The 72089-nt window shown below is 34.9% G+C and overlaps 4 protein-coding genes and 2 pseudogenes across 14 annotated transcripts; all 6 read left to right on the top strand.

The window, feature by feature from the left end:
* Positions 1 to 15585: 15585 nt before the first annotated feature.
* On the top strand, positions 15586 to 17672 carry LOC148781427 (uncharacterized; annotated as a pseudogene). Its single transcript, XR_016058750.1, has 2 exons — positions 15586 to 16973; positions 17045 to 17672. The product of XR_016058750.1 is annotated as an uncharacterized LOC148781427 (transcript).
* A 1166-nt stretch (positions 17673 to 18838) lies between these two features.
* On the top strand, positions 18839 to 22176 carry LOC148781426 (uncharacterized; annotated as a pseudogene).
* Positions 22177 to 22751: 575 nt separating this feature from the next.
* Positions 22752 to 30875, top strand: LOC18429892 (uncharacterized). The gene is given in 3 exon segments (XM_088871072.1): positions 22752 to 23874; positions 23877 to 24271; positions 30605 to 30875. Coding segments are annotated over 3 exon segments (1740 nt in total). The 5' UTR covers positions 22752 to 22800.
* LOC110006449 (cytochrome B5-like protein) lies at positions 28178 to 53632 on the top strand. Of its 5 annotated transcripts, none has more exons than XM_088871368.1 (7): positions 28178 to 28508; positions 49338 to 49433; positions 49544 to 49581; positions 49717 to 49794; positions 49970 to 50061; positions 52709 to 52776; positions 53202 to 53632. In XM_088871368.1, the coding sequence occupies exons 2-6, from the start codon at positions 49355 to 49357 to the stop codon at positions 52773 to 52775; spliced, it is 354 nt and encodes a 117-aa protein (XP_088727494.1). In that variant the 5' UTR covers positions 28178 to 28508; positions 49338 to 49354; the 3' UTR covers position 52776; positions 53202 to 53632. The 5 variants fall into 5 exon arrangements, with proteins under 5 accessions (XP_088727494.1, XP_088727497.1, XP_088727493.1 ...); XM_088871371.1 differs by having other exon boundaries at positions 28206 to 28508; positions 52709 to 52806; XM_088871367.1 differs by lacking the exon at positions 28178 to 28508 and adding an exon at positions 46997 to 47331.
* Positions 38338 to 42294, top strand: LOC18424697 (uncharacterized). Its single transcript, XM_088871373.1, is given in 2 exon segments — positions 38338 to 41138; positions 41141 to 42294. Coding segments are annotated over 2 exon segments (3537 nt in total). The 5' UTR covers positions 38338 to 38567; the 3' UTR covers positions 42107 to 42294.
* Positions 53633 to 58888: 5256 nt separating the features above from the next.
* Positions 58889 to 70063, top strand: LOC18423015 (APO protein 3, mitochondrial). Of its 6 annotated transcripts, none has more exons than XM_088871360.1 (5): positions 58889 to 59034; positions 59546 to 59656; positions 63494 to 63904; positions 64804 to 65249; positions 69342 to 70063. In XM_088871360.1, the coding sequence occupies exons 3-5, from the start codon at positions 63510 to 63512 to the stop codon at positions 69749 to 69751; spliced, it is 1251 nt and encodes a 416-aa protein (XP_088727486.1). In that variant the 5' UTR covers positions 58889 to 59034; positions 59546 to 59656; positions 63494 to 63509; the 3' UTR covers positions 69752 to 70063. The 6 variants fall into 6 exon arrangements, with proteins under 6 accessions (XP_088727486.1, XP_020526359.2, XP_011625057.2 ...); XM_020670700.2 differs by having other exon boundaries at positions 64801 to 65249; XM_011626755.3 differs by having other exon boundaries at positions 59503 to 59656.
* Positions 70064 to 72089: the final 2026 nt, after the last annotated feature.

Here is a 72089-nt window from a genome sequence, read left to right as displayed (position 1 = left end):
AGTTTCATCTTTATATTCTCAAGTATATGAAATTGTTACACAGTTTCATCTTTATATTCTCAAGTATAGGAAATTGCTATTTTGTTGTACGTGATCTTTTGCCAAAACTAAAGGAGTATATTTATTAAAAAAAATTTATTCCCCGGTAAAAGATCACATTGGTCACTTTCTCGGTTTCCTTCTCTAAAATTTTAATGTGTTTTCTCTCTTTGAAATTTGATATAGTTTCTCTATCTAAAAGTTTCGTATATTTTTTTTTTCTTTAGCAGCAAAATGGATCATTTCCATGAAATATCAATTCCACTCATTTTTTCTTTTTGGTTGTCCTTCAAGAAAGAGTCCTGGAAAAAGAAAACCCAGAGTAATCAAGAGGATGAATAAAAGAGTATCACGAGCATTTGAAGAATGAAAAGGGAGAACCTACATAATTATAAACAAATAGCACTAAGGGTAAGTATATATGTATTTGCTTAATTCAGTTGATTTTTCTTCATTTAATTTTCTTATTTATTTTATTTTTTTCTGGAAATTAATTCATCATTAGATTTAATTAAATTTAGAAGTGTGTTTTCTAGACTAAAATACGAATTTGGAGCTAGCGCTGCCAATGGACTCAGAAAAAGGATATATAGATCTAGGATTTTTCAGAGCCTATAATTTAAGCGACCACACTCTCTTTACCTTTTCAAAAGTAACTTAGTTTTTGTTAAGATTTGAGCAGATCTTATCTTAGAGATCGGTGCAGATCGGAGCGTAAACAATCTCCCACTAACCTAACCTAATACATGCAAAGCTATATAGAGAAAGAAAGAGAGATAGAGGAGGGGAGGGGTGGTTTATATACCATATAAACTAAAGAAAGTATCCCCCCCTTGCCATGTGCTAGAGACCTTAATAATCTAAATATAATAGGAAAATCTAGAAAAGCTTTAATAAAACTTGAAATACCAAACTTGTAGCTCCAAGAATCCTCTTTTGCTAGTTGGTATAAAAATTAGAATTTAAAATTTAATAAAAAGATTTTATGCTCGCGATCAATGATTCAAAAGTGGAAATTCCACGCTAGACTTGGACAAACACTAGAACTCCCTCACCCAAAAAAAACGTCTCCCACTAACCTAACCCTAAAAGTGCAAAGATATATATATATATATATATATATATATATATATATATATATATATATATATATATATATATATATATATATATATATATATATATATATATATATATATATATATATATATATATATATAGAGAGAGAGAGAGAGAGAGAGAGAGAGAGAGAGAGAGAAGGGAAGGGAAGGGGAGGGGAGGGGAGGGGAGGGGGGAGTAGGGGGGGAGTATCTAGAGATACAAAAATATAAAAAGTTGTAGTATATAATTTAATAAAATGTATATATAAGGTTGTAACCTTAAAATGCAGAATTAAAGGTGCACCTTAAAAATCCATCACAAAAGGTTGATTGGGTGTTGGAAAATCCTCTAATTGATCATCTCGACATCGAAATGTATGTGTATGAAAAGCAAAAAAGAATTGGAGTCCGCAAAATAGTGTATCTTGCAATACATTATCTGGACTATCCATTTTCAAGATTTTCATTTGTTTATAGATTTACTTGTTTTGAACCCTTTTTAGGGTTCAAAATTTTATAATTAGAGATGAAAATGGATTCTCAAAACCATCCTTAGGATTTTTTATATCAAAATTACATTTATGATAAAATTTAGAGGTACGTCTTAATTGGATTGTTTAAGGTTGCAACTGTACGCAGACCACGTCATATAATTTATATATAACACATAATATATATATATATATATATATATATATATATATATATATATATATATATAAATGTTATAATGTATCTTATATATAAAACTACGGGCTTCGAGTCCCACCGGGTGTGCACCTATCATTTCCCAAGCCTTTTTAATTCATCAAAAAAAAAAAAAAAACTACGGGTGATGGTTGGTCTCGATGCCCACAAACTGACCCAATAGGGAAGTACAAGACCCATTAGGTCTCTTCTAGGTTAAGTGGATTCGGACCTAACCCGTAGGATCCATTTTGTGGGTTCATACCCGGACCTGGTCGAGTCGATCTTTGGGTCCACGGATTGACCGGACCCCTTTACCACCCCTAGTTGGTATTGTTTGAACCGACTTTGAACTGCTTGTTGGGCTCAAGCCCAACTAGAGTAGTGTAGGGTCACGTTGCATCTAGGTCATCTCTTTATTCTTAAAATTTTAAAACAATTGATCTCAAAGCTCTCCAACATCACTTTCTTTTTTTGAACTCAGAGAAAAACTTAACTTTTGGCTTATCAAAATGCTCCATTTATTGTTCAATTAGATCAATGGTTTTACTTACCCAAAAAAAAAAGATTAGATCAACGGTTTCATGAGCGCAACATCAGTTTTAGTAATTTCTTTTTTTTTGAAATTCATCCCAAGGTAATCCCAGTGTTGTCAGATTAGTTTCGCTTTGGCCGAAGAGGTCGAAGCCTTCGTATTTTAAGTCTAAATTGAAGCTTAGTGTTGCGGCGTCGGTCAGCTTCGGGTTGCTTTGGGCTGAATGAGTCGAAGTAATGAAATCTACATAAAGTAATTTTTTTTTTAATTTTAAAAATTATAAATTTGAAGTTTTTTCAATATATACCATAAATATAATGTTAAAGAAAGATATACTTTAAAGCCCATAGAAAAAAGCTGTTTTTATATTGAAGATCCATCAAATTCATCATCCCAATTTGGGACGTATAAAGTGAAAGAAAATGGGATTTCATGTTTGAACATCAATAATATCTTGTGACACATTATCTACACGATCTATTTTAAAGATTTTTAGGTATTTGTAGATCTGCATGGTACGGGCTTTACTTTTGAAGCTCCAAATTTTACAATGAAAGATAAAGTTATATTTTCAAGCTATCATAAATGTTTCCAACAACGTAATGTTGAAGTACGCCTTACAAGGTTGATGCCTTGTATATAAATCGCACACAAAAATTAATTAAAAAAAATAAAATGTAGTATGAAAGTATGGGCTCGGTTAGCCTGACCTTTGAACCCAGGGTTAAATTCAGTGTTTTCATGGGCAGCTTGTCCTAGCTCCTGAGTACTTTTTACAGGCTTTCATTTAAAATGTACAAACTTTACAACCCACCTCAAATAATGCATTATTTGGTCGATTCATAAACGCTTGAAAAATATAAGTCTAGAACGTAGACTCACTGTTATTGTTAGATCAAGCCCTCACCAATTAGGCTTAGGATCTTTTCTTGAGTGGAGTAGACTTTGTATATAAAAAAAAAAAAAAAAAAACAATAATAATAACAAAAAGGGGTTAGGAAGCCGTAACATCAAAAGAAAGAAGAGAGAAGATACAGCAAAGAAAAGACAATGAACAAGTGGTGTTAAATAGAAAGAAGGGGCACCTTCTCTCTTCTTTTGATGTCGCTGCTTCCTACCCATTTTTTATGTTTTTGCTCTTTATCACTTAAAAATACCCGTCCCATAATTGACAATGACAAGGGCATGTGAAATGAAGTCACAACTAAATTGATTTAATCACTACTTGTTTACTAAATATATATTTAACACCAGTTGTTCATTGGAGATACAAGTTTGGCATTTCAAGTTTTGTTAAAGCTTTTCTAGAATTTCCTATTATTTTTAGATTTTCTTTATTAAGGTCTGCAACCCATGGCAAAGGAGGATATTTTATTTAGTTTATGTGGTATATAACTCCCTCCCCCCCTCCTCTAATACATGGTAAGTGAGGATATTTTCTTTAGTTTATATAGTATATAACCCCCCCGCCCCTCTTCTCTCTCTTTTTCTCTCTCTATATTTATAATTATTACTTAAAGTTGGATTTTCTTTCTCTCTCTATATTTATGATTATTACTTAAAATTGGATTTTAATCACATGGTTACTTATTATTTTTAGTTTTCAAAATTTATTCATTTTTTCATATTCATGATATTAAATATTATAAATTTGAATCAAATTATATTAAAAAAACATATTTATTACCAAGCCTGCATTTCTACATGTGCGGGCTTACCGCATGCTAACCGCATCCTTATTTAAATGAGTTCTCTCTAAAATCTAAAGATGGATTTTGAATTTTAAATTTTTATTTTTATATTTTGGGTATATGTCTGGGGGAAGGGTGAACTCAAGATATCATATTGACATCTTTTACCGTGACCACCAATACTTGAGTCCAATGGTTTAAAAACCGGATCGGTGACCCGGATCGGGCTTTTCAAAAACCGATCCGGATCGGCGAATCGGCGATCCGGATCGGTGAATCGGCGATCCGGATCGGAATCGGGTGAATCGGTCAGAATAAAGCTTCAAAAAAATCCGAAAAAATTATTAAAATTCATTATAAATATTGGTTTTTAGGAATTCAATAAAAAATGAGGGTACTCCATTAAGAATTTTCATGTTTTTGAATGAATATGCGAATATTGATATGTTCTTTCCCTGCATGAACCGCCATTCAGCATTTAATTTACAGTATTTCGTGCTCATCCCTACACTGTTGCTGTTGGGACTCGATATGTGAATAATATGGCTAGGATAGGGTGACCTCAGAATCATCATCTCTCTCGTTTTCTCTTTGAATAATATGGATTAAAAAAAAAAAAAAACAAATTTTCAAAAAAATCGATCATGGATTAAAAAAAAAATCACAAATTTTCAAAAAATTCTATCATGGATTACAAAAAAAAATTCGATCATGGATTAAACAAAAAAAATCACAAATTTTCAAAAAATTCAATCATGGATTACATAAAATTCGATCATGGATTACATAAAATTCGATCATGGATTACATAAAATTCGATCATGGATTACAAAAAAAAACAAACAAAAAAAACAAAAAATTCAATCGTGGATTACAAAAAAAGAAAAAAATAGTTCGATCATGGATTACAAAAAATTCAATCATGGATTACAAAAAACTCTATCATGGGTTACAAAAAAAGCAAAAAACAAAAAATTCAATCATGGATTAAAAAAAAACAAACAAACATTTCGATCATGGATTACAAAAAAAAAACAAACATTTCGATCATATATTACAAAACATTCGATCATGGATTACAAAAAATTCTATCATGGGTTACAAAAAAAAAAAAAAAAAACAAAAAAATCGATCATGGATTACAAGAAAAGAAAACAAACATTTCGATCATGGATTACAAAAAATTCTATTATGGGTTACAAAAAACCAAAAAAATCGATCATGGATTACAAAAAAATCTATCATGGATTACCAAAAAAAAAAAAAAAAATCCCGTACGGAATCGCCGATTCACTGTTCGGAATCGCCGATTCCGTACAGTGAATCGGCGATTCACTGTACAGAATCGTCCGGTTCTCTCTAGAACCGGACGATTTCCGATTTTTGGGCGATCCGGTTCCTTTTTCACTATTTCCGAGTCGAACCGGGCGAGTCCGGTTTGACTCGACGTTTTTTAAAACGCTGCTTGAGTCCATTCCTAGGAATTAACATTTTAGGAAATGAAAATATGATAAGTAAAAATTTGGATAAAAAAAAAAAGGAACCCTAAAAACAAAAAAGGAGATTTTTTTCTTTCTAATATTATTTTAACAATATCAATTTTATCATCCACTAATAAGATGGATGTTGAACACTTCAAGGGACACCATCCATCATAGAAGTGTGTCCCCTCACGCATGAATTCTTTATATGGGAAATGATCTTGTTAGCCCACTAGTTGATGAAATAGTATAAGCCCAACGGTTCAGATTGAATATGGGCCGATCTAAATTGTATTTCATATTTGAATTTTTTTCTACGAATATAAATCACTTGAAATTTGTATCGTTCGCTCTTCTCATCAAGATACATTAAATAAAAAAAATTTAAAAATTATTCACAAGAACTAAATTGATCAAAATATCCCTATAATTTTCAGAGTTATTTTGGTCTATCTTTTATAAATTATTCTTTTAATATGTTTATTAGATTCGTCAATTTTTCTAAAATATACACTCAAAATTTCAAGTAAATTTAATTTATAAAACTATTAAAATTCAAATACAAAATACAATTATGATCATTAGATCGATCAACCCAAATTCAATATATGCAATTTGATGATGACTATAGTGGTCACCTAGAACACTGACCTCAAACTTTCAATATACATGTATATAAAGCTAAAGGTTTCGCATTTATAAAAGGAAAAAGGTTAGGTAAGGTTGACACCTTATAATGTACGGCTCTTGATGCACCTCAAAAAATCCAACGGAAAGACTTTTTAAATGTTGAAAAATCGTTTGATTTATCATCTTGACATAGAGACGTATGACTATGAAAAATAAAAAGATTTTGAGTATCAGAAATAGTGCAAGATTTTGAGTATCGGAAATAGTGCATCTTACAACATATTATCTATACTGTTCATTTTAAAGATTTTCGCATGTTTATAGATCTACTTGATTTTAACTATTTTTAAAATTTAAAAATTTATAATTAGATATAGAAATAGATTTTGAGATAATCCTAAGAATATTTTACATCAAAATTATATATCATAATAAAATTTGAAGGTGACCTTATCTCTACAGCTACCGATGCATCCGTTTGCCAACTGCACCCTTTATGAATGGTACACAAGGAGGCCAATGGCCTTTGGGTGTGGTTTGTATAGAGCCGAGGCTCTAAACAATCAAAGTAAAGCCCATCTTCAAATAGTGTCTCGAAATATGGTTTCAATATTAAAAATCTTTGTGATAGCTTTAAAATATATTTTCATCTTTAAATATAAAATTTAAAGCTTACCAAATACTGTATATTGAACAGATTTGTGAAAACTTGAAAATCTTGAAAATTGAGATCAAAAAAGGCATTACAAAATGTATTGTTTCCAACACTTGAAATCCATTTTTTTTCTCATGTCCATCATCTTGATATCAAGATGATCACTTTGATGATATTTGGGCATGAAAACAACATCTTTTAGTGAAAATTTTGAAGGAGGCTCTAATTTGATTGTTTAGAGCCTTGGCTCTATACAAAATTTTTCCATTGCCTTTTATACAAGAATTCACAATTTGTTCGTCCCGTAAATTTCAAAATAGGTCGTTGTAAGACTGTCATTGAATAGACAAAAAGTTTCAAAAAAATAATTACCGAATTTCGTAACTCATCCCAAGCCATCTAATTTGATATTTATGAGTGAGAATAGTTGTGACCTCTTGTTATAAAGCTAAAGGAAAATTGTTTGGTATGGCCAAGCCCGCATCTATTCATATGTGAGCCAGTGTTCTACATCGGCAACCAAACAAATTTTCCTTAAGTAATAGTCATATAAAAAAAAGGTCAAATCAACACTTCAAATGTTTTATCCAAAAAGTATATTTTTGGTTTTTAAAATTTATTTATTTTACAGATTAATAATTTTCATGTTAAAGATAATATACTCACTTAAAAATTAGGATCAAATTCTATTTCAAAAAAAATTCTTAAGGGGCCGCCCGCATCTCTACATCTAAGTTTATGGACTGCATGCTAGCCGCTTCCAAAGATAAAATGGTCTCTTTGCAGACAATGATGGTATCATTATCATCGAAAATAAAAACTGGCATTCTTATTTAGGAAAATTACATAGATATCCGTTATAGTTTTCGTTATTACGGCTTTACCGAATAGTTTCCGTTATTACCACTGTGTCAGTTGTTTTCATGTCAAAACACATTTTTTTTAAAAAGATGACTATACCCTTTTTTCAGTTGTTGAACAACCGAATTCAAAGTATTTTCAGTTATTCAACAACCGAAAAATACGCCAGTTTCAATTCTTGAAGACCCAAAATTTTAAAATTTTTTGTTGTTGAAGAACAAAAAATTTAGGTTATTGAAGAACCGAAAAATGTTTTCTCTCTCTTGTGGCGTATTTTCTCTACCTCTCTGAAGTCATAGTTATCCGATAAAATCAAATGAAATAACTAGTTTGAGCCCCTAAATTTAAGAGAAATTTTAGGTATTATGAGGTTAGAAGATTAGGAGAAATCTTGTGGCGTATTCTTTCTCTACCTCTTTGAAGTCATGGATATTCGATATAATTAGGGGGAACAGCTAATTTGAACCCCTAAATTTAGGAGAAATATCAAGGATTATGAACTTACCCAAAAAAAAGATGACGGTAAAGGGGAGAGAGAGAATTTAAAAAAACAAAAACATTTTTACACATGCAGTGTAGAGAGATGTAGAGAGAGGATACAAAGACCCACAAGAGAGAAAAAAATACGGTTCTTGAATAACCAAAAATTTTAAATTTTTGGTTATTCAAAAACCGAGCCCCGTTTTCGGTCGTGAAACAAACTGAAAATGCTTTTAATTCGGTTGTTCAACAACCGAAAAGGCTACAATCGTCTTTTTTAAAAATTTTCATTTTGACAAAAAAATGGACACGGTGGTAATAATAAAAACTATTCGATAGAGCCGGAATAATGGAAACTATAACAAATAGAAATGTAATTTTCCCTTCTTATTTTATTTTACAAAGGTGTGCGAACCTTGCAATAAATGGTAGCTTTGCTCTCAAAATTCTGCAAGAAATTAATATTTTAGCAATAGAGATCCCTAATATGCCATGAAAAAAAGCTTTCACCCAGGGATTATAAAAAATTAAAGTGACACATATTTGGTCGATTCATGAACACTTGAAAATATAAGTCTAGGACATAAATTTTGTATACCTTCTCTCTCTAAAATTTGATATAGTTTATGTTGGGTTTATGTGGCCTTTAAAGGCCTTATAAGTAATTGTAATAAAACATTTGATATAATGGATCATGATTTCAATGGGAGTGTGGTCCCTCGTGGACCATACTATGCAAATGATGTTTATAGATACCGGACTGTGCTTGACTGTCTAGGTCAGTTGATTAGAAAAAGCCCATGTTACCTAGACATAAAGTATAAACCGATGAGGGTTCTAATGGGTCATCTCTTGATGAGGTCAGAGTATGCCTGGACGAGTGAGCCGAAGAATTGTGTGACCCTTGTGTGTGATGGTGGCCTATAGAGATGGGAGTCAAATTTTTATCCATGTACCATCACACGACATGCATATTGATAGAGCGTTTCAAGAAAGCAAGCCACTTTTAAGAGTTTTAAGGGTGAAACGTATGCATGTACGAGAGATACTCCTATGCGTCATAAAGCTATGGTCACATCAGGTCTAGGTGACATTGAGTCGTCTCTAAGGGAGAACCTGAAATCCATAGATTGAGATTGTGATCCATTGGCTTATCGGTCAGACTTTAGCTGTGGTCGCATCAGGTCTAGGTGACATTGACTCGTCTCTAAGGGAGAACCTGAAATCCATAGATTGAGATTATGGTCCTTTGGCTTATCGGTCAGACTTTTGTGACTTGTTAATGATCCCCTGCATGGACTATGGGTCATGGGCGACACGATAAAACTAGTCCACAATTAAAGGTAGAGTGTCACATGTTTATTGATTTAATTCCTTGACCATATGAATCATTTTTCCATCAAATTAACTTAATTACGTTGCCTTTATGGTAAATATTATTTTAGGATTATTATTTGAATTTTTATAAATCTCTGGATATTTTATTTATAAAATTTGAGTTTATAAAATTAAAGATATTGATTTTTAATGATTCAAATATTCAAAAAATATTCTAAATTTCATTTTTATTATGAAATTTTATGGGGGCTCATTGTACACACGGGCTCACCTTAATCTAGAAGGTGGGCTCATGATGCCCTATCTTGGGAGGCACACCACATTTAGATGGAGAGCCTATCCCATGGGTGGTACGCCACGTTTTAAGGGGAGGCTTATCTTGGGAGGCACACCACATTTAGATGGAGAGCCTATCCCATGGGTGGTACGCCACGTTTTAAGGGGAGGCTTATCCCTGATTCTCTTTATTAGATTTGTTGATATGTTTTATTTTGAGGGATAGCTTATCCTTGATTCTCTTTATTAGATTTGTTGATATGTTTTATTTTGAGGGGAAGCTTATCCTTGATTCTCTTTATTAGATTTGTGGAATCTTTTAAAACGCCTCCTTATAAATATATTTTAGATAAACACATTATTATTTAATTAATTTTTATTTGATGGGATAATGGTAAAAGAAAAAAGGGAAAAAGGTTGTTGATAACTCATCTACAGAATGGATGGCTTAAATCTCTCACACCACATGATCGACGGTTTAAATTCAATCTTGTGAAGCAAGCAATAGAAACCCTAGATCCAATTCTCTATAAATAAGGTCATCCCTTTTCATTATAATCATGCTCCACCTCTATCATCTCTCTCTTCATAAGGGGCACGTCCCCATCTCTCTCTAGCCAATACCTTGTCTCTCTCTTAGCCCAATCAAAGGGACACGCCCCACCTAAGATAAACCACCTCCCTCTCTCTCTAATTTGAACTAAGTCTAGGATAACCCACCTCTCTCTCTAATTTGAACTAAGCTTAGGATAGAATCAATCTCTAATTGAATCAATCTCTATTTGAACTAAGCCTAGGATTGAATCAAAGGGGCACGCCCCACCTAGAGATAAACCACATTAGAGGGGTGCGATAAACCATATCTCTCTCTAATTTAATCTAGAGAATAACCACATCAAAGGGGCACGTCCCACCTAGAGATAAACCACATTAGAGGGGTGCGATAAACCACATCTCTCTTTAATTTACCCTAGAGAAAAACCACATCAAAGGGGGACGCCCCACCTAGAGATAAATCACATCTCTCTCTAATTTGATCTAAGCCTAAGGTTGGGAAAAATCGTGAAATTTTTTTTTTTGAATTAGTATTTTGGGGATTGGGCCCCACCTAGAGATAAACCATATCTCTCTCTAATTTGATCTAAGCCTAGGGTTGGGAAAAGTAGTGAAAGAGAAATTTTGAAGTTGTATTTTGAATATTGATCCTAAAGGTTGAGCATAAGATAAACCACATCTCTCTCTAATTTGATCTAAGCCTAGGCTTAGAAAAAATAGTGAAAGATGAAGTTTTGAAGCAGTATTTTGGGGATTGATCATAAAGGTGAGCATAAGGGTTTTGATCTTATAGGTCTTGTGAGAGCATAAGGGGGTTTTGATCCTTTAGGTCTTGTGAGAGCATAAGGGGGGTTTTGATCCTATAGGTCTTGTAAGAGTATAAGGGTTCCATTGAAGTGTTTGGCCTAAAACTAGCTTTCCTGGTTTTCCTGGTTGAGAATGAACGAAGATGGTAGTGACTCGGTGTGGGGTATAATAAGCCTGGTTGAAGTAATTTCCGGCACTATCTACTTTTATTTTTTGCAGTTTCATCTTTATATTCTCAAATATAAGAAATTGTTACGCAGTTTCTTCTTTATATTCTCAAATATAAGGCACTCTCCACTTTTATTTTTCGCAGTTTTATCTTTATATTCTCAAGTATATGAAATTGTTACGCAGTTTCATCCTTATATTCTCAATGTTGATGCCTTGTATATAAATCACACACATAAATTAATTAAAAAAAATAAAATCTAATCTGAAAGTATGGGCTCGGTTAGCCTGACCTTTGAACCCCGGGTTAAATTCAGTGTTTTCATATGCAGCTTGTCTTGGCTCCTGAGTGCTTTTTACAGGCTTTCATTTAAAATGTACAAACTTTACAACCCACCTCAAATAATGCATTGTACCATGGGGTACATGACATTGACTTGAGCCCATGACTTCAGAAAAGTAGAAACTTTAGACCCCACCTCAAATGATGCACTGCACCATGAATGACTTCAAGCAGAATTGGGTGCGATTTACATAGAATCTGGGCTCTAAACAATCAAAGTAAAGCTCACCTTTAAATAGTGCCAAGAAATGTAGTTTCAATACTGAAAATCTTTGTGATAATCTTAAATTATATTTTCAAATGGAATTATAAAATTTTAAGCTTATAAATAGTGTAGATCGAGCACATCAGTAAAAACTTAAAAATCTTCAAAATTGAGAGCCCAAAACTACATTACAAGATGCACTATTCCAAGAACTTAAAATTCATTTTTTTTCTCATGTCCATGAATCTTTATTTGAGATGATCAATTTGAGGATATTTGAGTGTCAAAACAACATCTTTTAGTGCAATTTGATTGTTTACAGATTAATATTTTTCATGTTAAAGATAATACACCCCCAAAAAATTAGGTTCAAATTTTATTTAAAAAATATATATTAAGGGGCCCGCATTTTTTTGATAGTATCATTGTCATCGAAAATAAAAATAGGCATTCTTATTTTATTTTGCAAACGTGTGCGAACCTTGAAATAAATGGTGGCTTTGTTCTTCAAAACTCTGCAGGACATTAATGTTTTAGCAATAGAGGTCCCTAATATGCCATGAAAAAAGACTTTCACCCCGGGATTATAAAAGATTAAATTGGCACATATTTGGTCAATTCATAAACGCTTGAAAAATATAAGTCTTTTCCTGAAAGGAGTAGAATTTGTACATAAAATAATAATAATAATAATAATGAGGGGTTAGGAAGCCATAACATCAAAAGAAAGAAGAGAGAAGGTACAACAAAGAAAAGACAATGAACAAGTGGTGTTAAATAGAAAGAAGGGGCACCTTCTCTCTTCTTTTGATGTCGCTGCTTCCTACCCATTTTTTATGTTTTTGCTCTTTATCACTTAAAAATACCCGTCCCACAATTCACAATTACAAGGGCATGTGAAATGAAGTCACAACTAAATTGATTTAATCACTACTTGTTTACTAAATATATATTTAACACCACTTGTTCATTGGAGATACAAGATTGGTATTTCAAGTTTTGTTAAAGCTTTTCTAGAATTTCCTATTATATTTAGATTTTCTTTATTAAGGTCTCTAACACATGGCAAAGGAGGATATTTTCTTTAGTTTATGTGGTATATAACCCCCTCCCCCCACCCTCTAATACATGGCAAATGAGGATATTTTTTTTAGTTTATATAGTATATAACCCCCCCCCGCCTCTCTTTCTCTTTCTCTTTCTCTCTCTATATTTATGATTATTACTTAAAGTTGGATTTTAATCACATGGTTACTTATTATTTTTATTTTTCAAAATTTATTCATTTTTTCATATTCATGATATTAAACATTATAAATTTGAATCAAATTATATTTAAGAAACATATTTATTACCAAGCCTGCATTTCTACATGTGCGGGCTTACCACATGCTAACCTAAATGAGTTCTCTCCAAAATCTAGAGATGGATTTTGAATTTTAAATTTTTATTTTTATATTTTGGGTATATGTCTGGGGGAAGGGTGAACTCAAGATATCATATTGACATCTTTTACCGTGACCACCAATACTTGAGTCCATTCCTAGGAATTAACATTTAGGAAATGAAAATATGATAAGTAGAAATTTGGATAAAGAAAAAAAGGAACCCTAAAAACAAAAAAGGAGATTTTTTTCTTTCTAATATTATTTTAACAATATCAATTTTATCATCCATTAACAAGATGGATGTTGAACACTTCAAGGGACACCATCCATCATAGAAGTGTGTCCCCTCACGCATGAATTCTTTATATGGGAAATGATCTTGTTAGCCCACTAGTTGATGACATAGTATAAGTCCAATGGCTCAGATTGAATATGGGCCGATCTAAATTGTATTTCATATTTGAATTTTTTTCTACAAATATAAATAACTTGAAATTTGTATCGTCCGCTCTTCTCATCAAGACACATTAAATAAAAAAATTTAAAAAAATTATTCACAAGAGCTAAATTGATCAAAATATCCCTGTAATTTTCAGAGGTATTTTGGTCTATCTTTTATAAATTATTCTTTCAATATGTTTATTAAATTCGTCAATTTTTCTAAAGTACACACTCAAAATTTCAAGTGAATTTAATTTATAAAAATTTTAAAATTCAAATACAAAATACAATCATGATCATTAGATCGATCAACCCCAATTCAATATATGCAATTGGATGGTGACTATAATGGTCACCTAGAATACTGACCTCAAACTTTCAATATACATGTATATAATTTTTGTTTATATTTGAAGTAATAACAATTATAGATATGTTGAAAATGAAATATAAAACCTAACCATAGCTTGATTGGTTGCCCCTGCAGCACAAATTAGTATAATAATAGATGACTTTATGGCCATGTCCGTAGCTCGAGAACCCCTACAAATCAAAATTGCCGGTGAATCCATATGAACTATCGCAACCGAGTTGGATCGAGCCAAATACACAATCACCTCCCGAATCGATGAAAAATCTAGGAACGATAGATGGGCTAAGAGACTCGATAAAACTGACCATGCTTTCTTAGATGGGAAAGTTGGATCATTTTTAACGGTTCCTTAAACTAGCATTCAGTGTTTGTAATGGTGTTTGGAAACTCAGATCGGCAAAGCGGATCATTTTTCCGATGACAGATCTGCCCGGCCAATCCAGGTTTTCCAGCACTGTTTACAATATTAAAACGAATAGAAAATTTTAAGAAACGAAATGAGAGAACACTAGTTCCTCTCCAATTGAGTTGAGGAGAAGAGAGAAAGACTACCATATTTTTCATTAATATAGTACAATTACACAAGGAAAAGATTTATTTAGGGCTTAGGCTTCACCTTAAAAAGTAAAGTCGTACCTCAAAAAACTTATTACCCCAAAACTTATTAAAAAAATATTGTTACTAGGATTAGAAGAACCATTTAATCGATCGTTTCAACCCCAAAAACTCTTATGGATTTCGATTTCAAGCTCTAAAAATAATATAGCACATTATGAAGACCATTCATTTTCAAGTCATGTTGGCAAAATCGAACCGGAACGGTTAGGCCTGAAAGCGGTTTAACTGGTCTAACCAGTAAGCCGGCCCAATTCAACCGCACTAACCGGACAAGTCTCGAGCGGCCAAAAAATCGTCTAAAGAAGTAAAAAAAAAGATACAAAAAATACTCTACTAAAATATGAAAAGCATATAAAGAATAATTAAAATACATTCAAATGAAGATGAAAATTAAAATCTACTAAACACATTCCAATGAAGTTGAAAATTACTAAAAAAAATGGATTTTAACAAATTGATTTGTGCCTAGGATTATTTTTAGAATTTTATGAAAAAGATAGGAAAATATAAAAGTGAGTATTAATGACCAAAATAATTTTTAATCTTCACCATAATGTAAAGAATATTAAAAAATACATTAAAAATCAATTTCTTTATTTTTAAAAAATTTTACGTATTTTTTTAATTTTTTTTTATATACCGATTGATCAACAAAACTATGCAAAACCGGAACCGGCCTATGGAAGGTTCCGATCTAACCAGGGAATTAGATCGCCCTATTTTGCAAACATTGTTTTTAAGTATTACAACAGTAAACCATCATCGGAAATAAATTATCGCCCATCGTCGGAAATAAATTATCGAGCCATGTAGGGGTCGGTTTCCAGAGCCAAAACTACATTTTTACATAATGCACCGGCCTCTCGCTAACTGCACCCTTTACATAATCCACTGAGAGATTCTAAAGATTTGAATTATAAATACGTACGAAGTTACTAAATAGTTAATGTATGTTCATTGCAGCATTCGTAAAGCAAAATCGAGTGAAGTTTTTGCATGCCATGAAAATGGGAATGGTGGTGAGATCTCCACCTTTTTTCTTCTTCCTCCCCTTCATTTTAGCTCTTCCGATTCAATCCTCTGGTTTGTCGACGGTTGATTTAGAAGCTGAAGCATTGCTGAACTGGAAAACTAGTCTGAAAAATCACACTTTGGTTTCATGGTTTCTTAGAACCAGCAACTCAACCAACCATTGTAGCTGGATTGGAATTAAATGCAATGATGGCAGAAACGTGATTGAGATTAACCTCTCAAATTTCTATTTCGAAGGGACCCTCAATCAACTGAACTTCTTCTCCTTGCCCCATTTGACTGGTCTAAATCTCAGCATGAACCATTTAGAAGGGAAAATCCCGAAAAGTATGGGCCCCCTTTCGAAACTCGGTTTCTTGGATTTGGGAGACAATTAGTTTATGGGGTCGGTACCTGAGGAGATTGGCAATCTCACTGAGCGTCGCTTCATTTCTCTAAGTGGAAATGATCTTAGTGGCCACATCCCTTATCAGCTGGGTAATCTGCAAAAGGTATGGCATTTAGACCTTGGTAGGAACAATTTGAACTCTAGTGACTGGTCAAGGTTTACAGGTATGGAGTCTCTTACTCACCTCTACCTATATCACAATGCTTTGATAGATTTCCCAGCCTTTGTTTCCCGATGCAAAAAATTAGTACTTCTTGATTTGTCTGAAAATAAATTAAGTGGTGGAATCCCCATTCAAAAGGTTTCCAGTCTGAAAAACCTCCAAGTCCTCGACCTTAGTGTTAATTACTTTCAAGGGCCCATTCATGCTGAACTTCAGAATCTGACGAGGCCTCAGGAACTTCAACTCTGTCGCAATAATCTCAAAGGTTCCCTCCCTCCCTCCGTAGGAAACCTTTCCAAGCTGACTTACTTATGTCTATCTGAAAACCACTTCACAGGATCCCTCCCTTCCTCCATAGGAAACCTTTCCATGCTAACTCAATTATTATTAAGTGACAACAGTCTCACGGGATCCCTCCCTCCCTACCTAGGAAACCTTTCCAAGCTAACTCAATTATTACTAAGTAACAATAGTCTCACGAGATCCCTCCCTCCCTCCATAAAAAATCTTTTCAAGCTAACTGACTTATATCTATTTGGAAACCACTTCACAGGATCCCTCCTTCCCTCCATAGGAAACCTTTCCAAGCTAACTTACTTATTGCTAAGTGACAACAATCTCACGGGATCGTTCCCTTATTTCATAAGAAACCTTTCTAAGCTGACTTATTTACATCTATTTGGAAACCACTTCACAGGATTCCTCCCCCCCTCCTTAGGAAACCTTCCCAAGCTGACTTATTTATATTTATTTCGAAACCACTTCACAGGATCCCTCCCTCCCTCCATATGAACCTTTCTATGCTTACAGGATTGGATCTATCTAGTAATCACTTTATAGAATCCCTCCCTCCCTCCATTGAAAACCTTTCAAAGCTGACTGACTTATATCTATCCGAAAACCACTTCACAGGATCCCTCCCTCCCTCCATAGGAAACCTTTCCAAGCTAACTTAATTATTGCTAAGTGACAACAATCTCACGGGATCGTTCCCTCCCTTCATAGGAAACCTTTCTAAGCTGACTTATTTACATCTATTTTGAAACCACATCACAGGATTCCACCCGCCCTCCATAGGAAACCTTCCAGAGCAGACTTATTTATATCTATTTGGAAACCACTTCACAGGATCCTTCCCTCCATCCATAGGAAACCTTTATATGCTTACAGGATTGGATATATCTAGTAATCACTTTATAGGATCCCTCCCTCCCTCCATTGGAAACCTTTCCAAGCTGACTGACTTATATCTATCCGGAAACCACCTCACAGAATCCCTCCCTCCCTCCATAGGAAACCTTTCCAAGCTAACTTACTTATTGCTAAGTGACAACAATCTCACGGGATCGTTCCCTCCCTTCATAGGAAACCATTCTAAGCTGACTTATTTACATCTATTTGGAAACCACTTCACATGATTCCTCCCTCCTTTCATAGGAAACCTTCCCAAGCTGACTTATTTATATTTATTTGGAAACCACTTCACAGGACCCTTGCTCCCTCCATAGCAAACCTTTATATGCTTACAGGATTGGATCTATCTAGAATCACTTTATAGGATCCCTCCCTCCCTCCATTGGAAACCTTTCCAAGCTGACTGACTTATATCTATCCGAAAACCACTTCACATGATCCCTCCCTCCCTCCATAAGAAACCTTTCCAAGCTAACTTACTTATTGCTAAGTGACAACAATCTCAAGGGATCGTTCCCTTGCTTCATAGGAAACTTTTCTAAGCTGACTTATTTACATCTATTTGGAAACCACTTCACAGGATTCCTCCCTCCCTCCATAGAAAACCTTCTCAAGCTAACTTATTTATATCTATTTGGAAACCACTTCACAGGATCCCTCCCTCCCTCCATAGGAAACCTTTCTATGCTTACAGGATTGGAACTATCTTGTAATCACTTTATAAGATCCCTCCCTCCCTCCATTGGAAACCTTTCCAAGCTGATTGACTTATATCTATCTGAAAACCACTTCACAGGATCCCTCCCTCCCTCCATAGAAAACCTTTCAAAGCTAACTTACTTATTGCTAAGTGACAACAATCTCACGGAATCGTTCCCTCCCTTCATAGGAAACCTTTCTAAGCCGACTTATTTACATATATTTGGAAACCACTTCACAGGATTTCTCCCTCCCTCCATAGGAAACCTTCCCAAGCTGACTTATATATATTTATTTGGAAACCACTTCACAGGATCCCTCCCTCCCTCCATAGGAAACCATCTATGCTTAAAGGATTGGATCTATCAAGTAATCACTTTACATGATCCCTCCCTCCCTCAATTGGAAACCTTTCCAATATCTCTCCAGAAACCACTTCACAGGATCCCTCCTTCCCTCCATAGGAAACCTTTCCAAGCTAACTTACTTATTGCTAAGTGACAACAATCTCACGGGATCGTTTCCTCCCCTCATAGGAAACCGTTCTAAGCTGACTTATTCACATATATTTGGAAACCACTTCATTAGATTCCTCACTTCCTTCATAGGAAACCTTCCCAAGCTGACTTATTTATATCTATTTGGAAACCACTTCACATGATCCCTCCCTCCCTCCAGAGGAAACCTTTTTATGCTTACTGGATTGGATCAATCTAGTAATCACTTTATAGGATCCCTCCCTCCCTCAATTGGAAACTTTTCCAAGTTGACTGACGTATATCTATCTAGAAACCACTTCACAGGATCCCTCCCTCCCTCCATAGGAAACCTTTCCAAGCTAACTTACTTTTTGCTAAGTGACAACAATCTCACGGGATCGTTCCCTCTCTTCACAGGAAACCTTTCTAAGTTGACTTATTTACATCTATTTGGAAACCACTTCACAGGATTCCTCCTTCCCTCTATAGGAAACCTTCCCAAGCTGACTTATTTATATTTATTTGGAAACTACTTCACAGGATCCTTCGCTCCCTCCATAGGAAACCTTTCTATGCTTACAAGATTGGATCTATCTCGTAATCACTTTATAGGATCCCTCCCTCCCTCCATTGGAAGCCTTTCCAAGCTGACTGACTTATATCTATCTGGAAACCACTTCACAAGATCCCTCCCTCCCTCCATAGGAAAACTTTCCAAGCTAACTTACTTATTGCTAAGTGACAACAATCTCACGGGATCGTTCCCTTCCTTCATATGAAACCTTTCTAAGCTGACCTATTTACATCTATTTGGAAACCACTTCATAGGATTCCTCCCTCCCTCCATAAGAAACCTTCCCAAGCTGACTTATTTATATCTATTTGGAAACCACTTCACAGGATCCCTCCCTCCCTCCATAGGAAACCTTTCGATGCTTACAGGATTGGATCTATCTAGTAATCACTTTATAGGATCCCTCCCTCCCTCTATTGGAAACCTTTCCAAGCTGACTGACTTATATCTATCCGAAAATCACTTCAGAAGATCACTCCCTCCCTCCATAGAAAACCTTTCCAAGCTAACTTACTTATTGCTAAGTGACAACAATCTCACGGGAACGTTCCCTTTTTTCATAGGAAACCTTTCTAAGCTAACTTATTTACATCTATTTGGAAACCACTTCACAGGATTCCTCCCTCCCTCCATAAGAAACCTTCCCAAGATGACCTATTTATATCTATTTGGAAACCACTTCACAGGATCCCTCCCTCCCTCCATAGGAAACCTTTCTATGCTTACAGGATTGGATCTATCTAGTAATCACTTTATAAGATCCCTCCCTCCTTCTATTGCAAACTTTTCTAAGCTAACTGACTTATATCTATCCGGAAACCACTTCACAGGATCCCTGCCTCCCTCCATAGGAAACCTTTCCAAGCTAACTTACTTATTGCTAAGTGACAACAATCTCACGGGTTTGTTCCCTCCCTTCGTAAGAAACCTTTTTAAGCTTACTTATTTACATCAATTTGGAAACCACTTCACAGGATTCCTCCCTCCCTCCATAGAAAACCTTCCCAAGCTGACTTATTTATATCTATTTGGAAACCACTTCGCAGGATCCCTCCCTCCCTCCATAGGAAACCTTTCTATGCTTTTAGGATTGGAAATATCCAGTAATCACTTTATAAGATCCTTCCCTCCCTCCATTGGAAACCTTTCCAAGCTGACTGACTTATATCTATCCGAAAACCACTTCACAGGATCCATCTTTCCCTCTATAAGAAACCGTTCCAAGCTAACTTACTTTTTGCTAAGTGACAAAAATCTCACGGGATCGTTCCCTCTCTTCATAGGAAACATTTCTAAGCTGACTTATTTACATCTATTTGGAAACCACTTCACAGGATTCCTCCCTCCCTCCATAGGAAACCTTCCCAAGCTGACTTATTTACATCTATTTGGAAACCATTTCATAGGATTCCTCCCTCTCTCCATACAAAACCTTCCCACGCTGACGTATTTATATCTATTTGGAAACCACTTCATAGAATCCCTCCCTTCCTCCATAGGAAACCTTTCTATGCTTACAGGATTGGATTTATCTAGTAATAACTTTATAAAATCCCTCCCTCCCTCCATTGGAAACATTTATAAGCTGATTGACTTTTATCTATCCGGAAACCACTTCACAGGATCCCTCCCTCCCTCCATAGGAAACCTTTACAAGCTAAATTACTTATTGCTAAGTGACAACAATCTCACGGGATCGTTCCCTTCCCTCATAGGAAACCTTTTTAAGCTGACTTATTTACATCTATTTGGAAACCACTTCACAAGATTCCTCCCTCCCTCCTTAGGAAACCTTCCCAAGCAGGCTTATTTATATCTATTTGGAAACCACTTCACAGGATCCCTCCCTCCCTCCATAAGAAACCTTTCTATGCTTACAGGATTGGATCTATATAGTAATCACTTTATAGGATCCCTCTCTCTCTCCATTAGAAACCTTTCCAAGCTGACGGACTTATTTCTATCCGGAAACCAGTTCACAGGATCCTTCCCTCCCTCCATAAGAAACCTTTCCACGCTAACTTATTTATTGCTAAGTGACAACAATCTCACGGGATCGTTCCCTCCCTTCATAGGAAACCTTTTTAAGCTGACTTATTTACATCTATTTGGAAACCACTTCACAGGATTCCTCCCTCCCTCCATAGGAAACCTTCTCAAGCTTACTTATTTATTTCTATTTGGAAACCACTTCGTAGGATCCCTCCCTCACTCCATAGGAAACCTTTCTATGCTTAATGGATTGGATCTATTTAGTAATCACTTTATAGGATCCCTCCCTCCCTCCATAGGAAATCTTTCCAAGCTGACTGACTTATATCTATCCGGAAACCACTTTACAGGATCCCTCGCTCCCTCCATAGGAAACCTTTCCAAGCTAACTTACTTATTGCTAAGTGACAACAGTCTCACGGAATCGTTCCCTCCCTTCATAGGAAACCTTTCTAAGCTGACTTATTTATATCTATTTGGAAACCACTTCACAGGATTCCTCCCTCCCTCCATAGGAAACCTTCCCCAGCTGACTTATTTATATCTATTTGGAAACCACTTCACAGGATCCCTCCCTCCCTCCATAAGAAATCATTCTATGCTTACATGATTGGATCTATCTAGTAATCACTTTATAGGATCCCTCCCTCCCTCTATTGGAAACCTTTCCAAGCTAACTGACTTATATCTATCCGGAAACCACTTCACAGGATCCCTCCCTCCCTCCATAGGAAACCTTTCCAAGCTAACTTACATATTGCTAAGTGACAACAATCTCAAGGGAATGTTTCCTCCCTTCATATGAAACCTTTCTTTGATGACTTATTTACATCTATTTGGAAACAATTTCACAGGATTCCTCCCTCCCTCTATAGGAAACCTTCCCAAGCTGACTTATTTATATCTATTTGGAAGCCACATTACAGGATCCCTTCCTCCCTCCATAGGAAACCTTTCTATGCTTACAGGATTGGATCTATCTAGTAATTACTTTATAGGATCCCTCCCTCCTTCCATTGGAAACCTTTCCAAGCTGACTGACTTTTATATATCCGAAAACCACTTCACAGGATCCCTCCCTCCCTCCATTGGAAACCTTTCCAAGCTATCTTACTTATTGCTAAGTGACAACAATCTCACAGGATCGTTCCCTCCCTTCATAGGAAACCTTTCTTTGCTGACTTATTTACATCTATTTGGAAACCACTTCACAGGATTCCTCCCTCCCTCCATTGGAAACCTTTCCAAGTTGACTTATTTATATCTATTTGGAAACCACTTCACAGGATCCTTCCCTCCCTCTATAGGAAACCTTTTTATGCTTACAGGATTGGATCTATCTAGTAATCACTTTATAGGATCCCTCCCTCCCTCCATTGGAAACCTTTTCAAGCTGACTGACTTAAATCTATCTGGAAACCACTTCACAAGATCTCTCCCTCCTTTTTATAGGAAACCTTTCCATGCTTAGTGCTTTGGATCTATCTAGAAACCACTTCACAGGATCCCTCCCTCTCTCCATAGAAAACCTTTCCATGCTTAGTGATTTGGATCTATCTGGAAACCCACTTCACAGGATCCCTCCCTCCCTTCATAGGAAACCTTTCCATGCTTAGTCATTTGTACCTATCTAAAAACAATTTTATGGGATCTTTTCTTCCAGAGATTTGGAATCTTAAATCCACAATTAATATGGTTTTAAGTTCAAATAGATTTCAAGGCCAATTAATAAACACCGAGTCTCACCCTCAAGGACTTCAACTTCTATACAACTACGGCAACTTTTCTGGAAATACTAGGTTGGGTTTGGGACAAAAATTTGAAATGTTGAATATCAGCTCCTCAACTGATCTACGCCGTCAGATTTGCAAAAGCATGAAATTATTGCTAGGATTCTTGAAACATTGTACGAGCACTGTGACAATCCGAGAGGTTGCATGCTATCACCTAGTGAAAAAAACTGAGACTTATGACAAGCTTCCTAATTTACGACAGTTGTTTCTCTCAAACAATCAAATTTCTGGTTGTATTCCAGAAAATATTGGAGAAGTCTTGCCAAATCTATCGATCTTGGATCTCTCCAATAATAGTATTTCAGGATTTATTCCCAACTCCATAGGGAATATGAAGGTTTTGGAGGCTCTTGATCTTTCTAGAAATAAATTGATGGGACCTATTCCCACTTCCATGGGAAACTTGAATAATATGATGACATTAGTGTTGAGAGGCAATACATTATCAGAGCAGATCCCATCATCATTAAAAAATTGTACCCAGCTAGAGGTTTTGGATCTTGGTGACAATCAATTATCGGGAAATTTACCATCATGGATTGGCCAAAGTCTTACCTCACTTCGTGTTCTCTCTCTGAGATCTAACAAGCTTATTGGGGCCATTCCTAAGACTATGTCAAGTCTATACTCGCTTCAAGTTTTCGATGCTGCTGAAAATTGCCTCTCAGGGACTATCTCTGACATTTTCACAAACTTCACAGCAATGAAAGTTACAGAGAAAATGGCTGATTACAATTACGATCGCAATCACAGCTTCTATTATATGGTGAGCATTGATATAGTGGCAAAAGCGTCAATGATGGATTACACCGAATTTCTCTCTCTTGTGACATGCATAGATCTTTCGAGAAATAATTTCTCAGGAAGAATTCCAGAATCATTGACAAAATTTTGATAGGCTTGCGCGTGTTAAACCTATCTGGAAACCACATGATTGGGAAGATTCCTCAAGAGATTAATCAATTGCAAGAGCTAGAATCGATGGACCTCTCGAACAATCTATTCTCCGGTGGCATTCCTCTGAGCATGTCATCTATGAATTCCTTGGGCGCATTGAACTGGTCCTACAACAATTTGTCAGGTCCAATTCCTTTTGCTGGCCACATGAGCACATTCGATGATGCCTCAACATACTATGGAAACGAAAATCTTTGTGGTACTCCTCTTCCTAAGAAGTGTGATAGTCCAATATCTAACAATGTTGGGGATTTGAGAACCGGGTCACCAGAGGTCTGGCAATTTTGGATTAGTGCAGGCTTGGGCTTTGGGATTGGATTTGGAGGATGGTACTCAGTTCTAGCCATTAAAAGGAAATGGAACAATGCAATTCTCAAAATCATGGACTTCACCGTTGAGATTTTGATCACGCGATTGCAACATTTATTTCCCAAAAGAAATAGGTTATGAGTTTGTAGTTATATAACCAGTTTTTGAAGATTAGAGTGTGAAGAAGTGTGTAAGAATGTAGTATTGGGTGTGTAATCTTATTAGGTGCTTGTATTGTTTGGATGTAAGTCTGCTATCCAATATGTTTATGTCATCTGCGTTTGTTTTGTATGTCCTTTTCATGTTCAATGAAATTTTATTTTCATCTCTAATTATAAAATTTGAAGCTTAAATAATAGTGTAGATCGAGTAGATTTAAGAAAACTTGATAAACTTGCAAATTAACAGTCCAGATAATGCATTACAAGATGCACCATTTCCAAAGTTGAAAATCCATTTTTTCTTATGTTCATACATCTTGAGATCGGGACAATCGATTTAAGGATTTTTGGGATCAAAACAACCTAGTGAATTTGTGAGGTGCACCTTAAAAATAGTCAATCTTGCAACAAGTTATTTGGACAGTCTATTTTCAAGATTTTCAAATCTTTATAAATTGACTCTGACTTGTACAATTTATAAAAGTTTAAATTCCATAAATAGAAATAAAAACAAATTTTCAAGCCTAAGATTCGTGCACCAAAATTACATCTTAAGTAAAATTTTGAAGGTGCGCCTTACTTCTATATGGAACGAGGACGCCTCAAATATAACTATCATTCAGCTTACCCCCCTGCCTTAGCTTTCCTAAAAAAATTTTCTCAACAATTATGTTTTCCAGCAAATACCCCCCAATACAAAAAGTGATTTTTTTTTGACAAATATACCCTTCATGTATTTTAAAAAGTCATTTTGGGGTCCAATAAAACGAAATTAATGGATCGAATTTGTTTAACGTCGGAACGCCCCTCCAACAGAACAAATCCTCGGACCGCAATAAACGAACGCCGGACTAGCCTCCCTAGCTGCCAGATAGCCCCTCAGAACATCAGACTAGGGCAGTTTCAGTGACATAAACGCCGGACTGCACCTTAAACATGCCGGATTGACCTCTCAAAATGTCGGACTGACCCTCTGAACGTCGGACCGGAGCATTTCTAGTGAGATGAAACTCCGGACTGCCCCATAAAAACGTCGGATTGCCCTTCCCCAATACCGAACCGCAATATACGAACGTCGAACTGGCACCCCTAACCGTCGGACTGCCCCTCAGAACGTCAGACAGGGCAGTTCCAGTGACATAAATACCGGACTACACATTAAACATGTTCGACTGACCTCCCAAAATGCCAGACTGACCCTCAAAAAGTCGGACCGAGGCAGTTCTAGTGAGATGAAACGCTAGAGTGCCCCATGAAAATGCCAGATTGCCCTTCCTAATCGCCGGACTGCAGTATACGAACGTCGGACTGGTAACAGTGGCTAAATCATGAAGAGAGAGAGCCAGAGTATAAATAGGTAGGTAAATTGTGAAGAGAGAGAGTGCCAGTGAAGAGAGAGAGCGAGAGTAGAAATAGGTGGGTAAATCGTGAAGAGAGAGTGCCATTGGAGAGAGAGGGAGCGAGAGTAGAAATAGGTTCGTCGGTAAAAAAGGGGTATTATTGTCTTAGATTTCATTTTTTTTTGGTAGGGGTTATTTGTTAGGAAATTAGGATTAAAAAAAAAGAAAGCAGTAAAAAAGTTTTAAGTGGGGGTAAGTTGAATGAATAGTTGATTTTGGTTGGGCTTATGTAATTTTCCCTTTATATTTCAAAGTTCATACTTGAGACCAGTGTTTAAAAAAACGCCGAGTCGAACCGGACTCGCCCGGTTCGACTCGGGAATCGCCATGGACGAATCGAATCAGTGAAAAAAAACGGGAATCGTTTGGTTCTAGAGATAACCGGACGATTTCTGCACAGTGACTCGCCGATTCACTGTACGGAATCGGCGAGTCCCGTACGGAAGAACAGAAATTTTTTTTTTTTTAAAAAAAAAAATTTTTTTTCTTTTTTTTTTTGTAATCCATGATAGATTTTTTTGTAATACTTGATTGATTTTTTTGTAATCCATGTTCGAATTGTTTTTTTTTTTTTGTTTGTAATCCATGATCGAATTTTTTGTTTTTTTTTTTTTTGTAACCCACGATATAATTTTTTGTAATCCATGATCGAATTTTTTGTAATACATGATCGAAATGTTTGTTTTTTTTTCTTGTAATCCATGATCGAATTTTTTTGTTTTTTTTTTTTTTTTTTAACCCATGATAGAATTTTTTGTAATCCATGATCAAATGTTTGTAATCCATGATCGAAATGTTTGTTTTTTTTTTGTAATCCATGATCGAAATGTTTTTTTTTTTTTTTGTAATCCATGATCGAATTTTTTGTTTTTTGTTTTTTTTGTAACCCATGATAGAGTTTTTTGTAATCCATGATTGAATTTTTTGTTTTTTGTTTTTTTTGTAACCCATGATAGAGTTTTTTGTAATCCATGATTGAATTTTTTGTAATCCATGATCGAAATTTTTTTTTTTTTTTTTGTAATCCACGATCGAATTTTTTGTTTTTTTTTGTTTGTTTTTTTTTGTAATCCATGATCGAATTTTATGTAATCCATGATCGAATTTTATGTAATCCATGATCGAATTTTTTGTAATCTATGATAGAATATTTTGTAATCCATGATCGAATTTTTGTAATCCATGATCGAAATGTTTGTTTTTTTTTCTTGTAATCCATGATCGAATTTTTTTTTTTTTTTTGTAACCCATGATAGAATTTTTTGTAATCCATGATTGAATTTTTTGTAATCCATGATCGATTTGTTTTTTTCTTTTTTTGTAATCCACGATGGAATTTTTTGTTTTTTTATGTTTTTTTTTTTTTTGTAATCCATGATCGAATTTTATGTAATCCATGATCGAATTCTTTTTAATCCATGATCGAATTTTTTGTAATCCATGATCGAATTTTTTGTAATCCATGATTGAATTTTTTGAAAATTTGTGATTTTTTTTTTTTAATCCATGATAGAATTTTTTGAAAATTCGTGATTTTTTTTTTTTAATCCATGATCGAATTTTTTTTTGTAATCCATGATAGAATTTTTTGAAAATTTGTGATTTTTTTTTTTTAATCCATCATCGATTTTTTTGAAAATTTGTTAATTTTTTTTTTAATCCATATTATTCAAAGAGAAAATGAGAGAGATGATGATTCTGAGGCCACCCTATCCCAGCCATATTATTCACATATCGAGTCCCAACAGCAACAATGTAGGGATGAGCACGACAGTGCAGGTGAGCATGAAGGATGGACAATCTTCAGGGATTTTGGATTGGGAACATAACAAAACACTAACACTCAGGGATTTGGGAATAGTCTGACGTTTGCTAATATCGATGATTCGTTTTTAGATCGAATCAATGAATTGTTAAACGAATTAAATCAATGGCACCAGCGTGACCAAGAAGAACAATAACGTCGTCTATAACGTCGTCTATCATTTTATTTTTAGATCATATGTTACTAATTTTATGCTTTATTGTAGTTCATGTATGTTGATATACTTATTCCATGATAATTCTATGTTTATCCTTTTGTGTGATGTAAATTAAATGCTGAATAACGATTCATGCAGGGAAAAAACATATCAATATTCGCATATTCATTCAAAAACATGGAAATTCTTAATCGAGTACCCTCATTTCTTATTGAACTCCTAAAAAATAATATTTATAATAATTTTTAATAATTTTTTCGAAATTTTTTTAAGCTTTATTTTGACCGATTCACTCGATTCTCGATCCGAATCGCCGATTCGCCGATCTGAATTGGTTTTTTGGATGCCCAATCCGGGTCACCGATCCGTTTTTTAAACCATTGCTTGAGGCCATATGTCATCACCCGGTCTAGGATTTACAAGAGAGAACGTCACTTCAATACAGTGTGGTTACAAATGACAATCCGTCAGATAAAAAATCAAACGGCTGAGGAGTGTCATCTCTTCTGAGTACACCTCCCATTGTTACTTGCTTATTCAGATTTACGGAATGAGAGAGAGGGAGAGGCGTATCAGCATTCGGGAAACTTTTGCCTATTCAGATTAGAGAGAGAAAGAAGCGTTTTAGCATTCGGGAAACTTTTGAGGCGTCTAGGTCGCCATTGATTGAGCTTGAGAAGCTCGTGTACGTATTGATCATCTCTCCCCTTTCTGGTGGGTTCTGCTTCTCTATCTCTTGTTCTAGAGTTCATAAATCCAAATCCTATCTTTAACAATAAAAAATTGTCCAAAAATAATAATCTAAATCCAATATTTTTCTTTCATGAATCTCTCTCTCTGTAACTCCTCTTAATAATGCTCCCTACGCAATTTTTGGTCTGAAAAGCTTCTCATTTGTTTCATTTTGATTTCTGTAATTGTTGTTGTTAGTCGATTAGTATTTAGAAGTTTGTGTCAGAGGATTTTGTTAAGAGAAATGTACAAATGGGGCCAATATTTGATATTGGTTTAAAGAAAAAGAAAGAGAAAAAAATTGGTTTGCGTATTTGGATAATTTGGGTTCGTTGGGTTCAAGGGTTTTATTTATATCTTACAGCTTCCAGACATTGCTACAATGGAAATTAGGCTTTTTTTGGATTATGAATTAAATATTTAATTATAATAGCTCTGATGTTTCAGGATTGCAGATCCTAATTTCCTTCTTCGAATTTAATACAATTGATATCAAGGTTTCTTATGAAAATAAGTACTTTGTGTTTGATATTTATAATTTTTTTTCTGAACTCCTCGAACAGTGGTTGATGTGTAACAAAACAATGTATAAACATGATCCTTCTATTCGTCCATTATTGGAGTAGAAAATTTATAGCTAAGTTTTGATGAATTCTACACTTGGGGTTTTAATTCTACATCTTTAACTTGTTTTGGTTTCTTATCGATTTGGGTTTCTCTCTCTTATGTGCTCTTGTTTTTCTGTGGTGCTCTGATTTTAATGCTCGCTATGTGATGCTTTGATTTTTCATGTAACATCAGTAGCTCTGTAAATCTCTGCTTTAAGCTTTTTTTATTTTTCATTTACCGTTTATTCATGCAAGATCTCTGATCAAATCTAGAACAGTATCTGAATGTGATATTATTTTTGGGTAAATTATCAGTAGAGAGTGTTTTAGGCTTTATTTCCTACTATTGGTATTCTTGTTTATTTTGTGCTCTTATAGTGTATGTGTTTTATGCTTTATTTATTATGGTTGGTACTATCGCTTATTTTGTTTTTAGATGGATAATATTGATGGAGATTTGTGCTTCCGATGGAAAAAGAGAAATTTTTTTGAATTGAAGAGTGTAAATGTGTTTCCATGCTAGCCACAAGTAATACTTGTGAAGTTGCCATCAGTTTCCCAGGTTAGCCACCAGTAATACTATTGAAAATAGAGTCAGAGGGAATCACTAATTTAGAGGATATATGCCAAAAAAAAAAAACTTTGGTTTCCCATGTTAGCCAGTCGGAGGGACACACTAATTTAGAGGATATATGCCCTTAACCTACACTAATTTAGAAGATATATGCCCTTAACGTTTTTTGTACAAATCCAAAGCACATGAAATTTGGGATGTCCACGCTTCTCATCAAGATGCACCTAATTAAAATATTAAAACAATTATTTTAAAAAAAAAATTTGACCAAAATGCCCCTAAAATTTTTAGGGGTATTTTGGTCTATTGAGTATTTATGAATTATGTTTTTGATATTTTTATTAGATTCACTTATTTTTTAATAATAGATGCTCCAAATTTCAAGTGTTTTAGATTTGTGGAAACAAAAATTAAAATGAAAACACGAAATGCTGTCGTGACCATTAAATCGGTCTAGATTCACTCTGGGCCATTAGGTGTTTACTGTAGCTGTCAGCTAGAGGGCTGATCTCAGATTTTCCCATATATATATATATATATATTTTGAAATGCAGAATTTATCGATATTGCTCTTTCTTAACCGTTCGAGTGGGTAAAGATTCTAAGATAAAAGATATAGTTTGAGCTTGACACCTTTTTTGGATATAAGCTAGTGCTCTCTCTCTTTCTCAGCCTCTATGTTCTCTCTGCTTTGCTTCTTTCTGTCCCATTTCACCTCTCTATAATCTTACAAACCATGTGAGCATGCCCTTGCATGAGTAGCAACTTATCTCCCCATGCTCTTTTTTAGATTATTTCCCTTTTTATGAATTCTTAGTTTTGCTTCTACACAACCACTCCAATCTGTGTGTGTGTGTGAACCACACCCTCATTCTTCCCATGTTTTGATTGGACAGGCAAGCCGAGATCTTGGAAAAGAAGCGGCTGAAGAAACTAAGACAGAGAGAGCTCAAAGCCAAGGACCAGGCTGACATTGACAAGGTGGCAGAGGGCTTCTCTGAGGAAGGCTCCACCGATCCCCTCGATATGATCTCTTCCTCCAGTCCCGGCTCCACCGCCAATCCGGGCCTACCATCTTTGTCAGATTTGACGAATGAGTCTGGCACAGATGCTGATGCAGAAGGCGGTGCCCACACACAGGCTGACATGGACAATGGAGCCTACTAGGTGGTCAATGGCCTGGAAAGGCATCAGGTGGCCCCACCTCGTCGCCCCATATCGAGGGCCGGGCCAAGGTTCAGAGGCTACTCAAGGGCCCCACCCCCATCTTGTGGCCACTTGGTGTGGGCCCCAAAGGTCAACCCTGATCATGAGGGGTTGTGTACAGACGAGAGGGGGGTGTGTAGGAGCAGTGAGGGGTTTTTTGTGGATGACAGGGCTGTGCACAGAAGTAAAGAGGGGACGTGCATGGACAGGAAGGTGGCATGCAGAAGCTATGAGGGGTCATGTGGGGACAAGGGTGCAGTGCATGGAGAGGAGGGATCATGTATGGAGGAGAGGGTGATGCATGGAAGTGATGAGGGCTCGAGTATGGATGACAGAGCGGTGCATGAAAAAGATGGGTCAAGTATGGATGAGAGGATTGGGCATGGAAACAACATGGTTTCATTTATGAATGAGAGGGTTTGGCATGGAGATGACAATCGGTCATGTATGGACGAGAAAGCAGTGTGTAGAGGCGACGAGGGGTTGCAGAAGGATGAGAGTATGGTGCATAGAGATAATGATGAGAGATGTGAGGTCCTCATTGGGTCGATATCTGTGGTTCTTGGTGGGGCTCAAGTAACTGCTAAGAAGAGTGGTTTGGGGCAAAATGGGATTTCAAGGCCTGTGATGAAACTATGGAGGCCTGTAGGTTTGGGGCCCAAAAATGGTGGGCCGGGTAAAGGGGTAGAGTAGGAGAGATATGGGAACGAAGAGGAAGGTGGTGGGGGTATGAGTGAGGGAAGGTGTTCTCGAGTCAGTTGTTGGAAGCCTTCCTCTCAGAGAGTAAGATATCTGTTTCTCTTGTTTTTAATGTTTCTCACTTGTTTCCGTCATCTTTTTCATTGTCGTTTGGTTGTGTTCTGTGTTTGTTTGTGTTTTTTTTTTTTTGAGAGAGAGAGAGATGGGGAGGGAGAGAGAGAGCTTGTGTATGACTTCTGTGAGAGATTTGTATAGCTGCACTTTGTGTATCAGAGAGAGAGAGAGAGAGAGAGCATGCATATGACTTATGTGAGAGATTTGTATGGCTGTGCTTGTACATATTATTTGAACATAGTGTGTGGGGTCATGGCCATGAGAGAGAGAGAGAGAATGGGGGGGTTGCATGAGGCAGTGTACATAGTGTGTGGGGTCATGGCCAAAATGTGGGTGTGTGGGGGAGAGAGGGAGGATCTCTGATAAAAATCCTCAAATCTTGCAGTCTCTATTGGTGTTATCTCTTAAGATGAATATGAAAAAAAATTTTAAACTCATTTTAGTTTCTGATTTTCAGGCTTAGTTCCTTTTACTTGCTTTATCCACTTGCTCTCTAAGACTCTCTGCTAAGTATTATTACTTTTAGAAGTTCTTTTTTACTATGTCCCTGCTTATTTGATCAAGTTCACCATATTTGTATTCTCTGATCTCTGAAATTGATATGCAATTCAATCTTTGTAGTTAGCCCCCACTGACCCTTAAAATAGAAAGGGCAGGAAGTTCTTTAGCTTAGGGCTTGTAGATTTTGATCCATATGGTCATTGAATCCTTTTCAAGTATAAACTATCACTGGTTCATCATCTACGGTTTTGACGGTGGATGGAGAAAGGAGGAGAGTAAGAGAACTTGGTAGTGTGCGGCTAGTCTCTTGAGCTGCACTAGTCACACATATATTATAGAGATACAAATGGAAAGTACCCCTGTATGTAAAAAATCTACATGTATCTATATTATATCATTATTAAATAATGTATCCCATTTGTGGTCATAATTTTTACTCCAGTGTAGTTCCAACCCACATTTCACATAAAACCTCCTACTTAAATCAGATGCGTAAAAAAAATTTGCCTCCACGAAAACCAAAACTTCCAAAGCCAATGACTCATGTTGTTGTGCACTGCAGTTGCCATCAAAGTCTTTCATCAAATGACGATGGGACCCTCTATGGAAGAGATAGATAGATAGATTGATAAAATTAGATGGAGGAAAAAGTTTAGGGTCTGTTTGGCTACCTGGATTAGATTCTCCTGGGGATAGGTTAATACTGGAATTGACATCTCCTGGAATTGGTCTGTCTTTGGGGGTTGTCTGCTGTTTGGATAACACTTGATCAAAACATAGATATGTCTGTCCACTGTTGGATTCTATGGAATAAGTGAATCCATGGAAATTCAATTGCAGGTTTTGTATTATTACTTTACATTAAGTTTTAAATTAATTAACTCCGCACATTCATTTCAAACATCAATATTATTTTTTAACTTTTATGAAATCCTTATTTTTTCTTTATTCCTTTCCAATGTATCCTTATATATAGATATATTACATACCAAATATTCAATTAAGGTCAATAGGAAATCATGAAGTTATGTATTTCGCTGTTTTGAAATTAGAATTAAAATGTAAAGATATTTTTGGTCATTAGGAGAGAAGTGACATTATCTATATGGGGTGTGATATCATCTGCATAGAGCATTCAATATCACCAGCGTGCTCCATGTTGGTGATGTCAAAACTCCATCGGAAAAGGTTGTTTTAATGTTACAAAAATTTCTAATTGATCGTCTCGACATCGAGATGTATGAATATAAAAATAAAAAATACAATTTTGAGTCGCAAAAATAGTGCATCTTGCAATACATTATCTAGACGGTCCATTTTCAAGATTTTCATATGTTTATAGATTTACTTGATTTTAATCATTTTTTAAGTTTAAAAGTTTATAATTATATATAAAAATAAATTTTTAGATAATCTTAATAATCTTTTTCATTAAAATTATATGTTAGGGTAAAATTTGGAGGTGCGCCTTAATTGGATGGTTTAAGGTAGCAACCTTATAGAAACCTCAGCCTTAGATATAATCCAACGCATACATGCTATTGATGTATGATAAATAGGGAGCAGTAGGAGGAACCTCTATCAACCCTTGCTTCGGGTTTGGACCACTGTTTGAAAAATAGATCCGTGATCCAGATTCGCCATCCAGAGAACCGGCCTGTCCACAAGTCCCTTGTATTTTGGCGGAACAGGACTGGGTTCCGATCCGAAACAGTTGGTTCCAGTTTGGTTCATCGTTTTCATAAATATTAGTTCATACGTAATTGATTATAATGGTTAGATCTTGCACTCGGCATTTAGAGAGGGAGGGATTCGTTTTCTTAGGGCACATTGGGTTGGTGTAAAATTATTCTTTGGGAAATAATTTCACGGTAAATTTGACGTACACATGTTTGGTAAGAGAAGAAAACACATGAAAATAAAACATATAGTCAAATCAGTGCTGGAAAAATCAGACGGTTAAAAAAAGAACAGGCCGGTTCCGGTTTAGGTTGATTTTGATAAACCGGCCGGGTATTTTAAAAAAGTTCAAAAATAACTATATAAAAGGATTGTTTACAAAGAGGCCATTTGTTTTTTTACATAAAGATGTCACAATTATTCATGTCTTTTAAATTTCAAAATGGGTTGTTGTAAGAGTCATTGAATAGGCACAAGATCCAAAAAATAATTCTCGAATTTCGTAGCTCATCCCAAACCATCCAATTTGACATCTAATGAGTAGGAATAGTTGTGACCTTCTTAGGCAATCCCTTCTTTTATATAAAATCTTAAAAATTAAGGGATTGTATTTGTAATGCATTTTTTAATATTTTCTATCGTTTTGGCAAATATTGAAAATTGTTTTGACCATCAATACTTATTTTTACAGTTTCCATCTTTTCTGAAATTTTTTAAAAATACTTTGGGCATATATTGATTCTTTAAAATCCATCTTTTTCATCAATTTTTAACTTTATTTTGATGTGCTTTAGTTAATCATGCGTTAAATATACTTTTCATAGATATTTCTTTTTGTATTTTTTATTTTTTTATCAATTTTTTGATTGCTCAGGACTTTCTCAGTTAGGTTGGTTTATTGGTAAGTACCAAATAACCGCTTTCGCCCCCATGTCATGTTGATCGTTCTGGTTCCATTTTTCCTACACCGGGTAAAACATTTTACTATAAAAATTACCTCAACCCTTGGGGAAGTATTTCTCATTTTACTATAAAAATTACCTAAACCCTTGGGGAAGTATTTCTCAGGTTCCACTAATCACTATTTACAATATAATTGATGTTATATAATGGGTGTGGTTTCTATAAGGTTGCAACCTTAAACAATCCAATTAAGGTGCACCACCAAATTTTAGCGTATCATGTAATTTTGGTGTAAAAGATTATTAAGATTATCTGAAAATCTATTTTTATATCTAATTATAAAATTTTAAACTTAAAAAATGATTAAAATCAAGTAGATCTATAAATATATGAAAATCTTCAAAATGGATGGTCTAAATAATGTGTTGCAAGACGCACTATTTTTGGAACTCAAATTATTTTTTTCTTTCATATTCAATCATCTAATTAGAGGGCTTTTCAACATTAGAGCAACCTTTTTCCAATAGATTGTTGAGGTGCATCTTTAATTCTACATTTTAAGGTTGCAACCATATTTAAACTTTTTCCTTATATAGTATCTTATTTTTATATTAAATAATATACTTAATATAAAAATTATATTCCATTAATATTTAATATAGAATACATGGTTATGTTAAGGTGCTCACGCTATAGACTAATTGATCATTGTATTCAACAAATTTTAGACACTTTTATACTCTTGTTTTGTACATGGAGTATTTTGTTCATAAGGGTACTTTTGGTAATGGAAAGACTTCTTATGCTTCCCCTACAGTATAGAAGTTTTATCTTTCTCCTACCATCCAGCTGTCCATTTTTTATCAAAAGAGCTACTCGCCGTTTGATCTTAGATCCAACGTCTCAAAGTCTTTTATTTTTAAAATTTTTTGAATATAAAATTTGGTACGTGCCATCTTATTATTGGGGTGCACCTATTAAAAATATTAGCAATAATTTTTTGATAAAAAATAATGACCAAAAATACCCATTAAGGGTATTTTTGTCATTTTATTTCATTACAATATTTTTTTATATATTTCGTTAGTGCAAGTTTAATAGAGGAATGAACCTCCAAAATTTTGCATCAAAATAATTTATAGAAAAAAAACTAAAAGTAAAATAGTGTAGAGATGTGATTGTGATTGGGGTAATCTTAGCTAGCCCTCCATTAAAAAATGGACGGTTGGATAAAGGGGAGGATATAATGTTTATGCTGTAGGGGGACATAGAAAGCTTTCCCTTTTGTAATTAGGAGGGGTACTACGTCATCCACATAGAGCACGCTAGTGATATTTAATGCTCAATGTAGATGATGTCACACCCAATGTAGATGATGCACTTCTCTCCTAATGATAAAAAATATCATTACTAAAAAAACTTCATGTACTAAACAAATGTATATAAGTGTCCAAATTTTGTTGAGTACAATGATAAATTACTCAATAGTATGAGCACCTTAACATTTAGATTATGTTAAGGTGGTCGCACTATAGAGTATTTTATAATTGTACTGAACAAATTTTAATAATACAATATTTTTTACTAAGGATAATTTTGGTTATTAAGAGGGTTGTGACATCACCCACATGGAGTATTAAATGCCAATATTGTATTCCACATGGGTGATGTCACACATTTCTTAATGACATAAGTATGCTTATTAAAAAAATGATCCATGTAAAAAATAGTGGTTTATAAGTGTCCAAAATTTATTGAATACAATTATAACATGTTCTATAATGTGAATATTATTGTAAATATAAAACAATGTATGTATATATTTATAAAATAATATTAATATAAATATATGTTTATGAAATTTATTTAAATCAAGTTACCAAATATATGAAATTCATCACACAATACGTTTTAAACTTGTTAAGAAGCATGGAGAAAAGAAATTTTACAAAAATATTTTATGTTAAAAGTATTTACATATTTTTCTTGAAAAAATATTTACGCACGACCAAACGTGCCGTTGGAGAAAAGCCCACTCCCACTCACACACAAATTTCCAGGAAAAAGCATGACTTCCAAAGCAAATACGTCTTCATGCCATGCCACAAGAAAGCATGACTTTCATAACCTCTTTGACTAAGCCACAAAGTAATAAAGATAAGAAAATTTAGAGAGAGAGAGAGAGAGGCGCTTAGTTGTTAGATTACGACCATTAGGAATGACGTGGTTGAGAGAGAGAGAAGGTGATAATAACAAGACTTAAACAAACAGTGAGAGAGTGTGTGGAGCGCCCGCCCATTATGTTCAATATTGAGATTTCTATTAGGAAAAAGCTTGAAATCTTAAAATGTATAATTAAATATGCACCTCAAAAATCTGTCGGACAAGGTTGTTTTTAAAGTCGAAAAATCCTCTAATTGATAATCTTGACATCGAGATATATGAATATGAAAAAAAAAAGAAAAAAAAAGATTTTGAGTCTTAGAAATTATTTAGACTGTCAATTTTCAAGATTTTCATATATATTTATAAATCTATTTGATTTTAACTATTTTGTAAAGTTTAAAATTTTATAATTAGTGATGAAAATAGATTTTGAGATAATCTTTAGATTTTTTTTTAAGAAAATTATGATAAAATTTAGAGGTACACCATAATTGGGTTGCTTAAGGTTGCAACCTTATGAAAACCACACCCTTTATATTATCTTGTGCGCTCTTTTTTTTCTTATATTATGCAAACATATTCCTTGCGTTACAACTTAGAGAGAGAGGGAAAAGATAAAGAGAGAGAGAGAGAAAGAGAAATTCTTTATGAGGTTAAACTGTTAAAGAGAGAGACAAAAAAGACGTTTGCGTGAAGTTGGGGATGGTGCAAAGACGGAGAAGTCGCATCATAAGAAAAAATGGAAGGGATGACAAAACGTAAGACTTCATCTCCTATTTCTACAAAAAGCCCAAGCCAAAGCCAATGACTACGAAAAGCAAGACCTACAAAGCCAATGACTTCTACTGCTATGCACTGTAGTTGCTGTCAAAGTCTTTCACCAAATGACGATGAGACCCTCTAGCGGTGGGACAAAGATAAGAAATTTATGAGCCATTTTCGTTCTGAGCCATCGATTTAGATAAGAAATTGATGAGGACCGAATTAGTTCCCAAATGGGATGGGTCCTAGCTTGACTCTGCCCTTAAAGCGTATTTTTTTTCTCTTTTTTTTCTTTTTTTAACTTTATCCAATGATTTTATGGTCCCATTTAAATCCACACCCCATAAACCTCTATTTTGATTTTGATTTTACTTTATTTATTTTTTAAGTTTTTGAAAAACAAGACTTCTAAAGCAACTCCAGCTGTCAAAGTCTCTCACCAAATGATGATGGGAGCCTCTATAAGAGAGATAGATTATTAACTTAAAAGAGAGAGAGAGAGAGAGGAGATATTTGGTGTAAGTAGTGGCCGTTCGTTTAAATAATAGAAAAATAAAAAATATTACTACTCTTCAATCAAATTCATTGTCCATGAAAAACTTATAATCATGACACGTATAAAGTTCCTGCTATTTTTACACATTATCGCTAACATTTTCTTACTCTTTTTATACGGAATCCATTTTCACTGCCAAATTCCACAGTCCAAAGACTACCGCATGAAATGTTGAAGATTTGCCCAATTCCATTGGAGTTTCACTCGGTGGCAAATATTAGTTGAGAGAGAGTGATTCTGTGGTCCACACTTCCTCCACCAAAACTCTATAAATGTCAAACCCAATCTCAAGCAATTACTCAAGCAAATTGAGTGAAGTTTTGCATGCCATGAAAATGGGAATGGTGGTGAGATCTCCATCTTTTTTCTTCTTCCTCCCCTTCATTTTAGCTCTTTCGATTCAATCCTCTGGTTTGTCAACGGTTGATTTAGAAGCTGAAGCATTGCTGAACTGGAAAACTAGTCTGAAAAATCACCCTTTGGTTTCATGGTTTCTTAAAACCAACAACTCCATCAGCCATTGCAGTTGGATTGGCATCAAATGCAACGATGACGGAAGTGTAGTCGAGGTTAACCTCCCAAATTTTGATTTGGAAGGGACTCTCAATCAATTGAACTTCTTCTTGTTGCCCCATTTGACCGGCCTGAATCTCAGCATGAACTATGTTTTACAAGGGAAAATCCCAAAGAGTATCGGCTCCCTTTCGAAACTCAGTTTCTTGGATTTGGGAGACAATCGGTTTACGGGGTCGGTACCTGAAGAGATTGGCAATCTCACTGAGCTTCGCTTCATTTCTCTAAGTGGAAATTATCTTAGTGGCCCCATCCCTTATCAGCTGGGTAATCTGCAAAAGGTATGGCATTTAGACCTTGGTAGGAATAATTTGCACTCTACTGACTGGTCAAGGTTTACAGGTATGGAGTGTCTTACTCACCTCTATCTATATCACAATGCTTTGATAGATTTCCCAACTTTTGTTTCCCGATGCAAAAACTTAGTACTTCTTGATTTGTCTGAAAATAAATTAAGTGGTGGAATCCCCATTCAAAAGGTTTCCAGTCTGAAAAACCTCCAAGTCCTCGACCTTAGTGTTAATTACTTTCAAGGGCCCATTCCTGCTGAACTTCAGAATCTGACTAGGCTTCAGGAACTTCAACTCTATGGCAATAATCTCAAGGGATCCCTCCCTCCCTCCATTGGAAACCTTTTCATGCTTAGTACATTGTCTCTATCCAATAACCACTTCACAGGATCCCTTCCTCCCTCCATAGGAAACCTTTCCAAGCTGACTTACTTATATATATCTGGAAACAACTTCACAGGATCCCTCCCTCCCTCTATAGGAAACCTTTCCAAGCTGAATAACTTATATCTATTTGAAAACAACTTCACAGGATCCCTCCCTCCCTCCATAGGAAACCTTTCCAAGTTAACTCAATTTTGGCTATTTGGAAACCACTTCACAGGATCCCTCCCTCCCTCCATAGGAAACCTTTCCATGCTGACTTACTTAGATCTATCTGAAAACAACTTCATAGGATCCCTCCCTCCCTCCATAGGAAACCTTTTTAAGCTGACTGACTTATATCTATTTGAAAACAACTTCACAGGATCCCTCCCTCCCTCCATAGGAAACCTTTTCAAGCTGACTGACTTATCTCTATTTGGAAACAACTTCACAGGATCCCTCCCTCCCTCCATAGGAAACCTTTCCAAGCTGAATAACTTATATCTATCTGGATTCACAGGATCCCTCCCTCCCTCCATAGGAAACATTTCCAAGCTAACTCAATTTTTGCTATTTGGAAACCACTTTACAGGATCCCTCCCTCCCTCCATAGGAAACCTTTCTAAGCTGACTCACTTAGATCTATCTGAAAACAACTTCGCAGGATCCCTCCCTCTCTCCATAGGAAACCTTTTCAAGCTGACTGACTTATATCTATTTGGAAACAACTTCACAGGATCCCTCCCTCCCTCCATAGGAAACCTTTCCAAGCTGACTTACTTATATCTACTTAGAAACAACTTCGCAGGATCCCTCCCTCCCTCCATAAGAAACCTTTCCAAGCTAACTGAGTTATATCTATTTAGAAACAACTTCACAGGATCCCTCCCTCCCTCCATAGGAAACCTTTCCATGCTTAGTTTTTTGCTTCTATCTAGAAACCACTTCACAGGATCTCTCCCTCCCTGCATAGGAAACCTTTTCATGCTTAGTTATTTGGACCTATCTTATAACAATTTTATGGGATCTCTTCCTCCTGATATTTGGAATCTTAAATCCATAATTAGTATGGATTTAAGTTCAAATAGATTTCAAGGCCAATTAATACATACCGCGTCTCACCCTCAAGGACTTCAACTTCTATACAACTACCGCAACTTTTCTGGAAATACTTGGTTGGGTTTTGGACAAAAATTTGAAATGTTAAATATCAGCTCCTCAACTGATCTACGCCGTCAGATTTGCAAAAGCATGAAATTATTGCCAGGATTCTTGAAACATTGTACGAGCACAGTGACAATCCGAGAGGTTGCATGCTATGACTTGGTGAACACAACTGAGACTTATGCCAAGCTTCCTAATTTATATTCTTTGTATCTCTCAAACAATCAAATTTCTGGTTGTATTCCAGAAAATATTGGAGAAGTCGTGCCAAATCTATCGATCTTGGATCTCTCCAATAACAGTATTTCAGGATTTATTCCCAACTCTATAGGGAATATGAAGGTTTTGGAGGCTCTTGATCTTTCTAGAAATAAATTGATGGGACCTATTCCCACTTCCATGGGATACTTGAAAAAAATGATGACATTAATGTTGAGAGGCAATAAGTTATCAGGCGAGATCCCATCGTCATTAAAAAATTGTACCCATCTAGAGTTTTGGATCTTGGTGACAATCAATTAGCGGGAAATTTACCATCATGGATTGGCCAAAGTCTTACCTCACTTCGTGTTCTCTCTCTGAGATCTAACAAGCTTATTGGGGCCATTCCTAAGACTATGTCAAGTCTATACTCGCTTCAAGTTTTCGATGCTGCTGAAAATTGCCTCTCAGGCACTATCCCTGACATGTTCACAACCTTCACTGCAATGAAAGTTACAGAGAAGATGGCTGATTATAATTACGATCGCAACCACAGCTTCTATTATATGGTGAGAATTGATATAGTGGCAAAAGGGTTAATGATGGATTACACCGAATTTCTCTCTCTTGTGACATGCATAGATCTTTCGAGAAATAATTTCTCGGGAAGAATTCCAGAATCATTGACAAAATTGATAGGCTTGCGCGTGTTAAACCTATCTAGAAACCACATGATTGGGAAGATTCCTCAAGAGATTAATCAATTGCTAGAGCTAGAATCGATGGACCTCTCGAACAATCTATTCTCTGGTGGCATTCCTCCGAGCATGTCATCTATGAATTCCTTGGGCGCATTGAACTTGTCCTACAACAATTTGTCAGGTCCAATTCCTTTTGCTGGCCACATGAGCACATTCGATGATGCTTCAACATACTATGGAAACGAACATCTTTGTGGTCCTCCTCTTCTTAAGAAGTGTGATAGTCATGAGTTAGTTCCAATATCTAATAATGTTGGGGATTTGAGAACCTGGTCACCAGAGGTCCGACAATTTTGGATTAGTGCGGGCTTGGGCTTTGGGATTGGATTTGGAGGATGGTACTCAGTTCTGGCCATTAAAAGGAAATGGAACAATGCAATTCTCAAAGTCATGGACTTCATCGCTGAGATTTTGATCACGCGATTGCAACATTTATTTCCCAGAAGAAATAGGTGATGAGTTTATAGTTATATAACTAGTTTTAGGAGATTAGAGAGTGACGAAGTGTATAAGAATGTAGTATTGGGTATGTAATCTTATTAGGTGCTTGTATTGTTTGGATGTAAGTCGGTTGTCCAATACGTTCATGTCATCTGTGTTTGTTTTGTATGTCCTTTTCATGTTCAATGAAATTTTATTTAGCACTGAGAGAGAGAGAGAGAGAGAGAGAGAGAGAGAGAGAGAGAGAGAGAGAGAGAGAGAGAGAGAGAGAGAGAGAGAGAGAGAGAGAGAGAGAGAGAGAGAGAGAGAGAGAGAGAGAGAGAGAGAGGAACTTTGGGTTTTGGTTTTTAATGGTCCAAGTGCATGTCTTGAGTAAGAGAATCTGAAATTTCTTATTCTCTTTTGTATGAATTACAAATTTCTTATAGTTTTTTTCTTTTTTGTCAAGAAAAAAAAATACTCGACTGAGCGTACGTTCGTTCATGAAATACGGCAGTTAATGCGTGGTGATCCTTTCTCTTTGACTCAACAAGGATTTTTTTTTTTAACGTTTCGTGGAACACTCGAAGCCATTTGCTACTAAAAAAATTGATTCATCCAAAATACTTCACTTGGAATTCTTCAAATTCGCTATATAAACCAAAGCTATTAAAATTGGACCCAATCGGTGCTGTGAGTAGTGGAATCAATGACCGGAACCTTATTCCATCGAACTGGTTTGACCGCTGGTTTTGCTTTTTTGGTTGGACGATCTGGATTTGGTAAAGTTGAATTTAATTCCCTCTTTTTCAAATTTATTTTCAAAATTTTTACATGATTTATTCTTTCTTTCTATGTTTCTTATTTGGATTACATGGAAACATTTATTGTCAAATATTGTATAAAAAAGTGATTAATATACCTTGGTTTCTTTTTTCAAGAAATAAAAGATCAAATTTGTCAAAATTATGTTCTTGTTTTTGTCATTATTCAATATGGGCACGGTTTCTATGAGTCCATGCAAAAATGAGTCACCTCTTCAAAATCTAATTTTTTAATTTTGGTAATCTAATAAACTTTACAATTTTTATATTAAGAAAAATGTATAGCTGGAGTGATTGTGGGTTGGACTGATTTTAAGCCACATCGTAGTTCAAGCATAGGTCCAACTTTGATAACATTGGTCTAAACCTAGGTCCAATTCCGACAAAACTGATCTAAACCGAATGGTCCATAACACAAGCAAATTAAGACTAGTTCTTGAAGCGCAAATAAATGGGAATGGTGGTCACATTTTTAATCTTTGCTCTATTCCTCCCCATTTATTTAGGGACTTTCTATTCAATCCTCTCATTTATCATCAGATGCTCAAGAGTTGTGGAACCAGAAAAATTCTCTTAAATATCAGACTTTTAGTACGAGTGGTGTAATGGGTCCTATTGAGGCGCACTCAGCACTCAACATTCAGCATTCAGCATTCAAATGAGGCGCACTCAGCACTCAACATTCAGCATTCAGCATTCAGAGTTGTGGAACCAGAAAAATTCTCTTAAATATCACACTTTTAATACAAGTGGTGTAAAGTGTCCTAATGAGGCGCACTTATAATACCTATCTCTAAACATCGGTAAAAGACTATCGCCGATCTTTCCTTCTAAACCCGCTCTCCAGATCAAACTACATCGTCGATCAATATCTTTTTTCCCACCGCAATATCATACCCCTACTAGAAAAATAACATCGAGAGCAATTGATAGGTTTTCTCTCTCAAGAAGTGAAAGTTAATCATCTCAAAACTTATAGGAATATTGTCCCTCTCTCATATGTCATGTCCCTCTCTCTTGGATACCCATCTCCACATTGGAGATCCATTCTCATAACTCCTATAAGGGTGACCCTCAAAACGATGATATTATGTCCTCTTTCACTATATCACGTTCTTGCTCCGCAAGAAAGTCAATTTTCTATTTTTCATAATACCCTAATCTTAAGAAAAAAATATGGCATGCTCCTTAGTTCGTTAAGTACAAGGCGATTGTAGGCCGTCATAGAGAGCTGAGTTCGAAAGTTTTTACTTTTTTCTTTACCAACACTCCACCAGTTTTAGGGCTTTTTTCTAGCTATTTTTTACAGCGAATCTGACCATCTATTTTTTACAGCAAATCTGACCATCTATCAGCCTTTAATTGAAGCTGTAGTAAGTACATTCCACTATTTTTTTGCTGATTTGGTTTTGTATTGAAAAGAAAAAAAAATCTTTGAATATTTTTTGGGCCGTTTGGGTACATGGATTTTAACGCATAGATTCCCAACATCTTGGATATTGTCAAAATCCACCGTTTGGATTGTTTAATGAATAGGACACTTAAAATCAAGAAAATCAAAATCATGAAAATAAAACCTACATTTCCATGATTTCATTTCTATACCAAAACCTGTTTTTTTGTGTTTCCAAGGCCCATGGATTTCACTCATTGACTCCCTCGACTCAAAACATAGGAAGCATTTGGTAGGTATAAAAGTTTTAGAGAGAGAAAGTACCTAAAATTTTTAAAGAGAAAAACTATCTCAAAATTTTTAGAAAGAAAAATTATCTTAAATTTTAACTTTAGAGAGAGAAAATATGTTAAAATTTTAGAGAGAGAAAGTTAAATTTTAAAGAGAGAGAAAATACCAAATTTTTATAGAGTGATGAACTATCTGAAAATTTTAGAGAGAGAAACTATCTCAAATTTTAACTTTTAGAAAGAAAGTTTGTTAAAATTTTAGAGAGAGAAAGTATGTTAAAATTTTAGAGAGAGAAGTATCAAAAACTTTAGAGAGATAAACTATATAAAAATTTTAGAGAGAAAAACTATATTAAATTTTAAGTTTTAAAGACAAACTATCATATTTTAGAGAGATAAAATTTTGAAGGTGTGCCTTACTTCTATATGGAACGAGGATGCCTCAAATATAACTATTCATTCAGCTTACCCCCTACAAGGCGATTGTAGGCCGTCATAGAGAGCTGATTCGAAAGTTTTTTCTTTTTCTTTACCAACACTCCACCAGTTTTAGGGCTTTTTTCTAGCTATTTTTTACAACGAATCTGACCATCTAGTTTTTACAGCAAATCTGACCATCTATCGGCCTTTAATTGAAGCTGTAGTAAGTACATTCCACTATTATTTTGCTGATTTGGTTTTGTATTGAAAAGAAAAAAAAATCTTTGAATATTTTTTGGGCTGTTTGGGTGCATGGATTTTAAGGCATGGATTCCTAACATCTTGGATATTGTCAAAATCCACCTTCTGGATTGTTTAATGAATAAGATACTTAAAATCAAGAAAATCAAAACCATGAAAATAAAACCTACTTTTCCATGATTTCATTTCCACACCAAAACCTATTTTTTTGTGCTTCCAGGGCCAATGGATTTCACTCATTGGTTCCCTCGACCCAAAACATAAGAAGCATTTGGTAGGTATGAAAGTTTTAAAGAGAGAAAGTACTTAAAATTTTTAAAGAGAAAAACTATCTCAAAATTGTTAGAGAGAAAAATTCTCTTAAATTTTAACTTTTAGAGAGAGAAAATATGTTAAAATTTTAGAAAGAGAAAGTTTTTAAAATTTTAAAGAGAGAAAATACCAAATTTTTATAGAGTGATGAACTATCTTAAATTTTAGAGAGAGAAACTATCTCAAATTTTAACTTTTAGATAGAAAGTTTGTTAAAATTTTAGAGAGAGAAAGTATGTTAAAATTTTAGAGAGAGAAAGTATCAAAAACTTTAGAGAGAGAAACTATTTTAAAATTTTAGAGAGAGAAACTATCTTAAATTTTAAGTTTTAGAGAGAAACTATCATATTTTTTAGAGATAAAATTTTGAAGGTGTGCCTTACTTCTATATGGAACGAGGGCGCCTCAAATATAACTCTTCCCCCCCCTCCACCCACCGCCTTAGCTTTCTTAACAATTGTTTTCCAAACATTGTGTTTTTAAGCAATATCCCCCAATACAAAAAGTGATTTTTTTTTGACAAAGATACCCTTCTTGTATTTTAAAAAGTCATTTTCGGGTCCAATAAAACGAAATTAACGGATCGAATTTGTTTAACGTCGGAACACCCCTCCAACAAAGCAAATCCCCTCATAACATGAGACTGGGGCAGTTCCAGTGACATAAACGCCGGACTGCATCTTAAACATGTCGGATTGACCTCTCAAAAGGTCGGACTGACCCTCAGAACATTGGACCGGGGTAGTTCTAGTGAGATGAAACTCCGGGCTGCCCCATAAAAACGTCGGATTGCCCTTCCCCAATGCGGAACCGCAATATACGAACAACGGACTGACACCCCTAATCGCCGGACTGCCCCTTAGAACACCAAACAGGGCAGTTCCAGTGCATATATACTCGACTGCACATTAAACATGTTGGACTGACCTCCCAAAATGCCAGACTGACCCTCAAAACGTCGGACCGAGGCAGTTCCAGTGACATGAAACGTTAGAGTGCCCCATGAAAATGCCAGATTGTCCTTCCTAATCGTCAGACTGCAGTATACGAACGCCGGATTGATAACAGCGGGTAAATCATGAAGAGAGAGAGTGTACCAATGAAGAGAGAGAGCCAGAGTATAAATAGGTAGGTTAATTGTGAAGAAAGAGAGTGCCAATGAAGAGTGAGAGCGAATATAGAAATAGGTGGGTAAATCGTGAAGAGAGAGCGCCGGTAGAGAGAGGGAGTGAGAGTAGAAATAGGTTCATCAGTAAAAAAAAAAAGGGGTATTATTGTCTTAGATTTCTTTTTTTTTAAGTAGGGTTTATTTGTTAGGAAATATGGATTAAAAAAAAAAATAGTAAAAAAGTTTTAAGTGGGGGTAAGTTGAATGAATAGTTGATTTTGGTTTGGCTTATGTAATTTGGCCTTATATTTCAAAGTTCATACTTTGAGACCATATGGCATCACGGGGTCTAGGATTTACAAGAGAGAACGTCACTTCAATACAGTGTGGTTACAAATGACAATCCGTCAGATAAAAAATCAAACGGCTGAGGAGTGTCATCTCTTCTGAGTACACCTCCCATTGTTACTTGCTTATTCAGATTTACGGAATGAAGAGAGGTAGAGGCGTATCAGCATTCGGGAAACTTTTGCCTATTCAGATTAGAGAGAGAAAGAAGCGTTTTAGCATTCGGGAAACTTTTGAGGCGTCTAGGTCGCCATTGATTGAGCTTGAGAAGCTCGTGTACGTATTGATCATCTCTCCCCTTTCTGGTGGGTTCTGCTTCTCTATCTCTTGTTCTAGAGTTCATAAATCCAAATCCTATCTTTAACAATAAAAAATTGTCAAAAAATAATAATCTAAATCCAATATTTTTCTTTCATGAATCTCTCTCTCTGTAGCTCCTCTTAATAATGCTCCCTACGCAATTTTTGGTCTGAAAAGCTTCTCATTTGTTTCATTTTGATTTCTGTTATTGTTGTTGTTAGTCGATTAGTATTTAGAAGTTTGTGTCAGAGGATTTTGTTAAGAGAAATGTACAAATGGGGCCAATATTTGATATTGGTTTAAAGAAAAAGAAAGAGAAAAAGATTGGTTTGCTTATTTGGATAATTTGGGTTCGTTGGGTTCAAGGGTTTTATTTATATCTTATAGCTTCCAGACATTGCTACAATTGAAATTAGGCTTTTTTTGGATTATGAATTAAATATTTAATTATAATAGCTCAGATGTTTCAGGATTGCAGATCCTAATTTCCTTCTTCGAATTTAATACAATTAATATCAAGGTTTCTTATGAAAATAAGTACTTTGTGTTTGATATTTATAATTTTTGTTCTGAACTCCCCGAACAGTGGTTGATGTGTAAAGCAACAAAACAATGTATAAACATGATCTTTCTAGTCGTCCATTATTGGAGTAGAAAATTTATAGCTAAGTTTTGATGAATTCTACACTTGGGGTTCATGGCTTTTAGGAAATTTCTACAATGTAGGCTTTCCATGTAAACGTGAGAATGATTAATGTAGTATAGCATTCTGGTGTTTTTTCATTTTTGATATAAATGCATTCACGTAAATGTAGCATGAGAGTTTAGAGCAACGCACTAGTTATGAGTGACTTTGACATCATATATTTAAGTCTACTGGATTTCTCGAAACTTGGAAGAATAAAATGCTAATCAAGTTCTTAAGGTTTTAAGCAATTGACATCATAGTTTAAGGGGTGACATTTTCCCAGATGGCAAAGATGACTGGGTATAATCGATGGTTATTGCTTTTGCTACTATTGGATTATACATAATTTTAGATGGGTGTGGAAAAACATTATTTTCATTGAGACACATATGCAAATGTTTATATACATACATTTGAGCATGCTAACTCAACCAATACATGAAGAAACTGATCTAATTGGCTTGCTTCATATCCATAGGATTTGGAAATTTTCTTAGTACCAAGCTTTCCACCTAACACTTCCCCAAGAAATTGAGTTCATGACCTTGCTTCGTGTATATGGAGAAGCTTTCTAGCTAACAAGCTAGATAGGTAAGACCAAGGCTAGTAAGTTACCTACTGTTCTGATTCTTGCTAGGCATGAAGAAATCTTTAGTTGGGCCCTCTAACAAACTCTGTTATATGGAATTAAGAACCCATTTTTCCATTGTGATCAATATGCATAGATTTATATGATCATGATGTAACTTCTTCTAATCAAATCCACGAGTGTGGTCCCATGTAGAATCCAAGGAGTTGCAAACACAGTTAGAGTATATTAGTTGGACAATAAGATTAACTTGGAGTATTTATATGATTCTATGATGTTTATATGTGTTTCCATTTGGAATTACTTCATCATTAGATGATGCATCTGATATCTGGAGGATGATAATGCAAAGACCAACACGGTTGCCACTGAGGAAATTGATAGAGATGTTCTATCTCATGACTCTTGAGGATCACCCCCTACTATCTTGATGGTGTTTCTTGCCCCACTTTTCGTATTTCACATGCCGCATAATTTATAAATTTTGTTTAGAATTTAATGAATATTCTTTTTAAAAGAGGTAGACCGGATGACATATTGATCTAGATGATTACTCTTCTATTGTACTCAGTACCTATGGATATCCTAAATTAGTTGTAGTTAAAGGTTCTTGTACATGTGACTTTTTTTTTCTTTTTATTTCTTTTGATGGATAACTGCTTACGTAGGAGGTTTATGGCAATCGACATTCATAATGCACATTGATATATTGTTAATATTTATGACCAACTTAGGGATCTGGATCTGAGGAATGGTGACCATTCTGGTGGCCTTGTTTTTGGGAGTGTTGTTGGGAGCTGTTTTCCTTATCCCACATGTTATCAAGCCTGGTAGCTCCCTCAGTTTCCCAAGTTTCCTATAAAATGTTAATTATATATTTGGTCCTTTGATTGCAATTTTCTTTGATTGCAAGTACTGTTCAACCTTTTTTCTCATGCAGGTAAATCTCAAGTTACTCAACCAACCATCTCCACTAAGGTATATTGTTTTGGATAAAAGAGGAAAGAAGTCTATTCAAACTACACATTTAATTACCAAATACCAATAGATAGAGTTCGATAACCATATGGTTTAATTGCTACACCAAATGGACTCATTGGTCCTACTTATCAGGGTTCCAAGAGCTACACAAAAGCTGAGGTTGCTTTGCATAGCACGAGGAAAGACTGTTGGATCATTGTAAAAGATAAGGTTCAAACTGATGTCATTTGAAATTTAAGATATTCGTCTCTCTCTCTCTCTCTCTCTCTCTCTCTCTCTCTCTCTCTCTCTCTCTCTCTCTCTCCTGGGGGGCCAAACTCTCCCTCTCTTAGTTATATTCATTGATCTTGTATCAGTAATAAATAACTTTGAATTTTTATTGCAGGTCTATGATGTTACATCATATGTGGAGGAGCATCCAGGAGGTGATGCGATACTAGCACATGCCGGAGACGACTCTACTGGAGGATTTTATGGGTACATTTCTTAATTGTTGTGTGTCACTTTCTTAGATCACTCCCCCTCGCAAACTGAGTCTCCCCATTATATTGAAGGCCATCTCTCTCTCTCTCTCCAATATATATATATATATATATATACACACCATAGAGAGTTATGGAGCCATGGTCTTGTTTCCTCTCTCTGCTGCACATGTAACAAGTTGGGGAGGTGTGATTTTGTCTTTTGAAAGAAAGCTTGATTTATAAGATATGTGAGATTTGTTAAACCAGAGCCTATCAGGTTCGTCACCAGAAGATTTTGCATTCTCAGATAGAGAGAGAGTAACTCTGATTCTCTAGAGGAGTAGCACTTCTTGCATTTTTTGCGCCTAGGAGGCACAAACTTATCACCCATTTCCTAATATGCCCACCCCTGACTCCTAAATCTTGGGTTTGCCCAGCTGGCACCTTGTTCTCCACAACTAGATTCAAATAGGTGAGAGGAATTGGTCTGAAGAGGAAAGGGCAAGCCAAATATTTTCAGGATGAGTTGAACAAGGGTGATCCTGAACATGAGTCATTCTCGTTGTGGCTCAGTGTCTTCCAAAGAGTAAAGGGTGTCTGGGAATCCGGAGAATTGTCTAAATGGTTGAGGATGGTTGAGTAAATATGGCAAGAGTATGGATGATTGCTTCTTGAAAATGTAGACTAATAGGGGAATTTTATCAAGTGCATGGAATGAAATGAATAAGTGACGCGAGGAGGTTATGCAGAATATCAGAGTTCGAGCTGGGGATGGGAAGAAGGTTAGGTGGTGTTTAAACCAGTCTTAGACACCCATCTATTCAGGAGGAGTACCTGTTCTATGATTGCCTCAAATCCAAATGCGGAACTGCTCCCATGTTTTGAATATCAGGCTACATGGACTCCAGGACCTAGGAGGCCATTGATGGGGAAAGAAGTGGATGTGCTGCTAAGTCTGCTGTCCAAGCTGCAGCAGCTCTTCCTTAATCCTAGGAAAGAGGACTCTCTTTGGGTGCTGGATATTGAGGGAGATTTCTCTGTAAAATCTACATACCAATTACTTGCTCGAGGTCCTGAAGCATATTCTGTGGCCACTAAGGTGTGGCATATCCCTGCCCTCCTAAAACACAGTGGCTTGTATGCCTAGCCACGATCAATAAGGTGTTAACTACTGGCACATTAGGTGCGGAGGTAGGTAGGATTATTTCTAATATTTGTGTAATGTGTCTACTAAAAAAAAATTATTTGTGTAATGTGCAGAGAGAGGTCTGAATAGATAAACCATTTATGCTTACATTCTTCAATAACAAGCTCTGGGCCTCTGTTCTAGACTCGATTGCATTGTCTTGGGTTACTCCAATCTCACTTGAGGCATTATTGCAGCAGTGTTATACACCACTGCTCCCTAAGGCAGGTGTTATCCTTCAGAGGCTGACTCTACTTGTAGTCTTACAGCTGACTTTAGTGCTATGGTAGGTGCTTCGACGACCGTGAGCTAGAAGTGGCTAGAAGAAAAATTAAGCGATGGTCACTTTAAGGAGACTAAACCGCAATTTTGGGATTCACAATGAATGATTTCGAGAATAGCTGGTTGGAAATTGCAAATGGAAAATGCAAGAGAGAAGGAAGGTCTAGCAGCTGACTGGTGCCCCCACAGGGTTTTTAAGCTAAATTTTTACTAGAGCTCAAAAGGCAAACCCATTGAGGCTGGCACTGGAGGGCTTGTGAGAGTTGGCCAGATTAGTATATTCTAACTTACCCTGGGCCCTTGCATCGTGCAATTCGGTAGAGTCTTAGGCTTAGACCCTATAATGGGCCTTAGAAATTTGACGCCTGAATGGAGTAGTTATCTGTGAAGGGGATTTTGCCTCTGTGATCACCTGGGCTAATGGAGAGGATAAATGCCCTTGATCGTTAATAAATATACTTGAAGAAATTGCTAATTTTTCAAGTTATAGCTTAGACATGTGGAGGGAAGCTATAGAGCTGGCTGATTCCAATGCCAATCAGGAGTTTTGAAGTCTTCTATCTTAGTGACCAGTTGTATCAATGGAAATACGCAGCATACAGATCATAGAATGAAACAAGGGGTATACTCCTAAGAGTCTTGGTGATGTGAATTATGTGCATACATGCCTTTTGGTTTTGAATTTCTGTGAAGAAATTCTTGATTGTAAAATGACAAATACAGTTGCAAAACTTTTTTGAAGCAGTGAAATCTAGTTATTGTTCAAAAACAGAAAAAACAGAAAAGTTTTTTAAGAAAACATCCAATAAAGTGGTCGACCTATTTTAACTATGCCTCGGAACTGTTTGCTTATTTTATTGTTCCCTTTATTGTTTTCCTTCGTTATTTTCTTCTATGTATATATATATATATATATGTAGGGGCGTCACTTGGTGTGACGGTAAAAGGCTTGGGTAGCCAGCACAAGAGTATGGGTTCGAAGTCACAATTGTGCACAAGCCGCCACAAATGCGCACAGAAAAACGACATGGTTTTCGCGTGAGTCGCACACGTAAAGTTGAGTGCACGCAGTGCGCATGTGTGTATCGAGAAAACTCCTCACTGATATCTTTTATTATGTTGATTTGTTAATGCATCTTATCTTCCCTCTGTTCTTTAGTGATTGGCTTTGCGATCTTTCTTGATTTTTCAGGCCACAGCATGCTACAAGAGTCTTTGACATGGTTGATGAATTCTATATAGGAGATCTGAAGTCCTGAGGTACCCAACCTCATGTTTGTTTGGCATAGTGTAATTTCTTTTGCTTTTCTTTTTTCCATTGTCTTTCTTTTCATTTTTGGGTTCTTTTACCAGGGCATTGCATACTCCAGTTTAATTTTATTTCCTTTTGTTTTTTGGTTACTTTCTTGAGGTAACTTTCACTGTTTTTAACGAAGTTTTTTGGTTGGCAACAGTGAGATTTTGGTGGGTGGTCAGGAACCACTGGCTGCTGCCTATGCTCTCTCTCTCTCTCTCTCTCTCTCTCTCTCTCTTTACTCTCTTAGAAAAAAAATACTCTGCCATTGTGCTAAAACAGCAAGAGTTATTGCCATTAATTATATATATATATATATATATATATATATATATATATATTTATTTATTTATTTATTCATACATAGCCTTTTTCACGGTTGATGCTTCAGGAGTGATGACCCCACCATTGAACAGATTGAAAGAGGCTCAGTGGTTCGTGCTTCAGGATAGTTTCTCTGGAATGCTGCTGTAATTTTGATATTCGATCTTGAATTTTTTTTTTAACCCTTTTCTTTCATTGGGTTCTTGTTACTTCTCATTCGTTCCTTGCTTGAAATGTGGGGGAAGTTGTATTGTAGAATGAGAACAATAGCTTCTGGCCACGCTCTTTAGTTGGACATGTTTGAGTATTTCATTTTTTTTTTCAATCATGTTTTAATCTGACCTGTTTGTTAAAGAAGAAAAATAAACGAACGAAACGGCCAAAGGGATAAACCCCCCCTCCCCCCATGAAGCTTGTACAGATTGGCCCAGTAATTTTTTTATGCGAGTGTATACTATGAACCATTTATTTTTAATACAAGGTCTGATTTTTTTTTAACTATTGGATGTGAAATTCAACATACTATATCACAGCTTTTAAGAAAATTTGTTTCGGACCTTGTGCTCAAGGAGTAACGCATCACCACCTGTTTCATTTCACATCTAATGGTTGTCAATAATTGTGACATTAAAAGTACATGGTCTCATCACATACATTTTATTTTGTTTATACGCAGTGTTTTTTGTTTTTTTTGCCGTCATCCCAAGAGTGAATGGATGGTTATTTGGGACAAAAATGCCTTTTATACTAAACAATGCCCCTAGAGCCTCATTTTTAAATTTGCTTTTAAAGGTCGATACCAGGTGATTCTAATTTTTTTGCCGGTCCAGCATTTGGAGTGGTGGAACATCCTTGTTTTTTTATTATTTTTAGAAACTGAGGCTTGTACCAAATATTTGACCAGCTTAGTTTTTAACTTTTTCATAGGCCCAAGTTAGTCCAGCATTTGGAGAGCGTTCAAAATATTTTTCATTATTTTTTATTTCGTAGTTCCGTATCTAGTCACTTAGTTTTAGGTAAACATAATTTAAAAAATATCTTCATATCTTTTATTTTTAATTTTTATTCCACAAATTCAAGGTTTTAAAAGATATAGTGAAACTTAAAAATTATAGATTTTATTTCTATGATTTTAAAAGATATAGTAAAACTTAAAATTTATGGATTTTATTTCTATAATCGTATGTTTCTTTGGGCCGAACAAATCTAAAAAGGATATTCTGTCTTCCTCTCAAACTTCTTTCTCTCTCCTCGCATCCTATCTCTCGCTCTCCATCTTTCCTATCTCTAATCCTCAACTCTCTCTCCTCTTTCTCTATCTCTTCACGTTCACCATCATTACAGAGTGTTCCTGAATCACAGAAGATGTTTTTTTGTCCTATTCTCAAATTCCTCCTCTTTTAGAGATAGAAAATGGGGCTTTCCATCTTTCTCTGTTCCTTTTTGTCTCTGCTGCTCCTCATTCCATTCTCGTGCTCACCAACACCAGATGGAGATCATTTCAATGCTTCCTCCCTCCATAGCCTCATTCTCTATGATAACAATTCGACAGGGAGCTTGCCCCCTGGTTTATGCTGGCCCCCTCATCTCCAAAACTTTGGCCTCTCCCATAATGATCTTGGCGACCCCCTCTCGCCGGATATTTCACAGTTTCACAGTGCAAGCAACTCCAGCAACTGATTTTAGCGGGGAGTCGATTTTTCTACGAGATTCCAGCAGGGCTGGGATCGAGCCTTAAGAACCTTGTCCAGCTCGATCCCTCCTCGAATCTTTTCAATGCTTCCCTGCCTCTCGATCTTGGTGACCTGGGCCACTTTTTGGTATGTTGAACCTTCCGACGGGTCTAGGTCACTTACCGATCATAGTGAGCCTGGACTTGAGATCAAATAATTTTATATCTTGAATGAAATAGCCATGAAGAGCAGAGGGATAGAGCTTCCGATGCTGCATTTTAGAGAGAGAAAGCACCGAAAAATGCAGAGAAATGTGGATAAAAAAAAAGTAAGAAGAGAAGATGGGTGCTCCATTTCTCAGAGAGAGGGAGAGGTGAGAGGTTATGTTTGGCTAAAGACGCACCAAGAGAGAAAGGGAGAAGTTCGAGATATATAAATGAAAGAGAGAAAAGACTGTGTTTAGAGTCTTCTTCACATTTATTTAAGGCTAAAAAATGGGTTTAAAGAGACAAGGGTTCGAAGATATTTTTGAAAATCTTAGGTTTATTAAAAAATAAAATCTAAGATATATGGAGATATTTTTTCAAAATAATTACTAAATAGGAATAGTTACTTAGTTTTAGATAAAAATCAAAGTATTTTCTGAAAATTAAATGTGGCTATATTCAATTTGAACTATTAAAACCATCCATATGATGTGGTTGCGAGACTTTCTCTATTTATATCATAAGAAAATACAGTATTTTATTTGTAGAAAATAAATATAGGAACCTATCTAGTTATATTGGCATTCTAAATCAATATACTAGTTTTTTTTTTTTAAAATCAACATGCTAGTTACTCTTTTTTGGTAGTTCTGTAGAGAATTTTTATCTAATAATGATAGAAATGGAATTCAAGACATCATATTGTCGTATTTCTTCACCCTGACTACCAAGCCTTTAGCCCATTATTAAATATTTGTATCCATTACTTGAGACACTCACAGACATCAACATCCATGATGTTGTACATGTATTGTTGTGAAAATAGTCTATATAAACTCATGCGTCTCTTCTGTCTTTAAATTTGGGTTTACTACTCCCTCAATTTTTTGTTACGTATCAAATTTACTTAATTGTCTCTTCTGCTTTTAAGAATGCCAAACTCGTTCAAATTCTTTTTAAAGAAAAACAAAAACATTTTCTTTCACACTTTCAGAAAAGTGTAAGCTTTATATGTTTCTCCTACAACATAGAAGTTATATCCTCCCTTTTATTCATCTATCCACTTTTAATAGAGGGTTAAGATTGTCCCAATCACAATGTCACATATCTACACTATTTTATTTTTAGTTTTTTTTCTATAAACTATTTTGACACCAAATTTTTTATGTCCATTCCTCTATTAAACTCGCACTAATGAAAAATATAAAAAAAAATTATTTTCAATAAAATAAAATGACCAAAATACCTTTGAAAGTTTTAAAGGGTATTTTGGTCATTATATTTTAACACAAAATTATTGTTAATATTTTTTATAAGTGCGCCCCAATGAGAAAATGGCACGCACCAAATTTTATATGCAGAAAATTAGTATTAAAAAAAGCTAAAAATGAAATAATTTGAGACGTGGGATCTAAGATCAAAATGTGACTGGCTCTCTTGATAAAAAATGGATGGTTGGATGGTAGGGGAGGATAGAACGCCATGTTGTAGAGGGAACATAGAAAAATTTCCCTTCAAAAAAAGGAGCTCTTTCTTTCTTTCTTTTTTCTCTATGTCTCTTCAAGGTATCATATCGCTTTTCAAGGTTTTTTTATTTTATTTTTGGCAAAACCCTTTCTTTCTTTCTAAATTAATGCATCTTTCCTTAATTTGGACAAATTTGATATTTTTGAGAAAAAAAATGATAATTTGATACAGGTGCAGTTGAGGTTTATAAGGTGTCAACTTGGTTTATAAGGTGTCAACTTTAAAACAATCCAAGTAAGGCGCACCTCTAACCCCCACCTAAAGAGGCATTCATGCCAAAAGCCTTGTAATAGCATGTGATCTATTTTTTTTTGTAAAAAAAGAAAAAGCATGTAATTTATTTTGATTGATCATCTCGACATCGAGATATATGATCATGTAAAATAAAAAAATTTAAGTCTCAGAAATAGTGAATTTTACAGCATATTATCTACACCGTCTATTTTCAAGATTGTCATATGTTTACAGATCTACTTGATTTTAACCATTTTTGAAATTTAAAAATTTATAATTATGTAGAAAAATAGATTTTGAGATAATCCTAATAACATTTTACTTCAAAATTATATACCTTGATAAAATTTGAAGGTGCACCTTACCTCTACACCTACGAATGCATCCGTATGCCAACTGCGCCTTATATATATATATATATATATATATATATATATATATATATATATATATATATATATATACTACAAAATGCCTAAAGATGAAAATGAACAGTGATTTCGCCTAACTTCATCACTGTCCAAAGTTCATCGCACGGTCATGATTGTCCGGTAGTATTTCATTTTTCATTTTTTATACAAATCAGAATGACCTGAAAATTGGAGTGTGTGTTCATAAAAGATAGGTGATTCTACGAAAAAATATCAAAAAAATATTTTACATGAAAAAAATCGATCAAAATACCTCCGAAAAGTTTCGGAGGTATTTTGGCCAATTGTTTTTAGCATATTATTATTTTTTATAGTTTTATTAGGTGTGCCTCACTAAGATGTACACAAGCTCAAAATTTAGGTCATTCCAATTTGTAGAAAAAAAAAATGAAAAATGAAACACTATCAGACAATCGTGATCGCGCTATAGACTTTGAACGGTGATGAGGGTAGGCGAAATCAATGTTCATTTGTTCCTATAGGTGTTGAGACGACTTTTCATATATACATATATATATATATATGTCTGAAATGTTTTTTTGAATAAATGTTGCTATCCTACAAAAAATTTAAATTAATGGTGTCAAAATCATATCAAAAAATTTATTTTTTATTTTTAATACTTTATTTTTTGAATTCTTACTCATCATAGCTTAGATTTTTCTTATCTCTAAAATGAATTTTGGAGAGAGGACTCATTTAACTATGTAAGGGAGCTGACTCATGGAGAACTTATCCTCCCTGAGAAGGGTTATGGGTGCTAATTTGTGAAGGAAAATTGTTTCTGGCGGGCTGGATCATATTTCTACATATGCGAACTAGAAAGTGTAATGTAAAGCATCTATTTTAAAGATGGAGACAAATAGGTGTTCTATTTAAAAACAATGAAAACTAACCGTCCAAATGTTTACTTATTAGAATTATTATTTATAAATTTTAAATTTTATATAGAAAAATTGTTTCATATAGGCTGGACCGCATTTCTACAATACGGTCCAAAAAGTGTAAATCATCTATCTTTAAAATGGCTGCAAGCCGGTGTTCCATCTAAAAATAATAGAAACTAACCGTTCTAATGTGTTTTTATTAGAATTATTAATTTTAAAATTTATTTATTTTTTAAAAATATATTTATTAAGAGGCTCACATTTCTAGATACACGGGCTTGACCACATAGAAACTTGGTCCATTTGTTAAAGTTGGAGGGGTGTAATTTTTCCAAAATTATTCGCCTTTCGGAGACAAGATACACCATGAACTGCCCGATGTCACATCTGGCGGATAGAATTGATTGGAACTTTTTGTAGAAAGATAAATTGTTTCACTTAGGTAGTTTGCATCTGGCGTGTTTGATATCAGAAAGCTAGTTTCTAGAAGTTGAAAGTTACCTTTTACTCTCCATGTTTGTTTTTGTGTTTGATATTAAAAAAAAAAAAATTCCTTTTTACTATTCGTCTTCCGACCTTTATTCCCAAAAAAAAAAAAAAAAAGTTTCGTGGAAAAAATTTGCCCCCGTGAAATGCCAAAAAAAAAACGTTTCGTGGAAAACATTTGCCCCCGTGAAATGCCCAAGTCCTCTCTCATGCCCCTCTCTCTCTCTCTCTCCTGTGTTCTCTCTCATCCCGACCACCTCAATCTTTCTAGGGCTCTCGCGCCCCTGCATTCTCTCTTTACGCACTAGGGCTCTCATACCTCTGTATTCTCTCCTAGATAGAGCTCACACCCGCTCTCTCTCTCTGCGAATCCCTCTATTCCCAAGTTGGGTTGTAGCCCTCATCAACTCTCTCGTATCATTATGTCCTCACTGTTTTAAGCCGTTGCTATTTCAGGTATGTTTCTTTTGTTGCTTTTAATTTTTCTCATCAATCCTAAAGGGATTTAGATTGATGGGTTGTTTCAGAAGATTTTTTAGATCAATTTTTTATTTTTGCGTAAATTATCGGTAAATGATGGATTTTTGGTTTCTTTTTCACTTGTTTTGGTTTCTTATCAAATTTGGTTTCTCTCTCTTATGTGCTCTTGTTTCTCTGTGGTGCTCTGATTTTAATGCTCTCTCTGTGATGCTTTGATTTTTCATGTAACATCAGTACCTCTGTAAAAATCTGCTTTAAGCTTTTTTTATTTTTCATTTACCGTTTATTCATGCAAGATCTCTGATCAAATGCGCTACAAATCTAGAACAGTATCTGAACGTTGATATTATTGATCGAATGTGATTGACACTATAGTAATCAATGAAACTTTAGAATTTAGATCAATGGATTGATTGTTTATGACTAGTTGCTGTTCCTTCTTAGGAATGCACATTATTCCTTACTCAAGTAGCTATTCCTTCTTAAGGATGCAACTTGGAGCATTATTGCGGTATCGAAATTGCTATTGTTAGAAGGCACTGCTTTCTCTTCGATTGCCTTGTGAATACCAACAGGAACTGGAAATCTTGCCAACCAGGTAAATGTCTTGGCATCACAAGCTTGGTAGAGTTGGGGTTATGAATTTAAATCCATTTTAGGGTATTATTATGTTTCTTTTGTTGTGGTTTTTACTATTTTATTGGATTGACTTGGGTTGTTATTTGGTTTAAGCAATGAATCTGGTTTAGCTACTTTGATTGGCTTGGAGTTATTTGGATGATTATTTAGTGGAATTGTCTCCTCTTTGGGTGTTACCTTTCTTTAGATTTTTTATTTGTAGATGAAATCTTAGTTATTCTTTTCCTTATTTCCTTCTTGAATTCACTGGAGCCATTTTGTCTTGCTTTTCATGGCAGAATTGATGTGTAGTTCACATAAAACAAGAGTATGCAAAGTGATTGGTTAAATTCATCTCTAAAACAGCTTCCATTTAACTCTTTCAAGTCATTTACTTCATTGGATATATGGAAGTTCTATTGGGTACTTTTTTTCTTCTTTATGTTTTAATGTTGTTACTTTTCTTATTAAATATTCTTAATTATTATTATGATGAAACTTTCAACTGCTATTTCAAGTATAAATAATCAGGGAGCCACTGCGAGCCGAAGGGGCCTCCATGACCTTTTTGTCTTCTCAATGGGAAACATCCCCTGAACTTCATCTCCTAAAAAGCATCAGCAAGTTCACAATCTTGTTGTTGTTAATCAGAATAAAACCATTTTCAGTACATCTTGTGGCTTGATTGCTCTCTCATTATATACAAGGTCCTCTTTACCCATGTGTTTTTGCTATCAAGTTCTTCTTTTCTTGCGATGGTATGCAAATGTGAGATCATAGTAGCATGTATTGTAGATCATTGTGGAAGAAGACTTGCTTAATGAGGTGTGGTCTAGCAATAACTTCCAAAGAGAAGCTAAAGGCCCAGGGTAGTCTCAATATGGAAGTATGAAGATTTGCTATCTGTTTATTGCATAATGCCATTGAGTAGCGGCTTTTCATTGAATTTCACTAGGCATGCTCCAGCAACTCCTTGAAATTTCCGTCTGAATGAGTTGTATTTTTCATTTTTTTATTTTATTTTATATAAATTAAACTTGTGATTTCCACCTTTAACTAGGAACTGATCATATCTGGTTTGTAGGATGCATTATGATCTATCTTGTGATGAGAGGCACTTAGTTATGTAGACCTTTGCATTCTTTATATATTTCTACAGAAGCCTTTTGTTAAAAAATGCCTAGATTTCAAAGCTTGAACTCTGTGCTGTTGGTTATATTTGTATCTGAACCTGTTACCCTCGCAGTAGCTTTACTGAGTAGAAGAATATAATGCAAGATCGTTGGATCAAAGTGCCCAAAAGAAATTGGTTACTGTCCCTTTGTATGAAGAGAAATTGGTTACATATATCGTTGGCATTTTGATAATTTTGACCAAAGTATCTTTAGACTTGATCATGATTATTTATATGTTAATGGACCAATACTTATCCTTGATTACTTTTTTTGGGCATTTAAAATGGAAAATTATATTTGTGGAAGAGCATTGCAAGATTCTGGTGATGGAATAACAATAGTGCTTGACTGTTTCCTGAGTTTGTAAACCTGAATTCTGTCAAACTAAGAATTCACATCTTGCTCTAAGGAAAATCACATAATATTAATTTATATTTTCTTTAGTAGATTGTATGATATTAAGACTATTTTGTTAGGTCAGTAATGAAATTTAAACATAGGACATTTTGTTGCAGCCCTCAATGCGCTGACCACCAAACAATGAGCTCAAATCCCTTGTAAATTGTATCTATTCTTGTGTTACTTCATGAAAGACTATAGGTTAGGAAATGCCCATTGTTCGATACTTTAAAATCATGACTTACTTCGGGGTATTCTGGTTGGCAATCCAGGTACTTAGAACTTACTTAACATTCTAGGAGGTTATCAAACGCAGAAACTAGGAACTTCTTTAACTTCCTAGGAGGTTATCAAACACAGAAACCAGGAACTTCTTACAGTAACTTCTATCTTCCCAGCAAGGAGGAACTTCCAATTTACAGTTCATGAACTTGCTTTCAGTTATCAAACAGGCTCAGAGAGTGAGAGCTGCGCATTATACGGATTTTGGGAGTTCAAGAAATACAAAAATTGTTTAGGTTTATGAGTTGTCATTGCTGGAGCTTTTGAAGCTCGTGTATGGATTGATCATCTCTCCCCTTTCTCGTGTCTCTGGATTGTCTTGCTAGGGTTCATAACTGCAACTCCAAATCCTTTCTTTGTCTCTCATAAATATTTGTATCTTTCTTTTCTCCCTCTAACTTCCTCTCAGTGATGCTCTTTTTTTTTGATGTGGAAAGCTTGTCATTTGTTTGCATTGTTGTTGTTTGTTAATTGGTGTTAGAATGTTTGCATAACACGACTTGGTTATGAGAAATGTAGAAATTGGGGCAAATATTTGAGCTTTTTTATTTTTATTTTTATTTTTATTTATAGATTTTGGGTTTGTTGGGTTTAGGGATTTTTGTTTGTTCTGATCTGTTTTTGTAGATTTTGGGTTTGTTGGGTTTAGGGATTTTTGTTTGTTCTAGTCTTTGTTCTCTTTGTTGGGTTTAGGGATTTTTGTTTGTTCTAGTCTTAGTCCTAGTCATTGTTGTCATACAAAATCAGCTCCTTCAATGTTATTTCCCAAGAGATACACTCATGGCTGGTTCAGGGGTTGAGTTTTTATTTTGCTTAATTTTTTGATATTTTTATAATGGTATTGTTTATTCTTTCATAAACATCATTTTTAATTTGTTGAATATTTTTAGGGAGAGTTCTCAGAAGCACCAATTCTCTATATTAGCAGTTTCAGTGTAGGGTAGGAAATTGATGTCATGGATTCTTTGAGCCAAAATCCATGATTCACCAAACCATGAAGAAAAACAGTTTAGCGCACAGTGAAGAGTAGACAAATTTTTTTTTGGTTTTGTGAGTTATGGGTTTTGTCTTACTGAAATGCATTTCTATTCTTCATTTTAGATTGCTTTTCTAGGACTTATTTGTTGTGTTGTGTTTCCCATTTGTATGTTCAATTTTTAATTTGATTGAGACTGGAGAAAAATGAATTTCATTTTCGTTTTCTTTTCCATGTTTTCTTCCCTATCTTTATTGTCTTTTAGTGATGATGCCATTAAAATTTTACACACTAAATTTGCGTATGGTATACTTTATGCGGATGAGCTGCTATTTTCGTATAAATTTATTGATTATTGTTTTCATTTGCTTGTTCTTTATTGCTTCGATTATTTTGGGTGGATTTCTCTTGGTTCTTGCTTTGAGAACTTATTCATCATATTATTGAGCAGATTTCAAATATCACATTATTGAATCTAAATAATGCTAAACTGAAAATTAGTCAAATTTCTTATAAAAGGCAGTCAAAGGTTTTCTTTACCCAGATTTTTTTCTGCATAGCATTTGGCGTAGAGAAAGCAGAGAGGTGTTAAACAAAGGGAGGCTGTGCTATAATTGAATAAATATGGTATACATTGCTTGAAAGGCCATATACAATATGTTCCTTATGTTGGATAAAGTACCTTAACTGTATTGGGACCATTAGGACACACCCAAGTGCACTTAATCTCTACCATCTGTCATTGAGAATGTGGATGGTTGATATTTCTTGGGAGTTCTGGATAAATTAATTTGGATTATGGTATAGTTTTCCTTAATAATTAATTAGTCCCTGTGTATCTCTGGTATTTTTCTCATTTCTATTGTTATGAGTATCGGACTTCACTGCTTAGATGTTTCCAATCTATGATTCTGCTTCATGTAATTCATCTTTTTTCTTTGAATGAATTTCTGATTAAGCTATTATCTCGACCAATGGCTTCCAGAGTTTCTACATCCACTATGTTGGCAAGACGAGCACCAAAGTTCATCGCCCGCCATGATCTTATTCAATCAAACTTTACTGCAAGTCTACTATCCAAACATATATACACAGAAGGCCTCTATTCTACAGGCTCATGTCTTAGCAAGGGAATTCCTGAATATATGGAGCTACCAAGAAAACTGAGAAAATCAGAAAGGAAGCCATTTATTGCTCCAATTAATGAAATTAAACGACAGGCTAGATTGGAGAAGAAGATGAAGCAGGAGGTCTGCGAGTTTAAATTGCAGGCCCCTGATAATGGTCTTCTAGTCAAGAGCTTAGTCCCAGTTGCCCATGATGTTTATATGGCCAGAATCGAGCTTCTCCAGTGCATTTCAATGATTATTGGTAGAGTCCTTGTTCACTCTTGTAGGTAAAAAAAATATGACAGCATAGTCTTTTTTTTTTTTTAATATAAAGCTGAAATTCTGTTCTATTGCGATGGTATATACCGAAAATCCAATGAACTATGATAAAGTGTACTCTAAAGGACACCCATCATTTGTTAGTAAATGTATTTTGGAGATCAATTGTAGTGCACCCACCCAAGGTACAAGTAATCTGAACAATTTCCCTTTTGGAACGTATGGCGGATGCACCTAGGAGAACTGTATAATATATGGTATCACCACGCATGCTGTAATATGCTAGTTAGTAGTATCTCTTTTTGGAGAACCAAGGTTAAAATCTGTTAAATGAAGTTCACTTTTAACAGATTTTGAACCTTGATGAATCGTTACAAGCTGGGCCTTTTACTGTGATCTAGTGCTAATGGTTGTTGTAATGGTTACAAAACCAAGGATATTGAATAATAAAATAAAAATTTAAAAATTCTTTTTTTTAACAGGTGCTCTTTAAAATAAGAGATACAGAAAGAATATAACAGATGCAGTAGGCATTCTATATTTTTTTAATTAAATGTTGAATAAAAATTAAAATATTGATTTTGTAACATATATGGCAGTTACCCCATTAATATGTCATGGATGAACAGGAATTAAAATGGATATCACACCCCCTGTTTTCTTTTCTTTCCTTTTATTTATTTATAATGTTCAGAACTTCTTGTAGTGTTCCTTACACCGTTATATGGTGGCCTTTATATTGTAATGATGCCCATATTCTCATGTTTTGTCCATTACCAGTACAGGATGTGGTAAGCAGGGGCCATTAGCATTAGAACAACCATTGCAAGTCATTAATTTCCCGCTTTTTTGGACCATATGGATAGTGAGGGAATATCCTTGTGTGCTAATTGTCTTTCTTTAGCAGGGTATGTGGAGAAGTTCATGTGGGTGCAACGCCACATAAAATTCGTAGTTGCGATGTTTCAGGAAGCTTGAATAGTAAAGAACACACATGGGGAATGGGAAGCATAGATGATGTTCTTCCATGTGTGGAGTCTTTTCATCTCTATGACAGGTTAGGGATAGCGGTGACCCATGAAGAGAGGCTGCGGGTTGATCGGGTTCCAGCTATTGTAGAGCTGTGCATGCAATCGGGTGTTGATGTTTTGGAATTTCCAACGAGGAGATATAAGTTTCCAGCTTATAGTGTGGCTGGTAAAACAATCGATTTTGAGAGGAGATTTCCTCGAGATGTCTCACATGGAGATGGCATACAGACGTCTGGTTTTTGGATGAAGGGAGGGAATTGGGAGAAAAAGGAGAATTTGGAAATCAATGGTTCATCGTATTCAACCTCAAATGATACACAAGGTAAAGTGGTAAAACTCTTGTACTTACCACAGAATCATGAAAAGTTCTTTCATATAAAATGTTTTGCATGAAAGCTGTTTATTTGTTGATAATTGAAAGCGTGCCTCAGGATATTTAGTCATACACAATTTTGATCTTTTTCTTTTTGAAAGGAAAAAGTATATCATAATCCAATTGGGGTCATCACCATCCAATGAAATTTGTCATCATCATCATCAGAGCTTTTTTGCAATTAATGGAGATCGGCTACATGAATCTTGGTTCGCCATTTTGCTATATCATGATGGACCATCCAATAAAATTACGGATGATAATAGAAAGAGATTGCAAACCCACAATTTTCTGTCATGTTCACCTTGGCAGCCCATTCTCTCTTTCCATTGCCATTCATCTTTTTTTTCATCGAGTTGTGATAACTCCAATGGACTAACAATTTTCCATCTCCCATGATAACCCTGTGGACCATGCTGTTGGCACTCCACATAGATCGTGGTATCATACTATTTTGTCCCATTATATTATGTTATAGTATGAAAGTTTAGCATGTGGTCGTATGGTTGGAATGTGCTGTTTTGCAAATATATAGTAACTGATATTAGGTAGTATGGCAACTAAGCTAAACTAGCGTAATTGGCAGCAGTGATGGTCACCTTGGTTGGTGGTTCCAACCATAGTTAGGAAGTCTCCGTTTAAAACAAGATTTTTTTAACAAGGAAATCTCTTATTTTTTAAAATCCATTAAAAACTCGGAGTCTTTAAAAAGATCTTCAAAAAATCGTGTCTTTTTAAAAAGACTTTTATGATGTAGTTTTTGTGTACTTTATCTTTCTTCAAAAAGACTTTTAAAAAAAACTTTTTCCCAATAATTTTCTCTTTATTGATTCAATATATTTGATCTTAGATTTAGAGATAAGTAGATTAAAAATAGAAGTAAATTAAAAATCTTGATTTAAAAAAAATTTCTATAAAAAAATTGCACTAATATGTTTCCTTAAAGAAGTGCAATATATTCTCCAAAAAAATAATCTATCAAAACAATCATATATCTGAAAATAATAGTTACCGGTAGAAAAAGAGTAACCTAAAGAAAAATCTTTTTTCCTTTAAACATAAAGCATCATTATAAAGAGCAAGAGAGAGATTATGTGGCAATTAAAGATTTATACGGTTAAGAATTAAGGAGTGTCAAATATATGGGTTTGTTTAAGCATTTTGTTTTTTTTTTCTAGAAGTTTTATTAATTTTACTTTTATTTTATTTTATTAGTGTTTACAACATAACAATCTGGATAGACAACTATTTTATATTTATGGGTTTTTGTGTTTTACTTAACTGCAATCCTATACTAAAAGGTTTTGTTTTCATTTCCAATGATAATCCTTGGGTTCCTTTCTTGTCATTTTTCTGATGTAGTTTTTGTGTCTGGTATTGTTGTTGTTATTTTATTGTATGCTTCCAATATATCTATCATTTGTTTTGTGTTGTGATAACAGATTAAGTATTATTTTTGTATTTATTAAAAGTTTAGAAATTTTTTTGTCAAGAATGCTCTATGGTACTAGGTAAGATATAAAAATTATAGTTTAATAGTTTTAATGTATCCATGCCATAGCTAGCAAGTCGGGGAATGATAAAATATTCGCAAACCAAAACATCGATAATAAATTGGTTTTATTTCAAAAATCCGGAGGAAAAAACGAATAAAAAATACGAATTGCCAAAAAATAAGGTAAGTTATAGAATCATGAATATTTCGGATTTGGTTAAAAAAAATGAAGTGAAAAATTGGATATGTAAAGATGACCTGATACATTATTATAATTTGCAGCTGTTGTATATATTGCAGCCATTGAACAATAATTTAAAATATCCTTACTAGTGTCATCAGAGTAATACATGACAATTTCTTGTTGAAACTTTTAATAAATCCGGTAATAATGCTTACTTTGTTGTCATGGCACAAAACATGTAAATTTATTGGGAGCATAAAATGAAACAACAACAAGAACACTAAACACAAGAACTAATTAGAAAATAACAAGAACTGTGAACCAAGGTATAAGATTGTTTTTCAAAGAAAAAAAAACAAAAAACAACCTCAATAGAGGATTGCAGCTAATTAAAAGAAAATGTAAAGACCCAAATATATAATAGTGGTCCATCCATAATGCTATATTGTTAATGCATCAATAAAATAAAAAATAAAATGTAAAATTAATCAAACTTCTCCATGCATAGAAAAACAACAAAATGCTTAAGCGAATTCAAATTTCACATTAAATTCTTAGCGACTTGAATCTTTAGTATCATCGAATCTCTCACTTGCTCTTTATAAAGACGTTATGTGTTTAAAGAAAAAAAAAAGGATTTTTCATTGGGTTTATCTTCTTCTAATTCTACCTATTATTTTGAAATGTACTATTGTTTTGATTACTTTTTTTTTGGGGATTAGTGCTTATATTTCTTTGTATACTTTTTTTTTAAGGGAACTCATTTGTAAATTTTTTGATGGATTTTTTTGTTAAATTAAGATTTTTTGTTTGCTCCCACCGTTAATGTACTTATATTTAAATCAAAATTTAAAAATATTAAGTTAATGAAGAAATATAGTTATAGGGAAGAAGTTTTTTTGAAAAAAGATAAAAATTGGATTTTTTTCGGTTCCATTAAAAAAAATGAATTTTTAAAGATCTTTTGAAAAATTGGGAGTTCTTAACGGATTTAAAAAAATCGAAGATGTTTTTAAAAAGTCGTATTTTAAACGGAGGCTTGCTAACTATGATTTATACAATAATCCCAACTCATAATTTTCTATTGTGTTTTTAACGTATCAAACTTTTTCACTCTGTTATTTTGAGCCAAATCTGAAATATTTATTATTTTTTAACTTAATTAATTTTTGACGACATGTATTTTTTATTAGAAATTTTTGCCTCCACCTTTTTGGAACAAAATTGATTTATTACTAATATTTTGGTTTGCCGATATATTTTTATTCCCTGACTTGCTACCTGTTGTTTCAGACTGCTCCTTGCACTTTACCTTTTAAATCGTTCTTTTTTTTTTCTTCCTTTTTTGTCTGTTGGATTGCTAATTTCAGCTAATCCTAAGTAGAACTGGTGGGTGGGCGATCTACCTCACCAATCCGTTTTTTAAAACATTACGGGTGAGCACTGGCCCATCAATTATTTGGATATTGGTGGAGGGTGAGTGGATCCCATGAAATATAATTATTAGCAAGTCTTTGCTCCCTCCATCACTATCTAACAAATTGACTGGACGGTGATGGATTGTCTATAAAGAGACCATTTATCTTTTGTACAAGGAGGTTGCAACTATTCTCATTAGATGTCAAATTGGATGGTTTGGAGCGATTTTATGAGATTCGACTGAGATCACTTGGACTCGAGGCGAGGCGAGGCGAATTTTGGACAAGTAAGTTGTACAACACTATTTTTAGTTCAATTATACTTCAACTTTAAGACCAATGTGCGAGAAGTCTTTTCGGTTAGTGCCATAGAATAATTTTTAACCCTGTTAGGGTTCGAATCCCGCAGCTGTAGACCACTTTTATAAAGTATCATTATTTTTTGAGTTCTAAAAAATACAACCTCACGGGAATGGAAACACGGGACTACTTGCAAGGTGTTCCATTTACACACGGGGAGCTAATCGGCATGACGTTTTACTATTTAGTGTATAAAAGTGGGGCTTATGTTATTTATAAATATTGTGTTATCTTCATTGTTTTAGAGAAAAAAAAGTCGAGCTGGACTTGGGGGATCTCCACATTCTTAAAAAAAAAAAAGTAGAGTTGGCCTTGGGTGATTTACCCGGACTCACCCAACCAAGTAAATTGCTTCAGCCAATGCCCGAGTACTTTGGCTGAGTCCATTTTTTGAACATTCGTTTGGGGTGAGTTATAAAGTCCGAAAATTTGTTTTTTAGAACTTTGTGTACACTTTTACGACCACCCATTATGAAATTTAAAAGACAAGAGATTGTGACCTCCATATACAATAGATAATTGATCTTTTTTAGAGAATCCCCAAAGAAAATTCAAATGGCTGAAAGTTTAACATGTGATTGCAGTCATAGCGGAAAGGGGTCTGAAGGCATGGGAGAAGATGAGGAATGGAGCCATGAAATTGATGCGAAAGTACAGAGTGTGGGTGTGTGGGTACTGCCCCGAAGTTCAGGTGGGGCCTCGGGGTCATCGGGTGAGGACGTGTGGGGCCCGCAAGCACCAGGCAAGGGATGGGCAGCATGCGTGGCAGGAGGCCGAGGTCAACGACATTGTCCCACCTGTGCATGTGTGGCATGTGCAGGACCCTGGGCTAGGAGGGGTGCCATTTCATGAGCTGAGGGGTTATTATGGGAAATTACCAGCAGTGGTGGAGATGTGCGCGCAAGCGGGGGCGAGTGTGGGGAAGGAGTATGAAGGTTTGATGAGGTTGGATGTTGCAGTACCAGATTTGGATGAGGAAAAGTTGGTTGTTTGAGAGAGAGAGAGAGAGAGTTGTACCATCACTGTTACTGTTTTATGTGATTCTTGTCGAGAGAGAGAGAGAGAGGTAAAGATCCATATGATTTGTGCTTTGGAGGGAGAATGAGAGGAGTGTTTTTTTGGCAGGCATCTGTAAATTAGACAGTAGTTGAAAGAGATTTTACTTTGCCTGGTCACCTGAGTTTCCTGGGCTTGTTGACAGGGGTCAAAGCGAGAGAGAGATAGAAATGTATGGATCCGGTTTCTATGTGGTCAAGCCCGTATACGTAAAAATGCGGGTCTATTAATAAATCTATTTTTGAGATAAGATTTTTTGACTTAATTTTTGAGGATATATAATCTTTAATGTGGAGATCATGAATATAAAAAAAATAAATAAATTTAAAAAACTAAAAATAATAATTTTAGAAAAAAAAAAAAAACATTTAAAGCGTTAGTTTCCACAAAAGAAACACTTTAACTTGAATCCATGGATGCTTTAAACTTTTTGGGCCATAATGAGGTCTAGGCCGCATGCGACAATTTTCATGTATAAATTAAAGTAACAGTACAGCCTATCGGCAAGCATAATGTAGAGTTGCTCCCTTGATACTTACTTAGGCCATAATGAGGTCCAGGCCGCATGCGACAATTTTCATACATAAATCAAAGTAACAGTACAGCCTATCAGCAAGCATAATGTAGAGTTGCTCCCTTGATACTTACTTAGGATCTTTTAGATTTGAGATTCTGAGATCTATTTAAAAATTACCAGATAAGTATTTTTAATAAAATATTCAAATTTTTTGAAGTTGAGCATTATTTAGATTTGACCATCAAGAAATTAGATGATTTTTGTTCAATATTAATTCTCCTTGAAGTGCTAGTTGAGTGCGTATGAATTCTGTCAAGTTGGTTACTAGATTCAAGAACAAGTTATGTTTCCAAAAGAGTGAATTACCCATATATCACGTGATTGTTAATGAGACTATTTATCTTTTATACATGGATGTTCTAATTATTAGAAAAGTGTATTTAAAGTTGATGTTCTAAACAATTAAATTAGAACTTATCTAAAAATTTTTACTAGAAGAGGTTATTTTTTTTATGCCGAATTATCATCAAATTGATCATGTCGACATCACGATGCATGGACATGAGAAAAAAATGGATTTCAAGTTTTGGACATAGTGAATTTTGTAACGTATTTTTAGACCGTCAATTTTCAAGATTTTGAAGTTTTTATAGATATGTCGATCTACACCATTTTTTAAGCTTTAAATTTTATAAATAAAGATAAAAATATATTTTAAGGCTATCACAAAGATTTCTAGTATTGAAGCTATAGTTCTCGATACTATTTGAAAGTAGGCTCTAATTTGATTGCTTACGAGCCTAGGCTCGATACAAACCACACCCCACAATCATTATTGCCCCTTTAAATTTCGAAATAGGTGGTTGTAAAAGTGTCATTAAATAGAAACAAAGTTCTAAAAAAAATTTCTCGGACTTCATGACTCACCGTAAACCATCCAATTTGACATGGTGACCTCTATGTACAAAGATTAAGAGAAAAGTTTGTTATAGGGCCGAGGCTCTAAACAATGAAATTGGAGCCTACAACATAAATTTCACTAGAAGAGGTTGTTTTAATGCCCAAATATCTTCAAATTGATCATCTCATCAAGATGTATAGACATGAGAAAAAAAGTGGATTTCAAGTTTTGGAAATAGTGTATTTTGTAACACATTTTTGAACCGTCAGATTTCAAAATTTTCAAGTTTTTATAGATTTGTTGATCTACACTACTTTTGAAATTTAATTTATAAATAAAAATGACAATATGTTTTAAGGCTATCAAAAAGATTTCCAATATTGAAACCACATTTCTCGACACTATTTGAAGGTAGGTTGTAGTTTGATTGTTTAGAGCTTAGGCTCTATACAAAGCGCATCCAAAGAATTATTTCTTTATAGACAAATCCCATTTTTTTTTTTTTTTTTTTTGGAGAAAAGACAAATCCCACTTATAAATACCTTAATTAAGAAAGGTTGTGGTTTTACAGCAATCAATGTAAGGCGTTTCTCCAAATTTGTCATAAGATGCAATTTTGGCATCTAAAATTTGTAGGTTGGCTTGAGAATCTATTTTTATTTTTAATTATAAATTTTTAAACTCTAAAAATAGTTCAAATCAAGCAAAATTATAAACGCATCAAAATATGAAATAGACAGTCTAGATAATGTATTGCAAGATGTACGATTATTGAGATCTGAATTTCTTTTTTTTTCCCCTTATCCATGTATCTCGACGTCAAAATGATCAATTAGATGGCTTTCTAATATCATAACA

This window comes from Amborella trichopoda, chromosome 7 (genome assembly GCF_054954075.1).
Source record: "Amborella trichopoda isolate Santa Cruz 75 chromosome 7, AtrichopodaSantaCruz75HAP2 v2.0, whole genome shotgun sequence".
NCBI lineage: Eukaryota > Viridiplantae > Streptophyta > Magnoliopsida > Amborellales > Amborellaceae > Amborella > Amborella trichopoda.
This window is presented reverse-complemented; position numbering and strand designations above follow the sequence as displayed.

Bases quoted from the DNA above. Each gene is read 5' to 3' on its own strand.
- LOC110006449 (XM_088871368.1), top strand. From the start codon at position 49,355: ATGGTGACCATTCTGGTGGCCTTGTTTTTGGGAGTGTTGTTGGGAGCT. The intron at 49,582-49,716 runs GTATATTGTTTT...CCTACTTATCAG, and splicing joins AACCAACCATCTCCACTAAG to GGTTCCAAGAGCTACACAAA. The intron at 50,062-52,708 runs GTACATTTCTTA...TTGATTTTTCAG, and splicing joins TCTACTGGAGGATTTTATGG to GCCACAGCATGCTACAAGAG.
- LOC18423015 (XM_020670711.2), top strand. From the start codon at position 63,510: ATGTTGGCAAGACGAGCACCAAAGTTCATCGCCCGCCATGATCTTATT. The intron at 63,905-64,800 runs GTAAAAAAAATA...GTCTTTCTTTAG, and splicing joins GTCCTTGTTCACTCTTGTAG to CAGGGTATGTGGAGAAGTTC. The intron at 65,250-69,341 runs GTAAAGTGGTAA...ATGTGATTGCAG, and splicing joins AACCTCAAATGATACACAAG to TCATAGCGGAAAGGGGTCTG.